At 53.3% G+C, this 68833-nt stretch overlaps 5 protein-coding genes across 8 annotated transcripts in view; 1 reads left to right on the top strand and 4 right to left on the bottom strand.

Annotated features, from left to right (window-relative positions):
- Window positions 1-14106, bottom strand: part of FRMD8 (FERM domain containing 8) — a 23357-nt gene extending 9251 nt beyond the window's left edge. The window contains exons 1-9 of the mRNA XM_059931978.1: window positions 13953-14106; window positions 13564-13648; window positions 11948-12115; window positions 9133-9234; window positions 8714-8772; window positions 8418-8584; window positions 5368-5592; window positions 2827-2950; window positions 1759-1902 (exon numbers count right to left, since the gene is read on the bottom strand). Of these exons, the coding sequence (XP_059787961.1) occupies window positions 1759-1902; window positions 2827-2950; window positions 5368-5592; window positions 8418-8584; window positions 8714-8772; window positions 9133-9234; window positions 11948-12115; window positions 13564-13648 (1074 nt within the window). The 5' untranslated portion in view covers window positions 13953-14106. The remainder of the gene's footprint in view (window positions 1-1758; window positions 1903-2826; window positions 2951-5367; window positions 5593-8417; window positions 8585-8713; window positions 8773-9132; window positions 9235-11947; window positions 12116-13563; window positions 13649-13952) is intronic.
- Window positions 14107-20371: 6265 nt separating this feature from the next.
- On the top strand, window positions 20372-24664 carry SLC25A45 (solute carrier family 25 member 45). The gene is given in 5 exon segments (XM_059929808.1): window positions 20372-20474; window positions 21880-21922; window positions 22112-22184; window positions 24004-24262; window positions 24396-24664. Coding segments are annotated over 5 exon segments (681 nt in total). The 5' UTR covers window positions 20372-20437.
- An 11617-nt stretch (window positions 24665-36281) lies between these two features.
- On the bottom strand, window positions 36282-38987 carry TIGD3 (tigger transposable element derived 3). Its single transcript, XM_059929807.1, has 2 exons — window positions 38935-38987; window positions 36282-37994 (listed from the first exon to the last, which is right to left on the bottom strand). Exon 2 carries the CDS (start codon window positions 37976-37978, stop codon window positions 36563-36565), a length of 1416 nt encoding a protein of 471 aa, XP_059785790.1. The 5' UTR covers window positions 37979-37994; window positions 38935-38987; the 3' UTR covers window positions 36282-36562.
- A 1973-nt stretch (window positions 38988-40960) lies between these two features.
- Window positions 40961-54744, bottom strand: DPF2 (double PHD fingers 2). Of its 4 annotated transcripts, XM_059931974.1 has the most exons (13): window positions 54615-54697; window positions 53697-53765; window positions 49959-50119; window positions 49472-49579; window positions 48982-49145; window positions 48045-48137; window positions 47787-47865; window positions 47238-47279; window positions 46089-46226; window positions 45833-45961; window positions 45568-45680; window positions 44611-44692; window positions 40961-42266 (listed from the first exon to the last, which is right to left on the bottom strand). In XM_059931974.1, the coding sequence occupies exons 2-13, from the start codon at window positions 53753-53755 to the stop codon at window positions 42190-42192; spliced, it is 1245 nt and encodes a 414-aa protein (XP_059787957.1). In that variant the 5' UTR covers window positions 53756-53765; window positions 54615-54697; the 3' UTR covers window positions 40961-42189. The 4 variants fall into 4 exon arrangements, with proteins under 4 accessions (XP_059787957.1, XP_059787958.1, XP_059787959.1 ...); XM_059931975.1 differs by lacking the exon at window positions 53697-53765 and having other exon boundaries at window positions 54615-54744; XM_059931976.1 differs by lacking the exon at window positions 47238-47279.
- A 9576-nt stretch (window positions 54745-64320) lies between these two features.
- The window catches only part of CDC42EP2 (CDC42 effector protein 2), a 5775-nt gene continuing 1262 nt past the window's right edge, over window positions 64321-68833 (bottom strand). The window contains exon 2 of the mRNA XM_059931972.1: window positions 64321-65815. Within this exon, the coding sequence (XP_059787955.1) occupies window positions 64830-65483 (654 nt within the window). The 5' untranslated portion in view covers window positions 65484-65815 and the 3' untranslated portion in view covers window positions 64321-64829. The remainder of the gene's footprint in view (window positions 65816-68833) is intronic.

The following is a 68833-nucleotide window of genomic DNA, read 5'->3' as shown; positions in this document are numbered from 1 at the left end:
AGGACATGTGCAACACCGATCACGCAGCGTTGTCTGCAACAGTCCCGAACTGGAGACCCAAGTGCCCGTCCGCAATGGGACGGAAAAGTCAACACTAACAAATTCACACGTGGGAACACCCGAGAGCCGCATGAAAGACCAAAGCGCTGCCACCTGCAGTGGGGACGAGGACGGAGCTCACAGACACAGGGCTGAGTGCAAGACACCGGGCAGAACAGAACACACTGTGGGAACCCACTGCCCTAAGGCTCAAAACCAGGCAGAACGACTCTGGGGTGACACAAGTCAGGATGTGGAGGTCCACTGGTGGGGGGCAAGGCTGGGAGAGGGCTCAAGGGGTCTTTCTTAATCTGAAAGGTGTTACATGGGTTTCTTTGGGGAAATTTGTTGAGATTAAGAGATGGGGGGCTTCCTTGGTGGCGCAGTGGTTAAGAATCCGCCTGCCAATGCAGGGGACACGGGTTCGAGCCCTAGTCCGGGAAGATCCCACATGCCGAGGAGCAACTAAGCCCGTGCGCCACAACTACCAAGCCTGCACTCTAGAGCCCGTGAGCCACAACTACTGAGCCCATGTGCCACAACTACTGAAGCCCGTGCGCCTAGAGCCCATGCTCAACAAGAGAAGCCACCGCAATGAGAAGCCCGCGCACCGCAACGAAGAGTAGCCCCCTCTTGCCGCATCTAAAGAAAGCCCGCGCACAGCAACCAGGACCCAACACAGCCAAAAATAAATAAATAAATAGATAAATAGATTTATATATTTAAAAAAAAAGAGAGTTGGGCACTTTTCTGCATGTATATTATAATTCAATAAAACGTTTACTTAAAAAAGAAGTCTACAGAATTCCTTGGCGGTCCAGTGGTTAGGACTCCGCACTTCCACCACAGGGGGCATGGGTTTGATCCCTGATCGGGGAACTAAGAGTGATGTAGAAAATATGATGTCATCAGCATAAAGGTTGGAACGGCCGAGTGTTCAAAGATGAGAGAGGGAAGAGCTAGACAGGGAGAGAACTCCCTTGCGAGGCCCTGGAGAGGAGGCCCAGCAGGGGAGACCGGGGGGTGGGGGAAAGGCAGGAGGCGGGAGGAGCCTGCAGGAGCGAGAGCAGGCACCCGGGTAGCGGGTGGCGGGTGTGGCAGGGCAGAGGCTGCTGGGGTTGGAGCAGTGGATGCAGTGGTGGGAAGGAAGGCGCAGAGGGAGCAACGGGAGAAGCCCGGCTGTGGCGGGCCGGGGGGCCCGAGGTGGCGGCAGGAGGGGGCACGTGCTTTCACAGGAGTCCCTGGAGCCCGTCTCTGTGCTTGGGGCGGAGAGCAACGAGGCCCTGAGTCCTGGAAGGGCCCTCCTGGAGAAACCAGGGTGGGAGGGGAAGGGGCGGGGATGGAGGTTCAGGTGGGAAGACCAGGTGCCAAACGGATGAAAGTGGAACAAAGGCAAAGAGGGGGTCTCAGCCATTCCATGCCTGCTCGTCACCTGAGAGCCCCGCTCACCGGGGGCTCAAGGACCGAGGGAGCCAGTGCGGGCTGGTCACACAGCACCGGGCAGCCCTCCATCAATCACTGCCCCGACGGCAGCTGCCCCGCCAGCTGGCCGGGCCTCCCAAACCCGCAAGGGTGGCTCCCGGTCAGCAGGAGCCGGCCGCCTGGTCCCCAGGCCCTCAGCAGCCCTCTCAGCTCCTTGCCACCCAGCCTGGAGCCTCCAATAGTCTGGGACCCCTGAGCCCCATCCCCAGCCCCGGCGCAGGCAGCACCCACCACTACCTGCTTGGAGTAGACCTTGAGGAGCTTGTTGACCGGTGTGCCCTCGCTGTCCCCGTCGAACTCCAGCCACAGGGCAGACTCTTCCTCCTCGGGAGAGGTGTGGTCCCACGACAGCTCCTGGAAGCGCAGGCCCAGCAGGACGTGCTGGCCAGCGGGAGACACAGAGCCTGGACTCCTCTGGGCAGAGGCCTGCTCCCCTGCCCCATCCCACGTGGGCATCACCAGGAGGATACACCTGGCCAGGCTATTTACCTCCAAGGCTGAGCCTAAGCTCAAGTGTGAGCTTCTCTCAGGAGAAGAAGCCCCGCTTCCATCAGATCCTCTAAGGAGGCTGTGGTCCAGGGAGCATGAGACCCCCTAAACCACACACTTCTCATCAGCGGGTCAAGCTCCTGACAGCTGGGGCAGTGACTCGGGGGAAGGAAGGTGGGGAGGGGAGACCTTCCCCCTGAGAGCAGCTGGGTAGCATCTCAGCAGGAGGCCGGATCTGGGCCTGGCATGCTGGGGCACAGATGCCCAGGAAGGGCTGGGATCCCTCTCTGGGGACAACCAGAAGTCTCCCCCAAACTTCTCTGCTGGCTTAGCAGGGACCCCTGACCAGGTGCAGAGAGGCCCACAGGGCAGGCTGCCGACACCACCTTCTACCCAGGCAGCCGAGACACCCAGCACCACATGCGGGAGAGGAGGAGCAGGACTCAGCCAGCCAGGCGGGCTCCCAGTCGCAGGGCTTTCTGGGAAAACCACCAGCTAGTCTCCAGCCACTGGCCAGGCAGAGCGGCCAGGCCCTACCAGCCTCTCTCCACCAGCTGCAGCCTCCCCCTGTCCCGGCCACCGCCCTGCTTAGCAGCCTGGGCAGAAAGGCTGACCCACAGCAGACCCAGGGAAGCCCCAGGATGACAGTGGAAGCCCCAGGGACATCTGAGGGAAGGAGGCCAGACAGGCCGCCCACCCTGCTCCCAGGCCAACCAGAAGCCTGAGGGAACCAGGAAGGCCTGGGTAATGACCCCACTCCCTTCCTCTGCAATGAGGCCCCCACTCCAGGTCCCACTCTGGAGGAGCAGCAGGTACCTTCTCCCTGCTGTCAATGACATGCACGCCCTCCAGACTGATGGCCACAGACACTGGCTTTTGCCCGCCGCGGTGCAAAAAGCCCTGGGCTGGCTTGTCAATCTCGCCGTGGAAAAAGGCAGACCTGGGGAGGGAAAGTGGTGTTAGGCTGTCCCCTCCAGCAGCGAGAACAGATGGCCCAGGGTCTGGGTTCACCCACCAGGGGATGCTCTGGCCAGGCCCTGTCCCAGGCACCTGAGAAGCTTAAGCTGTTTGGGTGACTGAAGGTTAAATGGAAACCCACCCCAGGGGAGGGAGAAACTGAGGGGACGGCGAGAGGGAGGCTTCGCGGAGGTGGTGGCATCTGAGCTGATCAGGCAGGACAGGCGGGTTTGAACAGGCAGAGGACGAACTGGGTGGCACGGCGAAGGGTGGGCACTGCAGGCAGAGGGCAGAGCATGAGCCCAGGTGTGGGACAGAGCAAGCTACGTTCAGGGAACAGCCAGGAGCCCGAGGGCTCAGGGTCTGGGGGCTGTGGTTGCTGGAGGCTGGGAGAGCCCCGCTGCCCACCGTCCCCCAGGGGCTGCCCAGGCAGGGAAGCAGCTTCAGGACTCGACACTGAGAAAGGGAAAGGGTGCATCAGCCTTGGGACGCCCACCCGCTGAGCTGTCCCCCTTCCATCCTGCCCCGTCACGGCCTCTTCCTCTCTGGCTGCCCTGGGCCTTCGCCCACACGCCCTCACCCCTGGCTAAGCCAGAGCCCTAGTTAAATCCTGCAGCCCCAGGCTTCTATGGTGGCGCAGTGGTTAAGAATCCACCTGCCAATGCAGGAGACACGGGTTCGAGCCCTGGTCCAGGAAGATCCCACATGCTGCGGAGCAACTAAGCCTGTGCGCCGCAACTACTGAGCCTGCGCTCTAGAGCCCGCGAGCCACAACTACTGAGCCCGCGTGCTGCAACTATTGAAGCCCACGTGCCTAGAGCCCGTGCTCCACAACAAGAGAAACCACTGCAATGAGAAGCCCACGCACCGCAACGAAGAGCAGCCCACGCTCGCTGCAACTAGAGAAAGCCCGTGCACAGCAACGAAGACCCAACCCAGCCAAAAATAATAAAAAAATAAAATAAATTTATTAAAAAAAAAAAAAAATCCTGCAGCCGCGAGGACAGGACTGGAGACAAGCACGCTCTACCTTCAGTTCCAAGAGCAGCGCCGAGCACGGCCCAGTGCTCCCACTCCGGGAAGACTCCCACAGGCTCGGTTCAGGGCTGGGACTCCTAATCAGCTGAGGAACTGAAGCAACCCAAAGAGCGGCCACTTGCCCGCCCGCACCTCAATTTTTCACTCTCTATTCGATCCTATCAGCACACACGCATCTCACTCACCATAAAAGCTAAAGACCTTTTGCCGCCCCACGCCCACACTGCTGCTCCGCCCCGGGGCTCCGTCTCACAGCGCAGCTCCTGAGAGAGCTGGTTACACTCACTGATTCTTTTTCTCATTGTCCTCCACCCACTGCTACCCCCAAGATGCTGGAGCCAAGGTCAACTATCAGCCACTCGGGACCAGCTGAACTTGACCTTGAAGCAGCAGCACCTGAGGCTTGGTCACTCCCTCCTCCTCAACACCTCCTTCCACTGGGCTGGTGTAGACCCTCCCGCCTTGCTGGCCGGGCTCCTTCTCTGCCTGGTCCACACTCACTTCCTGGGGCTCCTGGTTTCAAACAGCACCTGCATGCTGATGACTCACCAAGTACCCAACTCTATAGACTCAGAAACCCAAATGCCCGCTAGGATCGCCACCTGGGTCGCTGGAGAGCGTCTCAGAATCAACACATCCAAGGACAAGCCCCCGACCTTCCCTGACCTGCCCCCCGCCACACACCATCCTGTCTCAGCTGATGACCACGCCACCCTGCAGCTGCTCAGACAGAAACCTGGAGTCCTCTCTGCCTGCTCTCCTTCACGTCCTGTACCGCACATCTTGCAAGTTCCTTCAACTCCACCCTCAACGTCTCTGGAATCTGAACGTGTTTCCCCTCCTGCGGCACCACCACGCGGCCTGGGCACAGTACCCTGTGGAGTATGGTGACTGTCCTCACGGGCCATCCCGCTGCCCCCGTGCCCACCTGCAGTCTGTTCTCTGCTTCTACTGCTCACTGTCTCTCTCGCCACTAGAACGGCCTCTTCACGGGCAGGGATGGCGCTCTCTTTTGTTTACCAAGGTGTCTCCAGCACCTAGAGGGTGCTGGCGCACAGTAGGCACACAGGAGCTATTGGCTAGACGTGCCTGCATGAATGAGAGCTGGCTGAGGGGGAGGTGGGCAGGTCCGTAGACCACGTGGCTGCGGCAGGAGGAAGGAGAGGACCTGTCCGGTGTCCTAGCCCATGACGGGGAAGGGGGAGGACGAGTGTCCAGCCTGGGACCCGCGGGGCCCGAGGTGCTGGCATCCGGACACACCTCGCGTGAGGACAGAGCTCAGCGGGAACGGAGATGGGCTCACGGGCCCCGAGGGAGGGACAGTGGGCCTGGGGCTGTGGCCGCAGCCAGGGAGCCGCTCACCCGTAGAAGGGCAGCTCGTGGCACTTGAGGAGGTAGGCGCGGTAGTGGGGGCTGAGGGAGGCCTCGTGCTCGCTCTCGCTGCCGGCCACCTCCTTCACCCTGCTGTAGGCGTTCAGCAGGCCCTGCTCGCCAGTTCCGGCCTTGGTCCCACGGCCCCGGAGGGCAGCGAAGAGCCCGTGGCCCCGCTTACAGAGGTGGGCAGGGAGGAAGGAGTCCAGCTTCTCCCTGTGGAGGAAGGAAAATGGGGCCCGGCATGAGGACGGCTCCATGCCTGCGGGCTGGGGAGGCGCCGAGGTTCCCAGGGCGTGGGGAGGGCAGGGGGCGCCCCGCACGCGGACCCCCAGAGAGCCCACTGCCGAGATCCCTGCAGCATGAGAGGCCTGAAGGAGAAGTCAGGAGACCGGGATGAGAGCTGAAACCAGGCCCACCCCAGAAGCAGACTGTGGCCAGAGGAAGGTTTCGATTTCTAAACTGGTGATTTTACAACCAAGAAATGGTCCAAGTGACCTAGAGCTATCAACGTTCTGTTCTGCCAAATAGGGAGGTAAAAAAACCACCAACCTGCAACTCATCAGCACAGGTTCATGAAGGAAAGGGCATTTTCAATCACACACACAGAGTCGGGAAGCATCCTGGCGTGACGGCACCGTTCTTCCCCCTCAGGCAGCCCCCTGACTCTGGCCAGGCACTGGCCCTTCCAGGTGGACTGCAGCCGGGGCCCAGCCTACGAGCAGTGAGCGCCCTCTCCAAGCCTATGTCTCCACGTTTAAATAAGGACACGGATCCCTACTCACATGGACGGGCGCTAGCATGTGCCTGGCATGTGGTGGGTGCCAAACAAATATGGCCGAGGTTGTCACTGTCACCGAAGAGGGGAGGGGTCCCTGCGGGGGCTTCTGGAGGACCAACACCCCGGGCCATGGGAAGGGATGGCTGGCCCTGCAGCAGGGCTGATGCAAGGAAAGACCCTGATGCCCAGAGAGGCCCAACTGCAGGGCGGCATGAGGACGGGCATCCAGGGGGCTGCCCCCACTTCACAGGGCTGCCGTGGGCATCTTCATCATCTGTCCCCCGACATCGCTGCTTCCAGCCACAGCGCCCACTCATCATTGGAAATCCCACCTTCCCACTCTCAGTCCACAGGGTCTGTGCAGGCTCATGGCAGGTCCTAAGGGAGGATCTGGGCCTCAGCCAATCAGCACCCTGGCCACTCTGTCTCCTCTGGGTGGACCTGGGCCCAGTCACCGGATGAGTCTTAGGACTCTGGTCACGTGAGGGACGAGGTCTCTCCTTGCCAACATGCAACTATTGTGGCCACCGGGCCACCACGAGGCAAGAGCCTGAGTGCGAACTGGCCCAGAGGACACAGGGCTGGGCAAGGAGAGTGAGGACAGGGTCTTGGGGTTGGGGGTACCCAACCGGAGCCCCTGCATCTCAATCACCCCAGACCCATCCATTTCTTGACAAACTCCCTCAAGTCCAAATAGTCTGAGCTGGATTCGCTGTCACTTGCAATAGGACCAGACATGCCCATCACGAGAGCCAGGATTTCTACGGCTGCCAGCCTCCAGCCAGCTCAGCTGGGATCACTCAGGCTCCACTGAGCCCATGGTGGCCCCTGCTGGGCCCTGACACAGGGCCCTGTCTCTGTGCATCCTCCCACCCCAACACAACTGCACCCTGAAGGGCTGGTGTGGGTTGGAGCCTTGGGTCTAGGACAGGCTGTGTTCAAAGTTCACCTTCAGGGCTTCCCTGGTGGCGCAGTGGTTAAGAATCCGCCTGCCGGGCTTCCCTGGTGGCGCAGTGGTTGAGAGTCTGCCTGCCAATGCAGGGGACGCGGGTTCGAGCCCTGGTCTGGGAAGATCCCACATGCCGCGGAGCGGCTGGGCCCGTGAGCCACAATTACTGAGCCTGCGCGTCTGGAGCCTGTGCTCCGCAACAAGAGAGGCCGCGACAGTGAGAGGCCCGCGCACCGCGATGAAGAGTGGACCCCGCTTGCCACAACTAGAGAAAGCCCTCGCACAGAAATGAAGACCCAACACAGCCATAAATAAATAAATAAATAAATAAATAAATAAATAAAATTAAAAAAAAAAAAAAAAAAAAAAAAGAATCTGCCTGCCAATGCAGGGGACATGGGGTCGAGCCCTGATCCGGGAAGATCTCACATGCTGCGGAGCAACTAAGCCCGTGCGCCACAACTACTGAGCCTGCGCTCTAGAGCCGAGCCGCAACTACTGAGTCCATGCGCCACAACTACTGAAGCCCGCGCGTCTTATAGCCAGCGCTCCGCAGCAAGAGAAGCCACCGCAATGAGAAGCCCACGCACCGCAAGGAAGAGTAGCCCCCGCTCGCCGCAAGTAGAGAAAGCCCGCGTGCAGCAACGAAGACCCAATGTAGCCAAAAATAAATAAAATAAATAATTTTTTTTTTAAATTAAAAAAAAAAACTACATAACTGTTACCAGTTTAAAAAAAAAAAAAAGTTTATCTTCTTTGGAAGTATCTCTAAACCTCAAGATCATTGTTCACAGAGGTCAGAGACAGCCTGGTCTGCTTCCAGGTAGACTCAATCGTCATGACCCCAGGCCCTGCCAATTCACACAGCAAAGAGCACGGCTTCTAGAGAGACGGGTAGGAAGCACAGAGCCGGCATACTGGAGCATCCAGGAAATGGGGCCTCGTCCCTGGAGTTTGAGACTAAGTGAGACTGTCACTGACAACTGGGACTCAGTATTTGGCCACTCCCTGGCTGCGACCCGCAAAAAGAACAAGCCCAACTCCCCCTGACCTCACGCGGAGTCCGGGCTCCACCCTCACACACCTCTGGGGGTCCTCTCACGGACATCACTTCCCCCGTTTCCCACTGCCCAGGCTCCTCAGCCTAGAGCGGACGAGGAAAAGGAGGTTCGGAGAGGTGGGGTGACTCACCCAAGGTCACACAGCGTCAGGGCCTCCTGACTCCAGGACCTGGCAAGACCACTTGTACCCAGGATTCCGAGGTCACCCTCCCCACCTCAGGCCCCTGCCTCTGGTCACGCTGGCCCTCACCTCAGGGCACAGGCAGTGGGCTGGCCAGGCTGGTAGGGCCCGAGCTGCACGCGGCACACCAGGGCGCCCAGGGCCTCGCAGTCCTCCACGTCGCATGGGTACCGAGCGGCCAGCACGTTGCTCTTGGCCTCCTCGTAGAGCAGCCGCAGGACCTCCTTGTCGTGGATCTGCAGGCCGGTGTGGCAGGGAGGGGTGGCTCAGCTGGGTGGGGCACCAGTGTCCAGGGGTCAGGACAAGGGGAGGCTGGACACAGGGCACCAGACCTGGGTGGTACCGCCTGGGAATCCCTGCCTCACCTGGAGCTCCCGCCGTTTGGGGAAAAACACGTTCCTCCGGAACTGCAGGGAAGGCTCATCTGGGGAGAGAGGAGGGGGTCACCGGCCGGCCGCCCCACGCCCCACGCCCCACGCAGCCAGCTCTGCCCTCTCCCCAGCTGGCCCAGTCTCCAGTCCCCAAGCCTCCTCCACCACCACTGAGAAAACCCCCGGGCTGTGCAGAGACAGGGGGCGTGGCTTATCTCAAGCTGCTCACTGCCCCCCCAGCCCACCCCTCCTGGGCTCCTCTCAGGGATCCCTCCCTCCTCCGGAGCAGATGCCGGCCCTGCCTCTCGGCCAGGGCAGCTCCACCTGCCAGGGGAGGCCTGGCTGGGCCCGGAGCCCGTGCTCCAGGCCCCGGGGGGCCCCTGGGACGGGGACGCCCAGGCAGCAGCACTGACCCATGGCCACGTCATCGTCCGGGGCGTCGGTGAATCGCAGCAGCAGTTCCTGCCACTGGCGGCCCAGCTTGTAGGGCTGGTGCTTGGGCTTCAGCTGCACCTCTGCAGGACGACAGGGGAAGCGGCCATGAAGCCCTGACCAGTGCAACTGCCACCCGCTAACAACAATGCAACGAGGACGCAGTCATGACCAATATTAACTGAAGTAGGTACGAAGTGTCCAAAACCATTTCAAGTGGTTAAAGGCAACTGCCCTGCAATAACCCTACCCTCATTTCATCCAATGAAAATGAGGCTCAGAGAAGAAAAATGAGGCTCAGAGAAGTTAAGGTGCTTGTCCAAAGTTACACAACAGGGACTTCCCTGGTGGTCCAGCGGTTAAGACTCCGCGCTTCCACTGCAGGGGGCGCGGGTTCGATCCCTGGTCTGGGAATTAAGATCCCGTGTGCTGCATGGCTCAGCCAAAGAAACAAAAAAAAACCCAAACAAAAAAACAAAGCCACACAGCAAGTGAGAGGGGGTCAGGTTCCAGGCAGAGTCAGTCTCTGACTGTTCCCTACGGTGCCCAGGATGGGCTGGAGCCGAGAGGCTGTGGCAGACGGAAGGTGCTGGGGCCGGTGGTACAGATGGCCCCAGCACCGCCGTTAGGAAGCAGAGCCCAAAGCTGGTAACTGAGGCCCAAAGGCCCAAGGGGCTGTTCTCCCCTGCTCCTGGCCCTGCCTGGGCCTCGCCCCGGCCAGCCTCCACCCCAGCATCTCCCCCGGGAGCTCTGGGCTCCAGCTGATCTTCCATCCTGCAAGCTCCCTGCCTCAACGCCATGCCACCCAGCTGCCACCAGAATCAGTGGCTCCACCAGGAAGCACTCCTGGCAACTTGCTCCTGGCAAGCCTTCCCAGCACACTTTAGACGGTGAGTCCCCTGAGGGCAGGGACACTTTCACTCCTGTTCCCCACCGGACCCCTAGCATCTAGCTCTCTGCCCGGCACGAGGTTGTGGGCGGGTTGCTCTGCACATACTTGCGAGACGAATGAGGTAACTGGCTAGCTGGGACCCCGGGACACTGTCCACGGTCCCCAGCCAGCCTCACCCCCTGAGCCGCAGCAGCTCAGAGGACTCCCGTTATCAGAAGAGGCCTGCGCTGACCCTGCCGTCCCACGCTTCCAGATGGGGCCTTCCTGCCTGGAGGCTGTCACCCCAACGAGACCGACAGTCCCTGGAGCCCTTTTCCATGCAGAGTGACAGTGGCATGGAGAAGGTCAAACCCTCCCAAACATCCAGCTTGAAGGGCGGCTCCAGCAGACAGCACCCCGTCCCTGGGGCATATGTCACCGCCTCACCCACTCCGGGCGTGGTGCGGGACCAAGAGCTCTGAGGGCCCGAGTCAAAGCTGAAGTGGCCTTTCAGCCTTCCTGAACCCAGCCTGCGAACAAAGTGGGCGCTGACTCCGTGCTGGGGCCTCTGGGATGGGGCAGTGCCCCAGGGTGACCCACTGGCCACACAGGCAGCCCATTCATGTTCCGGTGACGGGGGAGCAGGAATGCAACGACGAGGGAGTGGGGGAGGAAATAAGCTGCCCCACTGCAGGGACAGGGCGTCTGAGGCAGGGCAGGGGCCCCACGAAACCACCCCCAGCTTTCCAGAGACACAAGCCAAGGGGCCCGCGGTCTTGACCAGCAGCCAGAAGGGTGAAGGAGGGGCAGCTGAGCTGGGTGGGGAGCGGCCGAAAGAGACCAGAGATCGACCAGCAGGAAGAGGGTGGGCGAGAGCAGCAGCTGGGCAGGAAGCTCCCACTAGAGGGTGGGGGTGGGGAGACAGGCACTCCCTCTCCTACCAAGCGGGCACACCCTCCCTCCAGGGCACAGGCACAAACTTCTAGGGGCCCAGGGACCAGGCACACCCTTCTTGCCCCTGTTCCTCTACAAGGGAGGAGAATGAGCACAGAAAACATGCCTGGTCCCGGCACCAGCTGGGGCATCCTCTCCTGGCCCCTCTCCTGACCAAGCCAGCAGGCTAGCAGCCCTATTCTGAGGCCCCAGGGAGCTCCCTGCTCCCCCCCACCTCATGTCCTCCAGGCCTGCGGGCTGGAGGGCCCCCACTGCCCTCATCCCCACTCCACCCGCCCGCCTTGGGATCTCAGCCTGAAAGGGCAGGACAGGGTGATCACGGGCCAGAAACCAGGCAAGGCTGGAGACCCCCTGCAGAGAAGCTGGGTTCCCACTCATCCTCCCCACCCTCAGGAAAAGTCTCATCCTCAGGGGTGGCTGCTTCCTGGGCCGGGTCCCACCTTCCTCCCTGCCTCCACCGAGCAGGATGCAGCTCAAGGAGGCTGGCTGGGGGCCACCCAGGCTTCCATTCTGATCTTGGTCCCACCACTCACTGGTCCCACGGCTCCAAACCTCAATTTCTTCATCTGCGTGACCAGGCTGGGCCATGAGGATAAGGTGAAACTCTGCTTGCAAAATGCCAGCTCAGGCTGTGGCACAGACCACGTGCTCGGTGAACACGCACCCCCTCCCTCCCTGTCCGCCGCCCCCACCCCTCCTGATGCTCAGGCTCCAGCAGCACTGAGGCTGAGGGGTAGGCTTGGCCCCTCCTCTGCCTCCAGCACAAAGAAAGGAGAGGCGGGGGCAGAGGAGCCAGGCCACCTCTCAGGCTCTGGGTCCTGAAAGCCAAGGCTAGCTCCAGGACATAAACAAGTCCCACCTTCCCCTGATGTATAGCGGCCAGAGGTTCCAGAAGCTGCCCCCTCCTTCCCCACCGGTCAGCGCCCTTCCAGCCCTTCCGCCTGGGCTTCTCACTGCCAGCCAAGTCTTACCCAGCAGAGGGGAGACAAGCCAGAGCGCAAAGGCATCCAGGGCAACATCCGGGAGCTGCAGGACCTCACGGACGCTCTGATGCAGCTCGTGGGCAGTGAGCGAGGGCAGGTTCTCCGTGGCCAGGGGCACCACTGTGTCATCCGCCAGGTACACCAGCACGTCGGCTGCTGCAATGGAGGCCACGCAGGGTCAGCTGGGCCCACTGCCCAGGCATGCCAACCAGGCACCCTCCACTCCCCGCCCTGGGGCTGCAGCCCCCACCCTGCACCCCTTGGGGTGACCAAGGCTACATTCCAGAGGCAGAGCCCCAGCATCCCCGAAGGACCCCGTGAAGAGTGCTGTTAGGACTTACTGAAGACCCTCAAACCACCCAGAAGCCCAGCAATTCCAGCCCAGGGACCAGCCTAGACCCACCGTGACCCCCAAAAGTTCAAATTAGGGCTGGCTGCTGCACCCACACACACTCCCCTGGCAGCCCCAAGGACTCTGGTGTGCTTCTTCCCTGAAGGAGAACATTCTACAGGTGGGACTGAGGCAGAGATAGATTGCACCCAACCTGAGGTTACAGTAGTTAGTAAATCAAGCAGGGAGGGAGAGAGCTATTATCCTTAAGCAAATCACTATCTCTCTCTGACCCAAGCTAACATGGGGACAGAAGATTCTCAAGGCCATCCCAGGGTAAAGCAAGTTCCAGGGCTCAGCTTCCTTAGGACTCTTTAAGACTCGGGACTCAACACGATGGCCTTTCAGTGTTAAATAGAAGTACAATCCAAAAAGTTGAGTGTTCCCTTGTGACAGCCTGTGGGATGCCTATTTGGAGCCTGGAGCCAAAAGGAGACCCTTGAAAGAGCAGCCAGATTCAAATCTCCATCACTGGAACCACAGGTACCATGAAGAAGCACTCAGCTTCGAGGCCAATATACTCGGGTTCCAATCCTGCCTGGCCTCTGGCTAGTTGACTGATTTCAGTAAGTCAGTGTGTCAAATGCCTCAGGTGCAAAGTACGGCTAATACCAACACCCCCCGCACCCCCCCCCCCACGAGCTTCTGTGAATTAAATAAGATGAAGCCTGTGAAACGCAAAGGTACAGTTTATTACTAACACAAATGAAGGTGCTTTTTGGATCCCCAGTCTGTCCTGCTCTAACAGCTACTCTCTTGAGAGATCATAAAATAATGTCCAGGAGGCTGAAATTCAAAGGGAAATCTGGGACAGTGAAGGCTCCAGTATCCTGTCACTTAACCTCTCTAGGGCCCAATTTCCTTCCTATAAAATGTAGATAATGATCTCTGCTTTCAAAAGGCTATTTACCAAACAAAGAAAGTGAATATGTCATTTTTCATTCATGAGATTTCGTTTGAATTTCATGGCTACCTAAGATTTTACAAGTGAGGAAATAGAGATTCAAGAAGGGTACCCAACTCAGCCAGTAGCCTAGTGACAGAGCCCAGGTCCCCGGACTGACTTGTCACTTTTCCACACCTCAACAGACCTTATTTGTTAATTAATAAATAAGATTCTCTTCAATGAAAAAGATGACAAGCCAGGGCCACTTCTTCAGGGCTGGGGCCCTAGGAGGGTACAGCGGGGAGAAGACTGGGGACAGGGACCCACCTCGGGCTCCCACGGAGGACACGCTGCTTCGATGGGACCGATCAGCGGGGCCGGGTTGCCCAACATTGTCTTCTGTCCCGTCCATCTGCAGAGGAAAAGAGAAAAAGCAGCTACTGGAGAGTCCGGAGCCCTTCAAGCTCTCACTGAGTAAGGAAGGGGTCCCGAACTGATCTACGAAGGTGAACAACCAGGGCTGGAGGCACTGGTGTGCTGACTAGCGGGGTGAGGGGTGGGAGTCCTCCGCCAACTGGAGGTCGGGGCAGGTGGAAGGGGTTGGGGCCGTGGTGGTCAGAAGACGGGTTAAGTTCGGTTCGCCGGGGTGCCCAGGCACGGCACGGCGCACCCCTGTCCGGGGCGAGGCCCCGTGCAGGGCGTCGCCGCTCTCTCACCTCGCAGAGACGCAGCGCCCGCCGCCTCAGTCCAGGTTCCTGCCCTGACCCTGGCCGCCAGCTGCTGCCCCGGCCTCACAGCCGGCCGGCACTCTGAATCCCGCTTCGGCTCCAGCTCCCGGGGCTGCTTGCTACGCGGAAGCAGAGGCGGAGGAAGCGCCGCACACGGCCCCGCCTCTCCGGCCCGCAGGAGCCAATCGGAGCTCGGAGCCGCCGCGCACGCGCCCTGCCTGCCGCCCACGCGCTCACGCCCCTTGCCCGCTCGCGGCTATCGCGGCCTCACGCCTCCAGGTTCTTGTGTCTGCGTTACGAAACTGCCTCGCCACCTACCCGAGTGACTGGGGGGGGCCAGTGGCCCACACACACGGGTCCCGTCTATTGGCCGGTAACAGGGTGTGGCGAAGGTTCAAGGAAATCGGGAATGGGGGCGCGAGCTCTGGTGCTCAAACGCGTGTGACTTTGGGCCGGTCCCCTCACCTGTAAAAGGGAGATGCTTCGTGGGTGCGTATCATGGAGCCACACTGTGCTGGGCGTTGGGTAAAGGTGACCCAAGCCGCCGCCTGTACTGCAGCGCCTCGAGGCCGTGAGGGGTGATAGGCTGTCCGCGGTGGTCAGGAGACAGGGTCCCTGTCCCGGCTCATCCTGGACAAGCCCCTTCGCTTCCGGGCCTCAGTTCCCTCCTCTGTAAAATGAAGAGGTTGTGCTCGATGACTTCCAGAGATCCTCAGATTACATGTCAGAAATCCAGGCTGGGCACACCTGTTATTCCAGGGAGCAGTCACATGAGCCTTCACTATCTTGGGCACACAGCCTGGGACACCTTGCGTCGTTCGCAGGCTGGGAGAGGCATTGGGGCCCCGAAGAAGCAGGTGTGAAACCACTTATCCCCAGGGTCATGTCACTAACATGTATGTCCTGGCAAGGCCAGCATGTGTGTGCCTGAGGTGTAGAGGTGCCTCAGAGAGAAAAACAGGTCCATACGGCGCCTTCCTAAGCCAGAGTAGCCAGAGGTTGTTCTAAGTGACAACAATGGGCTGGGGGATCAGGAGGGTGGGGTGGGGGGAGGTAGAGGGCTCGCCCTGCCCTGATTCCAGCGCATTGGAAGGCAGCTCCAGCTCCTAACCCAGTCCAAGTTTCCTCAGTATTTGAAACAGCTCTTTGCCTGCCCTGCGGGACCCACACTGCCCCACGATTGGCCCATTACATCATGTTTTCCTTCCCAGCATGATCTAAGGGCTCAAGGAAGCTCAGATGTGAGCAGTGGGAATCGGCATCTCCCTCCAGGTTCTCAGCTCTGGGACAGGCCACAGTGGCTTGGTGGCCTCCCTAAACCAGCTGGACTGAAGTGTGAACACAGTTCAGTGTGTTGAGTGCTTACTGGGTGTGCGGCCTGGGCTGGGGCAGAGGATGGAGACCTGGGTGAGACGTGGCTCCTGCCCTCAGGGGTTTCACTGGGGAGTGGAGGGAGAGAGGAGAGAGAAAGAAGCCCAGGAGAGAGGCATGTTTATTTATTTAATTAAATATTTATTTATTTGGCTGCACCGTGAGGCATGCGGGATCTAGTTCCTTGACCAGGGATGGAACAAGGGGCCCCTGCATTGGGAGCGTGGAGTCTTAACCACTGGACCACCAGGGAAGTCCTGAGAGATGCATGTTTAAAGCTACATAAGATGACAGAATTGCCTTAAGAGCTATAAAATGTCACAAGCAGGAAGAGCAGCGTCCTCAATTCCTGAGCACCTACTGTACTTTCCCGTGTGTTTCCTCATGTCATCCTCATGGACCTTGGGAGTGGAGATGAGAACAATAGTAGCTGCCATTTGCGGAGCATATACAATGTGCCGGACCCTTTTCTAAGTGCTTTAATCTTTATAACACACTAAGTTAAGAGGTGAGTATTATATTTCCATTTTATGAGAAAACAGGATCAGTAAGGTTCAGTAACAAAGCTGACGTCTGGCAGTACGTGTGGTGGTGGTGGTGAGGAGCCTGGAACCCAGATCCAGCGGGGAGCGGCGCTGGAAGAGACTCCTGAAGGCATTCCAGGTAGCGGGAGGCGTGGGAGCATGGTTAGGACACCAGGGAAGCCCTGGGCCATCAGAGCACAGCAGGTGGGAAGGTGGGGTTGCACCTGGGGGTTGGGGCATGAACACCAGGGGTAGGGCTGTGGTGGGTTTAGCAGCCAGTGAGGCCATTTTGGAGGTCGTGAGCTACAGAATGTCAAGATCAGAGCTCTGCTCCGGCAGACAGAGGGTCAAGCTGGTGGAACTTGCTGGAGGATTGGAGAAGAACTAGTCAGGGGTGGGGCTGCCCTTCTGCCAGCCTCTGGGGAGTGGCAATGGGTCTCCTTTGAGCTGGGGAGGTGTAGTGGGATTAGAGAAGAGAGTGGGACCCATTCTGAAGTGACAGGGCAGCCTGAAGACCTTTAGAGCCAAGAGGCCTTAGACTCAGCGATCTGCTGGGCTGGTCCTTTACTTTTGCAAACAATAAAGGCCCACAGAGGGATCGCCCAGCATCACTCAGGAGACAACGAGCTGCAGAACTAGGATAACAGCCCAGCTTCCGCGAGAGACCAGTACTCGGGAAGGTCTTTGGGGGCAGCCCCAGGGGCCCTGGGCAGCTGCAGGGGGAGGGGGTCAGAGACGGAACCCTGCTTCCTAGAACCTGTCCACCCACGAGAATGTGGTGGGGGTGGGTGTGTTCTGCTTTGGCAGCAGCGGGAGAGGAGACGCATCAGCAGGACTGGTCCTTGGGCATTTGATGGGAAACTAAGAGCTGTAAGAGATCTGCAGGGGCAGGTTGGGGCTATTTGGAGGACTTTACATCCTTTGGGTCCTGCTGCAGATGGGGACAGAGAATTGGAGGCCGGGGCTGGCTGCAGGGCAGCCCACTAATGCTGTTCCCGCACTTGTCCACTCATTCATTCCTCCGTCATTGCCTACGCCGTGCCACGCATAGATCTAAGCCTTTAAGGTAACGTTAGTGGACAACACAGCCAGAGATCCCTGCTCAGACAGACAACAAGTTAATTGCATAGTGTGTCAGAAGGTGATGAGTGACAGAAAAGGTTGGACCAGGGGAGGGACACCTGGAATGCTGGGCAGGTGGGGCAGAGGGCAGCATTCAGCGAGCCGGTTAGGGCGGGCTTGCTGCGCAGGTGAGTCTGAGCCCAGGCAAGAGGAGGCCGACTGGAAGAGGGAGCAGCCCGTGTGAAGGCCGGGGGGCGGGAGCCTGTTGCAAGAAGAGAAGGAAGCCAGGGTGGCCGGAGGAAGTCAGAGAGCAGGGGTGGCACCTCGAGGGCACTTGGAGCCTAGGAAGGCTTTGGTTTTTTTGTTTCTTGGGGGTTTTTTTGATGGCGACGCGTGCCTTGCGGGATCTTAGTTCCCCAAGCGGGGATGGAACCCATGCCCCCTGCAGTGGAAGCGCGGAGTCTTAACCACTGGACCACCAGGGAAGTCCCTGGAAGGCTTTGGTTTTGACTCTGAGCAGGATGGGGCCATTGCAGGGTGTGGAGCAGGGGGGAGACAGTCTACTTCAGTTTCAACTGTGTCATCTGAGTGCTGTGGAGGACAGACTGGAAGGGGAAGTGGGTGGGTGGGAGGGACAGCGTGGGGGCAGGGAGGGCAGCTGTGGACAGGAATCCGAGTGGAGGTGATGATGGCTGCGGGCCAGGGCAGTAGCAGTGGAGGAGATGAGGAGGGCTTGGATTCGGGATCTGTTTGGAAGGTAACACGAACGCAGTTTCCTCACGGAATGGTGGTGAGGTTGAGAGAAAGGGAGGGGTCAAGGCAACTCCAGGGGTTGGTGACACGTTTGGGGACTTCATAGCTTTCTCTGGGCAGTGGTGCCTGAGCCCTGGATCTCCGTGCCCTTGAGAGAAGACCTCCTCCTCCTCAATCCCACCCCAGGCCCCAACTTCCCATCATTCCTGAGAATAGAAATCTGACGGAATATTTTGTGGCTGTTGATGTGAAGAACGTGTTACATCTGTACGGCACCATTCTCTCCGCGTTTGCAGCCAAACCTGCAGTCAGCACCTTGCCTGCATCCACGGGTCTGCCCCCTTGTCCTGCCCCATGTTCCGGTAGCACGTGTGCATCCCACCCTGCCACCACATGCCCACCACTGCTGTCTCCCGGGCCTTACGTCATAGGAATCGATGTGAGGTTGCCAGAGAAAGTCAGGAACATGGCCCTGGATGATGTGGTCCTGAACATGGACAATAACAAAATAAATGCTCACATATTGAGGTGTGGGGAAGTCATGCTGGCTTATACCTGAGTTAACTTGAATTTGATGCGAACTAGAACAGCCTGTTTGTGGCCTATCAAGCATACACTGTACATCTGCTTTAATTATTAGAGAAAAGGGTACATTGACCAGAAGTAAAGAATGTCCACATTAAAAATAAGGATTAGGGACTTCCCTGGTGGTCCAGTGGCTAAGACTCCACGCTCCCCATGCAGGGGGCCCGGGTTCGATCCCTGGTCAGGGAACTAAATCTCGCATGCCGCAGTTAAGAGTTCACATGCCGCAACTAAAAATCCTGCAGGCTGCAACTAAGACCTAGCACAGCCAAATAAATAAATAAATAAATAAATAATAAATAGAAGATTAAGTGCCTCTCTTCCTGGGACGCCAATGCTGGTGCTCCTTCGATGATAAGTCTCACTTCCCAGGCGCCAAGGCCACACTGACTCTCTGCGTATGTGCTGATCTGTTTTTTTTGAAACCATGAGGAATGTATCCCTGACTTGTTTGATGTTCTTTGTTCTGACAAGACATAAAACTGTGCTGAAAACCATGCTTCTCTGGAGCAGTCCCTCAGAGTTATCTGAGAGGCTGTCTTCTGGGCTATAGTCCTCAGTTTGGCTCAAATAAAACTCTTTTCAATTCCTGTTATAGATTGTGTATTGATTATTTTCGTCGACAACACTAACACCTGGAAACCCCCTTTAATGACCTCCCAAGCCTCCCAAATGACATGGGAGCAGAGAACCTCAAAGTGTGTGCCTGGCCACAGATCACCCGGCTGCCCGGGGCGGCTGAGGCTGGAACCCGGTTTAGAAGATGCCAAAGCCTGTGCTGGCTTCCACCCCATGTACACTGCCCCCCTTCTGGGGCAGAGAAAGATGACAGAGTAGGAAAAATAAAAATACCAGACACTTAGCGGAAAACACAACAGGTGAGCAATCATCTGATTTATAAAAAGAGGCAACGAATTTTTTCTTAATTGAAGTATAGTTGATTTACAATGTTGTGTTAGTTTCTGGTGTACAGCAAAGTGGCAACAAATGTTTAAATGATACAAAATAGCATTTTCAAAACAAAGAGTAACTGTATTTAACCATACTCAGTTCATAACAGAGCAAGAAGGTGAGTGGAATAATCATTCATGCTGGGACTTCCCTGGTGGCACAGTGGTTAAGAATCCGCCTGCCAATGCAGGGGACACGGGTTCGAGCGCGCTGGTCCGGGAAGATCCCACATGCTGCAGAGCAACTAAGCCCGTGCGCCACGACTACTGAGCCTGTGCTCTAGAGCCCGCGAGCCACAACTACTGAGCCTGCGTGCCACAACTACTGAAGCCTGCGCGCCTAGAGCCCATGCTCTGCAACAAGAGAAGCCACCGCAATGAGAAGCCCGTGCACCGCAATGAAGAGTAGCCCCCGCTCACCGCAACTAGAGAAAGCCCGCGCGCAGCAACGAAGATCCAACGCAGCCAAAAATAAGTAAATAAATAAATTTATTTTTAAAAAATCATTCATGCTATAGCACTTGTTTAATGAACTGGCGACAGAGGAAGTTGGTCTAAGGAAGCAGAGAGGAAGGGAGGGATTCAGGTCCCTGTCCTGTCAGTCTGGGTTGTTGTCCAAAGAGAAGTGGGAAGTCATAGCCCGGTCACCCCCAGGCAGAGAGACACACTACCCTTTATACACCGAGTCCCCAGCCTTCCCCCGGGAAGAGGCATGGGGAGGGGAAGGCGAGGGAGGCTGTTTCTGACACACGCAAGGGAGTCAGTTGTAAACAACCCCTGGAGAAGGCGGCTTTGGGCCCCGGTGAGTCATTCCTCCCTGCTGGGCCTGCCTCCCCGTGGCCAAGCCCCACCGCCGCGGGCCTTGCTTGGGCCAGGCCGGGCTGGCTTCTTAAACCCTGGCTGACTGAGGCAGCCCTGGAGGGGCCCCACCAGCGCCTGAACCCAGCTGCCCGGCCTAGTCACACTGCGAGGCCATTGCTGGCCGGCAAGGGGGGGTCAGGCCACCGTGGGCCATCCTCCCTGCCCTGTGAGATTTCAAGCTCTGCACAGCTCCAGGCCACCAGGCCGCCTGCGTTGGCTCGCTTCCCGTCCTGGTCTTGGCACTGGGCCCTCACCCAGGGTTAAACATTAGTAGCAGATTATCAGTCCAGGGTCAGGGGGAGGGTGGAATTACACTTTCACCAGCGTCCCCTCTGCTGGAGCCACCAGTGCCCGCCCCTGCCAGACAATGCCCGTGGAGGAGTTTGTGGCCGGCTGGATCTCTGGTGAGACACTTTTCTTCCTTCTGTCATAGTAACCCCAATTGCGGGTCATTTCCTGGGGAAGGTGGGTGACATAGGAGGAGCTGAAGCCAAAGTCCTGGTGGCCTTGGAGCACCCAGAGCCAGCCGTCCTGGAGCCTCCTGGGAGTTGCTGGAGGAGAAAGGAGAGGAAGGCGCAGGTGGGCGGGTGCTGCTGCCCAGTCCCCAGGCTGCCCCAACAACCTGGATACCTGCCAAGTGCCCAGGTGCCATGCTGAGCGCTCTCCCAGACGCACCTGCACCGCCGGAGCCACTCTCCAGGGCTCAGAAAGGAAGGTCACCTTTGACCTCACCTGCTGTCCTGCATTCCCCTTTGGGCCTCTGCCCTACCTGGCAACGTGCCCTGAGGCCAGCTGTGCTGTGGACCCAGTCCAGCATCTGGGTGACATTTCTCTCTGCAGAAAGAGACATCTGAACCTGCCTCCCGGGGCTGTGACCTCACTGAAAGCTCAGGGACCAGCGTCCGCTATGGAGGGCAGGACCAGGAGGTGGGGAGACGCTGGGGGCTGGGCCCTCCTCCCCTGGTGCCAGTAAGACTCCTGTAAGGGGGCCTCCCTGGTGGCTCAGTGGTTGAGAATCCGCCTGCCAATGCAGGGGACACGGGTTCGAGCCATGGTCCGGGAAGATCCCACATGCCGCGGAGCAACTCAGCCTATGCGCCACAACTGCTGAGCCTGCGCTCTAGAGCTTGCGAGCCACAACTACTGAGCCTGTGCACCACAACTACTGAAGCCCGCACGCGTAGAGCCCGTGCTCCGCAACAAGAGAAGCCACCGCAGTGAGAAGCCCGCGCACTGCAAGAAAGAGTAGCTCCTGCTCGCCGCAACTAGAGAAAGCCCACGCACAGCAACAAAGACCCAACACAGCCAAAAAAAAAATAATTAATTAAAAAATAAATTAATTAAAAAAAAAATAGACTCCTCTAAGGGGTCCCAGCTCTGCACTGCCAGCTGCAGGGCAGAGCGCTGGGAGGGCCGGTCCGGCATCAAGGCCCTGCCCTGGACAGCAGGAGGGAGCCGAGCTGGCGGCGAGGCAGGAGCCCCGGAGTCCCCCAGTTAGATGAGTCAGCAAGATGCTCGGGTGTCAGGTCTGGGCGAGGACACTGGGCGTCTGGGGTTGGCTCCTCCCCTCTGCCTGTGCTCCCTCCAGGCAGGGCCAGGGTCCTCTCCGCTGTCCCCTGTCCCCACACCTTCCTAGCCCAGTGCCTGGAGTGGGGGAGGGTGCAAGGGGCAGCTGGCGTTTCTTTGGAGTCTGGCAGGCAAGCCCTGCCCCGCTTCCTCCTGCCTGAATCCCGCTGCCCTCTGGGTACAAACTTGCTTCCTCGGCCTGGCCCGAGGGTCCTCACTCATAGCACCTTCTTGTCACCACAGGAGCTCTGGGCTTGGTCCTGGGACACCCCTTTGACACTGTAAAGGTGAGTCTAGGGGAGGCACCCGAGGAATGAAAGACGTCGCCTGAACCAGACATCAGGGAGAGAGCAGGGCCTGGCTGATGGAGGCTCTCTCCCTCTTCTCCTGCCCTGCTGGCATCCCGCTCAGAGGGGCCGAGGGATGAGCTGGGCACGATGCCCAGCCTGCCCACCTGCTCTGTCCTCCCTGTCCGGGTGCGGCTGCAGACCCAGACCACATACCGGGGCATCGTTGATTGTATGGCCAAGACTTACCGCCACGAGTAAGTCTCTGTCCACAGATCTCGCTGGGAGAGGCTCGGGGTGTTATAATCATTCAGTGACTCTAATCATTTGGTTCTGGTCTTTGTTCTCAGCGCTTAAGGACTGGGCTTTTGAGGGGTGGGGTGGAGGGAAGAGGTGCCTCCAGGCAGCAGGGGGATCCCCAGCTAAGTGGGGGCCTGAGCTCAGAGGCAGAGGGCGTGCACCTGGCTCCATCCCACAATCCAGCCGGGGCCCTAGGTCACCCTCTACTCGACACCTGCCCTGATGCTCCTGTACACGTACCAAGGCAGAGAGCAAGGACAAAGGACAGAGTTAGGAGCTCACTAAATGAATTAACCATTCATGAGACCCAAAAGGCCCTGGTTTTGCTTCTGCCCCTTGTGTGGGGCTCATGCCTGCATATTTCCCAAGCCCTGAGACCTACACCCCACAAAAACAAGGAAGAGAAGGAGCCCCCAGGCTAAGTGGCCTGAGTTAGGCTCAGCCGGGCCCAGCTCCTCCGTCCTCCTCCCCTCTGGCTCCTTGGAAAGCAGAACAGATGGCAGAACTGGGGCCTGTCGGGTCACTGATGGGGATGGGGTCCAGGGACCAGCTGGAGCCCCGTTTGCCACCAAGCGCACGGCTCTGGTTAACAGGGTCTTGGAACGGAAAATGTATTTTCATGTGGAGGTGGCAAGGAAGACTCTGTAGCACGGGGCAGGGAATGACAACCTCTTTTGTGTACAAAAGTTGCTTCTGACTCGGCTAAGGCTGACACCGTTGTACAGAGCAGCAACGTCTGATGTCCCCACTGCCCCTGTGGGCACAGGATGGGGAGGGGACGGGCCGTAGCCCGCCCAGCCATTTTCTCACCCCCAGGAGCTTAGCCCCCTGGAGCAGCCCTCAGCTCAGCACTGCCCGCAGGCTCTGCTGGGAGGGTGCCATCAGGGCGCCATCTCACAGGGGGGACCCCAGCCCACTGCCATTCCTGCAGGGGAGGAAATAAGCAAACTGCCACCCTCTAAAGATCACCGGAGCCAACCGCCAGCCTCCACTGCCATCAGCCGTCTCCAGGGCTGAGGAACAGAGCTTGTGTACCTTCCACGAAAGAAAAAAACGAAAACCACATAAGTCCATAAATGATATGCTAACCTCAGCTTGGACCTCAGTTCTCACCTGAACTTTCACAGCTGATCTTGACCTAGTTGCGTCCCTGACCCACACCTCGGCCCCTCCCCACAACCTCCCTCCACGTCCCCAGCACTAACATGACCCCGAATCTGTGTCCTGTCTGCCCCAGCCAGGTGATAAAGTTCAAGGACCCGCAGATCCCACCCTGTCACCCACCTTCTGCTGGGACACTAGCGCTTGGGGGTTTGCGAGAGGCGCTTCTCCACCCAGGGGCCTCTGAGAGGTGTCCTGCAGAAGGTGGGGAAGGGGGAATCTATGAAGTTGAGGTGCCCTCCTTACCCCTGGGGAGGGGTCAGTCCCCTGCTGTTTCGTGGGCACAGACTGAAAGACTGAATCTTTTATTTTTTTTTGAACCTGAGCCACTGCAATGAAAGCGCCGAGTCCTAACCACTGGACTGCCAGGGAACTCCCTTTCTTAAGCACCGTGTGCATGCCGAGGGGAGGGGCAGTGTCCCTTGCTGGCAGGGGCCTGATGCTAAGGGAGGGGGCTCTGGGCCATCCCCCACTGTGCGTGGGAGAGGCTGAGAGCGGGCGAGATTCTGAAGGAACATGCAGCCCTGGCTGCCCACTGCCTTCCCCCCGTTAGGATCAGAGGGAGGGACTGTTCCCGTCCAAAGCTCCACCCAGGCCCTTCATGCTTCTTTCCCTCCAGGCCTGCTGCTTGGCCCCTTTTGACCTCATCAAAGTCCGGCTACAAAACCAGACAGAGCCCAAGGGGAAGTCAGGGAGCCCCCCACCCCAGTACCGGGGGCCCGTGCACTGCGTGGCCTCCATCTTCCAGGCCGAGGGGCCCCGGGGGCTGTTCCCGGGAGCCTGGGCCCTGACGCTGCGGGACAACCCCATCCTAGGAATCTATTTCGTCACCTATGAATGGCTGTGTCGCCAATTCACGCTGGATGGCCAGAACCCCAGTAAGCGAAGTGGCATGAGAGGGTGGAGGACAGAGAGGAGTGGGGGAGGGGAGCTGGACTGAGCCCTGGAGGATGGGGAGGGAGCCTGCGTTCCTCAGTGTGACCCCCCTCCCCCCCAGTTCCTCTACCCCAGGCTCGGGCACAGTGCTGGTGGCAGGGGGCTCTGCCGGCGTCACCTCCTGGGTCACAGCTACCCCCTTAGACGTGATCAAGCCCCGGATGCAGATAGCGGGGCTGAGGCAGAGGGTGCACTGGGGGCTGCTGGACTGCATGGTGAGCAGCGCCCAGAGGGAAGGGCTGGGGGTCTTCTTCCGGGGGCTCGGCATCAACAGTGCCCGTGCCTTTCCTGTCAACGCCGCCACCTTCCTCAGCTACGAGTACCTCCTCCACTCCCGGGGATGAGCCTGGCTGGGTGACGAGCTCCCCAGTGAGACCACCGCCCACCTGCCCAGATTGGAGGCCAAGTTGAAAGCACCAGCTAGTGATTCTGATGCGAGAGGCTGAGCCCCTCTTTATCAAGGCACCTCCAGCACGCAGAGGGGCTGGGGAGACGCCTCGGGGAGCAGGAGGCCTGGGGACCTGGACTCCACCCAGATTCCAAGGCTGGCGTGGGCCTCCCAGCAGCACGTGCCTTGATTCCTTTGCTTCCTGAGTCTGTGAAGTAAACTCACAGCCAGTGGCGCTGGTGACATTCCAGCCCACACACTCGCAGAACTTCTGCTTGGCTGCCTGGTGCTGACCGCCTAGCTCCCCGGATTCCGGTGACACATCCTCACCTGCCTCTCCCTTCACTTCCTTTCCAGCCTCTCCCCGCATGACTTGAGGGTAGCCCGGTCTCCTCTAGTCCAGAATCCTTCAGTGGCTCCGTCACCCTCAGGAAAAAGCCCAAACTCCCCCTCCTCCCGGCCTCCCCTTCCCCCCAGCTTGCTTCTCCCTCTGTTCTCAGGCAGCCAAGTCCTGCTTGAGGTCCCTGAACAAGCTGTGCCCTCGCCTCCCACCCAGAAGGTCCGTTCCCTCTGGGCCAGCAGTGGGCAGTGCCTGCAGAGTGACTCCCCCATCCCTGGGGCTGAGCGGCTCCAACCCAGGCCGAGCACTGTCTCCTGGAGCCCTTCCTCTGCTCGCCTCCTCCTGCCCAGAGCTGACTCTGGGGTTTGCAGACCTCTCTGCTCGCCCCCATGCCTTGATCATAGCCTTCGCCTGTGCTTTATTATGGTTGTGGGTTTACTTCTCAGCTCCCAATTAGACTGGGTGCTCCCTGAGGTCAGGGGTCATACTTCTGATCGTTTCCCAGCACGGAGCCCAATGCTTGAAGCAGCCCAGCAAGTGCTTGTTAAATGAAGTGCACTCCCGACCTCTGGCCCCGAATCCAATCACCACACCCCTGTCTCCATTGAGAGGTTTCCCTGTCCGGGCCCCTCTCGGGGTCTCCAGTGCAGTAGTGTCTGCCTTGCCCATCAATGGCACTTGTTTTCTTTACCCGTCTTAACTGCTAAATGGGAATTAAAAACTGGCTGAAATTGTTCACTGAATTGGCAATAAAGTGAGCAGAGTTTGTACCCACTCATGTCCTGATGTGGTCTGAGATCAAACTGGGCCCCCCTCATGGTGACCTCAATGCCTGGAATTCCTGCCACTTACTGGGACTCCGTATAAAAACCATCACGGTGTTATCATCACAGTTTACACAGGAGGTGGCCTTGGCTCAGGGACAGTAGGTAACCCACCCCAGGTCGCACGGCTGGTATGTCACACAGCTCACCTGGATGCACCTGAGCCTCCACCTCCAGAGCCTCGTTGCTCTGCTCCCCTGCTCTGCCTGGGGCTTGTGACAGTCCCCCACGAGTCACCTAAGTTCAATTTCACGCGGGCTCGACGTACAGCCTCAGCCTCCCCACGTACTCCTCGGAGCTCTTGTTTACTGGATCGTGTGTCACAGACGGTGGCATTCTTCCCTTCTTCCATCGTCATAGCGTGGCCGCAGGGCACGTGGCTGCAGAGCCAGGCTGTGTTCCCCTCAGTGGGAACCTGTGCTTGGGTTCTTGCTGGAGAAATGTGAGCAAAAGTGACGCTTGCCAGCTCACGCAGCTCAATAACAAAAGAACAAACAACCCAATCCAAAAATGGGCAGAAGACCTAAATAGACATTTCTCCAAAGAAGATATACAGATTGCCAACAGACACATGAAAGAATGCTCAACATCATTAATCATTAGAGAAATGCAAATCAAAACTACAATGAGATATCATCTCACACCGGTCAGAATGGCCATTATCAAAAAATCTAGAAACAATAAATGCTGGAGAGGGTGTGGAGAAAAGGGAACACTCTTGCACTGTTGGTGGGAATGTAAGTTGATACAGCCACTATGGAGAACAGTATGGAGGTGCCTTAAAAAACTAAAAATAGAACTACCATATGACCCAGCAATCCCACTACTGGGCATATACCCTGAGAAAACCATAATTCAAAAAGAGTCATATACCAAAATGTTCATTGCAGCTCTATTTACAATAGCCAGGACATGGAAGCAACCTAAGTGTCCATCGACAGATGAATGGATAAAGAAGATGTGGCACATATATACAATGGAATATTACTCAGCCATAAAAAGAAATGAAATTGAGATATTTGTAGTGAGGTGGATGGACCTAGAGTCTGTCATACAGAGTGAAGTAAGTCAGAAAGAGAAAAACAAATACTGTATGCTAACACATATATATGGAATCTAAGAAAAAAAAAAGGTCATGAAGAACCTAGGGGTAAGACGAGAATGAAGACACAGACCTACTAGAGAATGGACTTGAGGATGTGGGGAGGGGGAAGGGTAAGCTGTGACAAAGTGAAAGAGTGGCATGGACATATATACACTACCAAACGTAAAATAGATAGCTAGTGGGAAGCAGCCGCATAGCACAGGGAGATCAGCTCGGTGATTTGTGACCATCTAGAGAGGTGGGATAGGGAGGGAGGGAGGGAGGGAGACGCAAGAGGGAAGAGATATGGGAACATGTGTATACGTATAACTGATTCACTTTGTTATAAAGCAGAAACTAACACACCATTGTAAAGCAATTATACTCCAATAAAGATGTTAAAAAAAAAAAAAAAGTGACGCTTGCAAATTGCCCATCGCTTGCTTAAAAGGAGATTCCTGACTGTTGGCTGGAAATGGTGACCCCTGGGGGCCACTGCTGAGGATACAGGAGGTGCCTGGAACCCAGGGACTCTGGGAGCACAGCTGACTGTCCACCCTGGGCTGCTGCCTTCTGACGTCTCTGTAGCCTTCACCCGAACTAACACAGTAGGTAAGGGTCTGCCCATTTCGAGGTCAGGGGTGATCCCAGCGTGGCCCATGGAGCAGTAGCATGAGGACTTCCTGGGGGTGGTTAGTAATGCAGAATCCCAGGCCCCACCCTGGATTGACAGAATCAGAATCTCCGAGGTTGGGGCCCAGGAATCTGCATTGTACAAAGCTCTCCCTGTGACTTTTACACACGTTAAAGTTTAAGAAATGGTGTTCTGCACTCTATGACATAAATCACAGCAAGATCTTTTTTGACCCACCTCCTAGAGTAATGGAAATAAAAACAAAAATAAACAAATGGGACCTAATGAAACTTAAAAGCTTTTGCACAGCAAAGGAAACCATAAACAAGACAAAAAGACAGCCCTCAGATTGGGAGAAAATATTTGCAAATGAAGCAACTGACAAAGGATTAATCTCCAAAATTTACAAGTAGCTCATGTAGCTCAAAATCAAAAAAAATCCAAACAACCCAATCCAGAAATGGGCAGAAGACCTAAATAGACATTTCTCCAAAGAAGATATACAGTTTGCCAACAAACACATGAAAGAATGCTCAACATCACTAATCATTAGAGAGATGAAAATTAAAACTACAATGAGGTATCACCTCACACCAGTCAGAATGGCCATCATCAAAAAATCTACAAGCAGGACTTCCCTGGTGGCGCAGTGGTTAAGAATCCACCTGCCAATGCAGGGGACACAGGTTCGGGCCTTGGTCTGGGAAGATCCCACACACTGTGGAGCAACTAAGCCCGTGTGCCACAACTACTGAGCCTGCACTCTAGAGCCTGCGAGCCACGATTACTGAGCCCGTGTGCCACAGCTACCGAAGCCCTCACACCTAGAGCCCGCACTCCGCAACAAGAGAAGCCACTGCAATGAGAAGCCCAGGCACCGCAACAAAGAGTAGCCCCTGCTCACCGCAACTAGAGAAAGCCTACGCGCAGCAACAAAAAAGACCCAACGTAGCCAAAAGAAAAAAAAATCTACAAACAATAGATGCTGGAGAGGGTGTGGAGAAAAGGGGACCCTCTTGCACTGTGGGTGGGAATATAGATTGATAAAGCCACTATGGAGAACAGTATGGAGGCTCCTTAAAAAACTAAAAATAGAACTACCATACGACCCAGCAATCCCACTACTGGGCATACACCCTGAGAAAACCATAATTCAAAAAGAGTCATGTACCACAATGTTCATTGCAGCTCTATTTACAATAGCCAGGACATGGAAGCAACCTAAGTGTCCATCGACAGATGAATGGATAAAGAAGATGTGGCACATATATACAATGGAATATTACCCAGCCATAAAAAGAAATGAAATTGAGTTATTTGTAGTGAAGTGGATGGACCTAGAGTCTGTCATACAGAGTGAAGTAAGTCAGAAAGAGAAAAACAATTACCGTATGCTAACACATATATATGGAATCTAAAAAAAAAAAAAAATTGGTTATGAAGAACCTAGGGGCAGGACAGGAATAAAGATTCAGAGAATAAAGATGTAGAGAATGGACATGAGGACACAGAGAGGGGGAAGGGTAAGCTGGGACGATGTGAGAGTGGCATGGACTTATATATACTACCAAATGTAAAATAGATAGCTAGTGGGAAGCAGCCGCATAGCACAGGGAGATCAGCTCAGTGCTTTGTGACCACCTAGAGGAGTGGGATAGGGAGGGTAGGAGGGAGACGCAAGAGGGAGGAGATACGGGGATATATGTATACGTATAGCTGATTCACTTTGTTATAAAGCAGAAACTAAAAACACCATTGTAAAGCAATTATACTCCAATAAAGATGTTAAAGGAAAAAAAAGCGTGTTCTGGATGCTTCTTTTTTAAAAATATTAATTATTTATTTTATTTATTTATTTTGGCTGTGCTGGGTCTTAGTTGCAGCACACGGGAGCTTCATTGAGGCACGCGAACTTCTTAGTTCCAGCATGCGGACTCTTAGTTGCGGCATGCAGGGTCTAGTTCTCCCACCAGGGATCAAACACGGGCCCCCTGCATTGGGAGCATGGAGTCTTACCCACTGGACCACCAGGGAAGTCCCTGGATGCTTCTAATAGAAGAAATACACCGCCCATTCTAGCTGAGGAAGTTATGAGTCTGATGGAAGTGACTCAGACTCCAGTTCTGGTGGCCTCCACTCCTGCACAGATCCAGGAAGCCTATGTTCCTGGTGTGAAAGAACAGGGTCTGTCTGAGACAGTCACTGCCCTTTCTGTGCCCCATTTTCCTCTGAGATCCCTTCCAGCTGGTCCATCTTTGGGCCCCAGTGGCCAGTCCAGGACCATCATGGTGCCAGGGATTTTAGGCCGGACACAGCAGTGCTGGGGAGCAGTTACTGGAACATCTCGGGGGAGTTGGTGGCTGGTTCAAAGGGAGCAAACAGTATGCATGTGAAACAGAAGGTGGCTCTTAGAAACGGAGCAAGGAGGGATCAGGAGGTCAGAGCGGTCCTCTGTAGTTTGTTATTTCTCACCACATTACCAGTTAGCAAGAGAATAACATTTAAAAATCCTTTTTTGATTTTGTTTTTTTGGTGTTTTTTATAGTAATCTTTTATTTATTTATTTATTTTTAAAATATTTTTATTTTTGGCTGTGTTGGGTCTTTGTTTCTGTGCAAGGGCTTTCTCTAGTTGTGGCAAGCGGGGGCCACTCTTCATCGCGGTGCGCGGGCCTCTTCACTATCGTGGCCTCTCTTGTTGCGGAGCACAGGCTCCAGACGCGCAGGCTCAGTAGTTGTGGCTCACGGGCTTAGTTGCTCCGCGGCATGTGGAATCTTCCCAGACCAGGGCTCAAACCCATGTCCCCCTGCATTAGCAGGCAGATTCGCAACCACTGAGCCACCAGGGAAGCCCTTGATTTTGTTTTAATTAAATCCTTTTGGGGGCAGAAATGACGCCTGTAAGCTTGCCTTTGCACTGCTGGGCATGGGTTTCTGTCTCCTCTCTCTGGTTCTGTCCAGAGGCATCTGTGCAGGGGCTGGAGCTCCTTTTCTTTATGCGCCTCATTAGAACCAGAGAGAATGGCCGGCACCCCTCGGGCCGTGCAGTCCCAGGCCTGAGTTGCTTCCACTGGCCTATGGCAAGGGCTGCTAGTTGGGCCCGGAGAACAGTGCTGCAGTGAGGTGAGGGTTAAGCGTGGCATGATTAGTGAGAAAACAACTCACTCCTCTCGGAAAGGAGGATGGAAAGACAAACAAAGATCACGCAGGAAATGGCCGAAGATATTTTAAAAAGCCAGATGTTTTTACATCAGCAGGGTCTCAGATTACGCCTGTTAAATTCCTTAAGGAATTAATAGATGTTATTAGAGGTCATCATTATTTGAGACTCAGAGAGGAGTCCCTGAGAGCGAGGAACTAGTAAATGAACCTGCTTTGAGGCCGAAAATAGAGGTGGTGTCTGAGGGTCACATGTAAAGGTTTTTTTTTTAAAATACATTTATTTATTTATTTATTTTTTGGCTGCGTTGGGTCTTTGTCGCTGTGCACGGACTTTCTCTAGTTGCAGTGAGCGGGGGTTACTCTTTGTTGCCGTGTGCGGGCTTCTCATTGTGGTGGCTTCTCTTTGTTGCGGAGCACAGGCTCTAGGCACGAGGGCTTCAGTAGTTGTGGCACGCGGGCTCAGTAGTTGTGGCTCGTGGGCTTAGTTGCTCCGCGTCATGTGGGATCTTCCCAGACCAGGGCTCGACCTACTGTCCCCTGAGTTGGCAGGCGGATTCTTAACCACTGCGCCACCAGGGAAGTCCCACGTAAAGGGTTTATAACTTGGGCAAACATGTTAAATAGTGTCTCATTGGATTCGTGTCATCGAATGTTATACTTATTTTTACAGCACCGATCACAGTAGGAGAAATTGCAGGAGACTAATTTACATGTATAGTGACACGAGGGCTACATGTGTCTAAAGCAACTAGATTCCAAACCATTATAACATGATTTTAAAACCATTGCTAAATTTGCAAGAAGTAAGGGAACTTCCCAAAGACCCCTTCAAAACAAGGAAGTGAGTGTAAACCGCATGTTGGAACTGTGCAGCCCTTGGGGCAAATGCTAACACTGCAACCTTGAAGATTAAAGAAACACACAGAAGACTAGACTTTGGCCCAGACATTAAGGTAGCTGAACCCAAGATTCATAAATTAAGTCAAGATCCTGGAAGGGGCTATACCTTTAGTGAAAGAGTAGACCAGAAAACCTCCACCCACCAGTAAAGGGAACCTACAAAGAAAACTGCCTCTCCCTGTGGTGGGAAAAAATTAAGAATAAGATGGGCTCCTGTGAACCACGGTACCTGCTACCACATTGTCCTTCAGCTCTGGGACACCTTCCCCCGCCAGAAATTAATTTATCATGATGGTAGTGCCACCTTGTGTCTGGAAGGAGTAACTACAGGCTTTTCTAAAGGAGCGCCCCCAAATCAGGATCTTCAGGTTTTCCAGGGATTAAATGCAACCAATAAAAAAATTCCCACGACAAAAAAGCGACCAGAGCCACAAGGAAAAAAGAGCCACCATGAATTCAGGAGAAACAAAAGCAACAGATTTATCTCCCCAAAGATTTCAGATGTTAGATTTATCAGATACAGAATGTAAAATAACCGTGCACAAAAGATCTAAATATATAAAAGAATTAAAAGAGAAGAAACAAGACAGTATAAAAATGACTATATATATATATATTTTTCTTTTTTTCTTTTTCTTTTTTTGGCTGTGCTGCACAGCTTGTGGGATCTTAGTTCCCTAACCAGGGATTAAACCCGAGCCACAGCAGTGAAAGCGCCAAGTCCTAACCACTGGACCACCAGGGAATTCCCTGATTATGTATATTTAAAAAAAAAAAAAAAGAAAAAGAATTGTCACAGCTGAAGAGAATTAGGAGGTAGAATGGGAGAAATTAGAGTGCAATGCAGAGATAAAAGAAGATGGGGAACCAATCTTTCTGCTTTGGGGCTCTCTGGATCCCGTTCATCATCTTCTCAAGACTGATGCTGCTGATGAATATAATAATAATAATAACAATAATATCTAACCTATATATAGTGCTTAAAATAGTGCCTGGCGAGTAGTAAACATTTTATAAATATTAATTTGTTTAATTCTCATGACTGACCCATATTATTTCTGCCTCTTGGGAACAGGGACTGTGTCTTATGCATCTTTGCTGCCCTGGAGCCTTGAATGCCTTCTGAACATAGAAACTTATAAATCAACTGAAATAATGCACATAATTTCTTTGTCCCCCATTTTGCATGTGGCAACACCTGCAAAATTGGATAGGACTGCTTGACCTTGATAAAAAAAAATTAGGTCTGTTGGGAATAGCCGAAGTCCTCTTCGCCTCCTCTGGCTCCTTACACCTTATGCCCAGTGCATGAGGAAGTCCCACCAACCGCAGTAGCTTCCTAACTTACTTGGTTTTCCGGTTTCTACTTTTGCTCCCTACCTCGCCATGTATTCTTCACGCAGCAACTAGAATTAGATTTTTTCAAACATAAAACATATCATGTTCCTCCTTTGTCTATATCTCCCCACTCTCCCCCCGCCCCCAAAAAAGAATCTTCCTGTCTCACTTCCAATGAAATGTAAGTGCTGCCAGCTCAGAGGCCCCTGCCCACTTCTCTGCCCTCCTCCTCTGCTTGGTCTTCTCTCATTTTCTGTTTCTTAAACCTGTCAAGCGGTTTCTAACCTTAGATATTTGTACCTGCTGTTCCCTTTGCAGAGAGCACTTCCTTTGGAAGAATGGGTGTTCCCTTCTTATCAGTCACAACTCCCCCCAACATTTCCCTGATTCCCCTCTCCCAGTCACTCTCTAGGACACGGTTGTTTTATTTTCATCTTGGCACTTATTGCTGCCCAAAATCACCGTGTTTATTTCTTTACTTGTCTTTTCTTTATCCCCTCTACCAGAAAGGAAGGGTTTAGTGAGGAGGATCCTCTCTGTCTTGTTGAGCACTAGCTTCAGGTCCCAGAACAGGACCTGCTCCACAAGCAAAGTGTTCAGTAAATACGGCTTGAATGAGCCCATGGAGCCACCCAACAAAATGCAACTACGATACGCGATATCAATGCAAGAAAAGAAGAGATGACTGGTGGCTTTTTCTTTATGGCCGCGCTGCATGGCTTGCGGGATCTTAGTTCCCTGATCAGTGATCAAACCTGGGGCCCAGGCTGTGAGAGCACCGAGTCCTAACCATTGGACTGCCAGGGAATTCCCTTTTTTGGGGGGACTGGTGGCTTTAAAAAACAAGCTCTGGAAAGAAGTCAGCAGGAAAACCCTTTGCTTTATCCGGCTCCTGCAACAGGAATACGACACCTGAGAACAGATTGCTTATCTGCCCCTCGGTTGCTTTGGTCAGGCCTTTAGAGATCATGTAACTTTTGGCTTCAACATTTAAAAAGAGGTATGTCAGAACTGGAATGACTTCAGAAAAGGGACAATTTGAATGAATACACGTGGGACTTCCCTGGCGGTCCAGTGGTTAAGAATCCGCCTTCCAATGCAGGGGATGCAGGTTTGAGCCCTGGTCGGGGAACTAAGATCCCACAGCCCTCGGGGCAACTAAGCCCGCACACTGCAACTACTGAGCCTGCGAGCTCTGCAGCCCGTGCGCCACAACTAAACAAGCCCGCAACGAAGACCCAGCACAGCCAAAAAAAAAAAGAAAAAGAATACAGGTAGGGGGCATTCCCTGGTGGCGCAGTGGTTGAGAATCTGCCTGCCAATGCAGGGCACACGGGTTCGAGCCCTGGTCTGGGAAGATCCCACATGCCGCGGGGCGACTGGGCCCGTGAGCCACAATTACTGAGCCTGCGCGTCTGGAGCCCGTGCTCCGCAACAAGAGAGGCTGCGATAGTGAGAGGCCCGCGCACCGCGATGAAGAGTGGCCCCCGCTCGCCGCAACTAGAGAAAGCCCTCGCACAGAAACAAAGACCCAACGCAGCTATAAATAAATAAAATTTTAAAAAAAAGAAAGTTTAAAAAAAAAAAAAAAAAAAGAATACAGGTAGGAAAGCAGAATCTGTGAGGAAATGCTGAATGATTTGGGACCTTAGGCAGAAATGGAAAGCCAGCAGGCAGCTTCAGAACTGTTTAAAAGTGAGGGGACAATGACACACCTTTGTCTCACTGTCAGGCTGCCAGGTGTTGAGGTGGTCAGTGAGGACGATGAGCCAACCTGAAAGAACGGTCGGTCTTTACTCACTGACCTCACTGACCACTACTGTCCGAGAGGCAGAAAGAGGCACCAGCTCCCCAGGGGTCCATTTTCCCCAATGGAACAGCACCGGGGAGGGTCAGATGACACGGTCTCCTGCCTCTTTATGGACTGTGGGAGTGGGGCGGGGAGTGGGGGAAGGGAGGGAGAGAAGCGCTGGGAGTGAAAGGTACTACATCAAAGAGGAGGAAGGCTCTCAGCCCACGCCCCCAGTAAGGAGGTGCTGGTGAAGCCCCTAGAAAGCGCCTGAGCTGAGGCCGCATGAGGAGGTCCCCGGGCTGGCCTGAGTCTTTGACTGTGATGCTCCCCAGAGAACCACACCGCCCTGGCTCGTGATTCCTGCGGTCGGCCTGAAAGGCCTCATGTAGGATTTTGGCGGGGAGCTGCACTCCTCAGCAGCCAGAGTCCGTCTGCGTCCAAAGTCCCGGTCCTTTCCAGGTACGCCATCCTCTTCCCATCCTGCTCCCGTGCGTGATCGGGCTCAGGCCTCCGCACCTGTCACTGGGACCAGTGGGAGTTTCTCTGCCTCTAGGTCTCACGTCTTTGACCCACCCTCCACATCTCAGTGTTCTAGAACCTCACAAATGACCTGTCCCCACCATGAGTGAAACCCTTTGCGGGTGCCCCACCACCAGGCTTGGTGGGCTACAGGCGCCTCCTGCTTCCCGGGCCTCCCCGTGCTCTCTCTCGGGACTGCTGCCTCCTCGCCTGCCGCCCTTTTGCCGGGACTATCCTTCCCACTCCTCTGTCTGTCTTTCTGCTGTAGCTCAAAGCTCACCTCCTCCCAAGGCTCCCCAGGGCCACAGCACTGTGCACACGCCTTTATGACGACCCTTAATCACACTCCACTGTCACTGTCTGCAAGGTCCTGCCTGGCAGGGACACCGTCTTTGCAACCTTGTCATGCAGGAGGCCTTGCTGAAGAGATGTTGTGAAATGATCACATGAATGAAAAGAAAAAATGAATGGCTATTCCAAATTCTGGCTCCTTTTTTTTGGCCACTCGCCTTGCAGGATCTTAGTTCCGTGACCAGGGGTCGAACCCAACCCTCGCCCTCTCAGCAGTGAGAGTGCAGAGTCCTAACCACTGGACCACCAAGGAATTCCCCTGGCTCCTTTTTGTTCCCCTAGAAAGTCCCTAGCCTGTCCCTTCCTTCCTCAGACACCACCCCTACCATGACAATCTGAGAGAGAAATCAGAGCGGCAGAATGTCCTGGGCCATACTTGGGATCTGCCTGTTTGCCCATGAGGAGTCCCCACGTCCTGGGAGTCCCTCCTGCCAGAAGAGGTTCACTACTGGTCAGCCGCAGACAGCTCCGGACAGCCGCGTTGCAGCAACCCTCAGCAATCAATTTAAAAAATCTGAAAGTTTTCACCCTCCTCCCATGAAAATAACACCCTGGCCTCTTTTCTGATTAAAAACTTTATTTCCAGAAGCAGAACTGTTTTTAACACAGAATTCAAGGGATCGACCTGTCTGTAAAGCCCAAATTCCACCTTCCCAAGTCCCTGACTCCACAGAGGTTCAGAAACTACGCAGCCTAGCTTCACTCCCTGACACCCCATCTTTAGACCCTCTTCTCAGGGCTTGGAGAACTTTCGCTCAGAGCTTAGACTTAGTCTCCCAACTTGTCTCCCTTCAACACCTTTCACAAAAGCTCCATTTCCACGGGAAAGAGACCAGCCCCCCATCTGCCTTCTGAGAGAGGGCGTTTCCATGGGAAACAGGAGAGGAGGGGGTGCCGGCTGGAAGGGCCCTTCACAGGCAGCAGAGTCGCTCCACCTCCTCCTCACAGGCGTAGAAATTTTCAAATAGCTCAGGGGCGGTGCCATTGCACTCAAACCACCTCCTCAACGTGCCCAGAGCCCGGAGGGCGTCGGCTTTGGTGGGCAGGGGCTCGAAACCGTCCTCTCCGCCCCCCTCCTGGTCTTCAGTGCCCACCTCCTCTTTGCACCCTCCAGACACAGGCTCCTCACCCTCCAGGTCCACAAAGCGGGAAAACTCCTCGAGGCTCAGCCCACAGGGGACGGGTGGCATCTCCGAGGCTTTGTGCGGGGCCAGGGGCGTTTTGCCTGGAGCCAGCCCTTCCTGAACAAAGCTGCTCACGATGAGCTGGAGAGGCACCTTGGCCCAGGCCGCTGCTGCCATGTGTAGAGCGTCCAGCACTGTGATGCCTGCCCCGGCCTCAGCTAGCGATGTGCCAGCCCTCTCGCTCTGGGCGGCAGCCAGCTTGCCCAACAGACGGCGCCGGTAATGGGCCTTAAAGGCCTGGACCACGGAGCTGGGCAGGGAAGGCGTGGTGCTAGCAGCGGACAGAGGCAAGAGCTTCACGTGGCCGAGCCCGGGCAGGCCTGCCAACTCCTCCACCACTCGGGCAGCCAGCAGCAAGGCTACCTGTCGGCCCTGCCGCCCCATGTCCCGATCAAACTGTGCCAACCATTCTGACCAAGGGATGGCCAGGTCAGGGTGGTAGGAGGCGGGCAGGGTCTCACTGCTGACCCCAAAGAAGCATCTTGGGGCAGCCTGGAGCCCACTGACCAACACCCGCCGTTTCTCTGTGCCCCTGCTGTTGGCACACAGCAGCACCTGTACCCGATCACACACACCCACTCTGCCGGGCACTGCCCGATATAGCAAGGGCACTTCAGCACACCCAAAAATGTCCTCTGGGGAGAAATCTTTAAGAGAAAGAGGCAGCTGGGCCTGAGGCGTGGGAGCTGGGGGAGGCGGCTCAGGGGTGAACGGAGGCGCCACTACGTGGCGGGCCCCGAAGCCCACGTTGTTTCGGCGTTTCCAGCGGACCAGCCAGCCGATGCTGGGCACAAAGTCCTGGCCCATGATGTCGGCCAGCTCCTTGGCTTTGTGGAGCAGCATGGGCCCCGTCACGTCCCAGGCCTTGGCCTGGGCAATGTGGTACCAGCAGAGCAGAGCCTCATCGATCCCGCTGTACTTGGACTCCCGCTTGCGTTTGCGCTCCCGGTTGGCCGTGCCACTGCACCAGTCCGCCAGCAGCTTCTCCTTATTCTTGCAGATGCGGGAGATCTGGGGCTGGGAGACCTGGAAGCGCCGGGCCACCTCCGACTGGGACATCTTGGACTCATCCAGCAGTTCCAGCACCTGGATCTTCTCGGCCAGGGACAGGGCGTGAAGCTTCTTCTTGCTGCACAGCTCCATGGCGTCTCCACAGCACCTGTGTGGGGAGGAAACGGTGAGCGGGGGCAACGGTGGAGGCCACTCGTGTTGGGAGAGGAGGTCAGTATGAAAAGAGATGTATGAGGCTGGGAGATAGGCTGGTGTCGGGGAGAGGCCAGGGAAGACTGGACCAGCTGGAAGAGGGTGAGGGCACCCTGAGCAGGAGGTGAGAGGGCTGGGCTCAAAGGAAGGGAAATGGCCAGGCTGAGCGAGCAGCGGGCCGGGCACTGATGGGGAGAAATGACAGAACAGAGCCCAGAGGAAGTGGCCCCCCGGTCAGAGGGAGAAGGGAATCTGGGCTGGGGTTTGGGGGAGAAGGATGAATAGATCCGAGGGGACAGCTGCAGAGGCAACAAAGGAGAGTGGACGGGCGAGGACAGGGGGCCTGGGGCCGAGTGGGGCATGTGTAGGGATAATCAGAGCTGGCGGGAGGAATCCCCGAGAGGGGGAGGGGGATGGGGATGATGGCCTAGGCTGGATTTAGATGAAGATGTTTGGGGCAGGGTGGTGGAGTGAATGAACAGAATTGAGGTGACAGGTGTACAGACGACAAAGAGGGACGGATAGGGGGCTAAAGGAGCAAGTCTAATTTGGTGCTGGGTCCTGAGCAGGTGAGGCTGGGCCAGGGTCCTGCCTGGAAGGGGAGTAGGAGCACAAGGCCGAAAGGGCAGGTGCACAGGCGACAAAGGGCCAGAGGGGTTAGGAGGCCGCGGGCAGCGAGAGGGACGGGGTGTCCTCAGCCGGGAGGGTCGTGGCCTGGGAGGGGTACCACGGTGCGGGGACGAGCGTCCGGGACCCAGGCAGGCCGGGAGTCGGGCTCCGCAACCCGGCCGGCCTCTCTCCACGGTGACCCGGGGTCCGTCGGCAGGGCGGACCCAGTCATCCGCCCGCCGGGCCTCCAGGCCTCCCCGCCTCCCCGCCTCCCGCTCCGCACCCACCTCAGGCGCTCGTCCCGCGGCTCCCGCCCCGGCCCCGGCCCGGCTCCCGAGCCCCTATCCCGGCGGCTACGGGAGAGCAGGGGAGGGACGCGCGGAGCGGACAGAGGGGCTGCGCGGGCGACGGGCGCGCGCACAGCAGGACCCCAAGCGCCCGCCCGCGCCGGGCCCTCTCCCGACAGGGAAGACCGCGGTCCGCCGTTCTGCTCCCACCGCCTCAGCCCCGCCTCGGCCCAATTAGATTGGCCTTCGGTGGCGTCCGTCCCGCCCCTGGCTAAGTCTCATTGGACATAGCGAAAGTGGCGGGTCGCCGGGTCCCCCGGGGGACGGAGCTTCCAGTGCTAAGGGACGGCGAGGCGGATCCCGGACGCGGCGGGAGTCCTGGAGGCGCCGCCAGCCTCAGGGGTCCCGGCCCTCTGGGCCTGACGAGACTATGGGCAGCGTGAACGCCGGAGGTCTTCCTAGCTGTGACCCTAGGCAGCTGCCTCATCTGCCAAACAGGTCTAATACCCCTCATCGAGTGGTTTTTTTAAAAATGGAAGGTTTTAAGCTACACAAAAGATGTTACCATGGACAGCAGTGGCCTCACGTCTATCAGCCCGGCTACAATAAACTACTTGCTTGGGGCCAGTTCTGGTTTAGGGTGAGAAAAGTCTAATTTTTTTTTTTTTTTTTTTTGGCCATGCCACGCAGCATGCGGGATCTTAGTTCCCCAACCAAGGATCCAACCCGTGCCCCGGCATTGGAAGCGTGGAGTCTTAACCACTGGACAGCCAGGGAAGTCCCAAAGACTAATTTTTATTTAGTTTTGGTACCTGTTGGCAAGATTCTAGTTCCCAAACTCAAGATTTAATATTATTCCCTTCCTTGGTAGCCTTCAGTTCTTTGCAATCAAATATAGACTTTCTAACCTGGGGTCTAGTGCTCCCCATTCAGATCTAGCCTGCTTTCCTCTCCCTTCACAGCTCTGATTGGAGGGCTGGGGCCACAGATGAGTCCCCTTTCTCACAGCTTCCCTTCCCATCGCAATCCTGATCCCTCTTCCATCCTGCTGTATGCCATCCTAAATGCACCTCCTGCAAACTTTCCAAATTTCCTCTCACTTATGCCTGCTAGTGTCCTCATCAGCATTCTCATTTCTTACATTTTTCGTCTATCTGTTCTGGCCTTAGACTACTGAACCACCAAGGATCATGTCATTGCTTTCCTCCCTCTGCTCCAGGCCTACTTCCATGTAAAGGCACGAGGATGGGGGCGGTGTTGTCCCTAACACAGTTCCCAAACTAGAGCACCCTGCTTACTTAACTGAACACAAGGGCCTAGGCCACACCTTTCAGTAGGAAACAGTGGCTTTCAGACTGTCCCAGAAAACCTTAAAGATACTTCAGGGGGTTCATAACTGATTCAAATCTTTAAAACGGCTGCAGGAAAAGGGAACATTTTTGTACGTGTATATATGCCTGGAGGAAGGCCGCAGCGCTGCGCCATGGGCTGAGTTCACGCACGCTGCATACAATGAAAGTACGTCAGGCAAGCAAGGCTGAGGTATCTCTCTGCTCATGTTCGTTACTCGTACAAAAAGGTTTCATGTGTTTCACTGTGATGTCATTAATTTTCCTGTCATTATAATCAAGCTTCTGGACCTATTTTTAAGTATCTGAAATCGCAAGGTCAACTGTTACAAACCTGTCACCACTTGCATATACAAATCCAGCAGAATTTCCTCCAAACCAACAAAAATACAGAAATAAACAGGATTTTAACGTTATTTTTTAACCCAAATTTTGTATTAATCAAAACTTCATTGTTCTTTATAAAAAAATTGTTATAACCTAATTTACATAAGATATTAAAACAAATACCCAATTTTATATCAACTTAATCTATTGAGGTTAAGCAAAAATTTTAATTTGGGGTAAAAGCTATGCTTCAAAACATTTAAAAGCCACTGTCCTAAGGAAGAAAGTTTTAGGATGTAGTGGCCTTAACCAGGAAAGGGAGTCTGGAGATAAACAATCCAACAGAGGGCTCTGTGTAAAAATGTTTATTTGTACTAATGCTTAGAATACAGGAACTAAAGAAAGAAAAAAAAAAAGACACCTCAACTCCAAAATGACAGTGAATTAGGGCCTGCCCACAGCCAAGGGGAAGGACACTCCAGGGTGTCCTGGCATGGACTGTCCCCGCCCCCCACACTACTTAATGTGTCACCAGGCAGAAAATGGAAGAATCAGGGTGCGAAGACCTTACCAGCTGCTAGCGAGTGTGCCAGGGAAGAAAGGGATGTCTACGTGGCTTCCCCACCACCCAGGAGCCAGGATACACAGAGCAGGAGGCAGAGGCTCCCAATTCAGTTAAGGGCAGGAGCTGAATGCCCAGGTCCAGGAAGAACAAAAAGGGGGTTTCGGAGGTAGGCTTTTTCATCGAGTTAAAAAACAGGCACATTATCCAACATCTCCCTGTGGCCCCCAAGCAGTTGGCCTGGCCCCCTAATGCTTCCCCTCTCCCCACAAAACCAAAGGGAATAAGGAGGGGAGGCAGAAGACAGGAAATAACAAGGGTGGGGAATGCTTCAGTCACTAGAGACCAGCGCCCGTGACAGTGAGCCAGGCAAGCACAAGGAACAATCAGGTGAAGCTGCTACTCCCCGTGGCGTGGGGTGGTGGGAATGGGATAGAGCCAGGAGGGTGACCAAGAGCATCCTGGCTCAGGCAAAGGATCCTGGGTAGCAGGAACAGAGAGCCGCAGAGAGCTACTCTGGGGGAAGGAGGCTGTGAGGCTAAGCAGCACAGAGGGCACCGGAAGCTTCTTGCAAGCTTGCTCAGTTCTCACTCCCAGCTGCTCTGGCAGAGGCCCCAGCCTGGCTCACCTCCAGGGGAAGGGGAAACCCTGGGGACCAGAGTGGAGGCAGAGCTGAGAGAAGAGAGCTGCTCTCCCACTCTTTCTCAGAGGACACGCTTTGAACCCTGTGAATACCAGGGCCGGGGCCCGAGGCAGACAGAGTGAATGCACTTCATGGAGAACAGTGAGAAGCTGGGCCCACAGGTATGCCTTGGGGCAGTGTGACGCTCCGTTCTCCCTGAGGGCCTGGGGCCAGAGGCGGTCAGAGCTGCCACCTCAGCTTGCTGCTGCCAAAGGCAGGTTGGCACGACCTCCCCGAGGTTCTCTGGACTTGTGAAAGAGATTAGGAAGGGAAGGTGGGTATGAAAAACAGGAGAGAAACAGCCCTAGATGTATGGGGGATCGGGGGTGGCCACATCAAGAGGAGTTCTGATTCTGGTAGATGGAAGCTTTCTCCTTCAGCAGGTCCAAACACAAGTGGCAGCTCCAACTTCCTGCAGAGAAGAATAACGGGGTTAGGAGGGGCCCCGCACAATCCTCATCTGCTGTCCTTCTACTCCCCACACCTCACCTCCAGTAGCAGGATTGGCTACAGGTAGGATGGGAGATGTTCTGCAGTAGCAAAGTTTCACAGTTATCCTGAGCAGGGAGGAACTCTAGGTCTCCAAATATCATGAAAAATAATTCTCAATGGAGATATAAGAAATAATCGCCTGGAGGCCTATTTCAGAATACAGACGCCTCTTGGCCTATTAAATCAGAATCACTAAAGAGGACCTGGGTAGAGATAACTTTTTTAAAGCTTTAAAAAGCTTTAAACTTGTGATTACAGAAGAACCAGACTTCATTCTCAGGGCCCTGAAGGTTAGAATAAAGATCATGAATAGAGGCTCTAGAGAAACCAATACTGATTCCATATAAGACAGCTTTCTGTGAAGACCACGGAAAGATGAGAAGGGCTCCCCACCGTCACTAGGTGTCTGAGCAGAGGCTGAGGACCCAATCAGAGGAAAGGGGGCCAACTATGATGACCCAACTTGTTGTAACCCAAGTCTGGTTTCACAGAAAAACAGGAAATAATGTCCCTTATGAGAAAAATAACTAGCTCATACCTTGTTTATTAATATTTGCTATGGTTGGATTCTTCTATGCTTTTTTTGAGAAACAAAATTAGCCCTTAATGCCTTGAAGTTATAAGCATAATTGTACATATGTGTATTCGAACATTATTCTGGGGGAAAGAATCCACAGCTTTTATCAGCTCTTCAGAGATATGTGACTCTCAAAAAGGTAAGATCCTTTCTGACCCAAAGGTAAATATGCAGCAGTTGATAAGCTTTTCTGTAAGTAGCCAGAGAGCGTTAACTACTTGAGGCTTCATGAGCCACATACAGTCTCAGCCACATCTTTTTTTTAAAAAGACCTCTCTTTAAAAATGTAAAAGTCGGGCTTCCCTGGTGGCACAGTGGTTGAGAATCTGCCTGCCAATGCAGGGGAAACGGGTTCGAGCCCTGGTCTGGGAAGATCCCACATGCCGCGGAGCGATTAGGCCTGTGAGCCACAATTGCTGAGCCTGCGCGTCTGGAGCCTGTGCTCCGCAACAAGAGAGGCCGCAATAGTGAGAGGCCCGCGCACCGCGATGAAGAGTGGCCCCCGCTTGCCGCAACTAGAGAAAGCCCTCGCACAGAAACGAAGACCCGGCACAGCCATAAATAAATAAATAAATTAATTAATTAATTAATTAAAAAAAAAAAGTAAAAGTCATTTTTAGCTTGTGAGCTATATGTACTAGCTGCAGCTAGGTGTGGCCAGAGGGTCATAGTTTGCAAACCCCTGACCTAGAGCCTAGACCATCTGATGGTTCTACGGGGTCCCCCTGCGAGCTGCCTGCAACTCTCCACTACCTCAGTGTCTGACAGCACTTCATTAGGAAAGCCTTTCTACAGTTAATGTAGAATTGTGCCTGTGAACTGATATTTTATGATTTAAAAAACCCAAAAAACACACTACTTCTCCTCAAACATGGCATGACAGATGAAACTTATAAACGCGGTATGACAGATGAAAAAGCTGAGTGCTCCCCTGCAGCTGCTAAAGGACCCTCAGACTTTGTTAGTGGCCTCCTTCTCTAGGGGGTGACAGCAGTCTGACCTACACTACAAGTCAGCCCACATCACACAGCGAGCTACTTTCTCTCGCCTGTAATGCTGGCCCACATCCTTTGTCACAGTAACAGCTACTAGGCATTTGTGTCCTCCTGAGTAAGCTTGTGAATTTCTATAAAGGAGGGGCTTCGGCACAGACAGCTGGCTGGAAGAGGACTTGCGGCGAGGCAGCCACTTTTTGGTGTCACCACTGGTTTTGTCGAAGACCTTCCATAAACTTGAAGCATCGTTAAGCACTGCTGGAGGGCCAGAGTGACCCACTCAGGCTCCAGGTTCAACTCCCTCGCCCGCACACTGGCAGAAACGAATGCTCACATCTGTCGAGAGTGGAGTGCTAAAACTAGTCTCGCGTCAGACAAACTACGAACTGAGTTTCTTAGACTTGTTGGAGGAAAACAAATCTCTCCTTCTGGTAATTATTCTCTGCTCAGCATCTGTTTTCTCTCAGGCTGTCGATTTTCTGTGTTTGTAACTGTTACCTGGTGATAATGTACAAACATTAAAGCCTCAAAGTTGCAATGCTAGGAAAGCACTCTGAACTGAGTGAAGGCAATGTGCCTACTCCCTAATCTGAAAGAATGTATCACTGATATGAGAACTCAATTACCGTACAGGTGATTTTCCAAGTTACTAATAAAATACTTGTTCTGAGTAAGAGATCAGGGAAACCTACCTTCAGGAGGCTCAGACATAGACGGGGTGAGACAATACATGTGGTAGCCACGATCGCAGTCATCACAGAAGAGCAGCTGGTCCTAGAGAAGGCAAGATGGAAGAGGAGGGGGGAGGTGAATGACTAATGGGCCTCAGCTGGGCCACTGGGGACAGGTAGGAAGGAGGGCTTCTGCAGACACGGCTGCTAATTCCAGGAGGGGCAGGATAGATGGCAGTAAGAACAGACATGGGACCCTCTGGACAGAAAATCACTGCTGTCCACTTCCACCCAGACAGAGTCACTACTGTCATCCCACCTGGACGCCACCAGCCACCTAACGGATCTCATGGCCTCCACATTGTTCCCTCCCAATCTGTTCTCCACAGAGCAGCCAGTTACCTTTTCAAAATGTAAGACAAACCACATCACTCCTGATTAAACTCTCAGACCTGATGGCACCTGCCTTCCAGTCTCATCTTTTACTTGCTCTCCCACTGCAGGAGGGCTCCAGCTGGCCACAGTGGCCTCAATCCACCCAGTGTGTCCACCTTTAGGCCTTTGTGCTGGCTACTCTTTCCTGGGAATACTCTCTCTCCAAATCTTCCTGGACTGTCTCCTTTGTATCATCCAAACCTTGACACCAACATCACCTCCTCAGAAAAGACCTCTATCTAAATCAGTTATCCAGTTACTCTCTGCCACATTACTGGTTTCATTTTCTTCATGGAATATCATAAAAACGTCACCCATTTCCTTGCTTACTGCTTGTTCCCGCAAGAATGTAAACCCCATGAAAGCAGGGACCCTGTTTGTCTTTAGCGTGCTTATTGCCTAAAACAGTGTCTGACACAAAGTCGGTACTCAGTGAACACCTGCCAAACAAATCAAAGTTCCCATGGGTGGAAAGTACAGTTAAAAGCTGAGCAGGAGCGTGCTGGGGGCGGGGGGCGGAGGGGGACGGGACGACACACGCACATCGTTCTCGGAGGTGCCACAGATGTTGCAGCACTTGCACTCGATGCACTGCCAGCGGTAGGTCTTCACTGCTGCCATCATCACGGGGGTGAACTGGAGGCAGGACGGATGCCCTGTGGGGGGGAGCAAGTGAAACAGGCAGCCGGAGATCGGGGAGAAGCGAGGTGACTTGGTTGACTGTGACAGCCACTGGATGCTGGCAAGCCACGAGCCCCTCGGGGACTGGGTGCCGGCTAGGGCTGCCCTGGCCCTGGGTTGGAGGTACCTGAGCGGCCACAGTCAGAACAGGACACCAGCTCCTCGGGCTGTCCTGTCTTCTTGTTGATCTTGGAGTCCCCCAGGCAGAAGTCACAGTAGTTGTTGGGCAGGGCCAATCCATCGGGACCCTTCTTGGCTACAGGGAGAAAGGGAAGAACTTTCATGATACCCATGTGGGCCTCTGGGTCTCTCAACATCCCGGCAGGGAGGGCTTTTCATAACCAGGCCGACTCCTGCTTGCCCCACCTCTGACACCAGCTTACATTTCTGCTCCTCGGACCTCTGGGAAACCGGGGTGGGTGGCTGCGAGTCTTCCTTGTCCTCGCCCTCCTCCTCAGCCAAGTGGGAGTGGGCATAGTGGTAACTGAGGCCTGGTCGGTTCTTGTAACGTTTTCCACAAACTAAGCGCGGAGAAGATTGCAGAGAAAGGTGTCAGGATCCCAGAGTGCCACATCCCTGCCCCTCTAAGCTGTGGGCTCCACCTGAGGCAGAGGTAATCACCCCCATCAGCTGTGCTCAGGGACAGGCCTTTAGTGACAGCCGCCTCCCCTTGGCCAGGAACATCAGGCCTGGGGCTCTCCAGCTTCCATGGCTCTTCTCCCTACTAAACCCCAGCCCATGGCCACCTCTACTCCTCCACGTAGGCTGTCTGGGAGGCTGAGCCCTTGCCCCATCACCGCCTGCCCTGGGAATAGTCTGGGGAGCTCCAGGTCAGGAGGGAGAGGAAATTTCTATAGTCTTGCAATATGGCAGGAAGGAGGAAAGGTAGCAGAGACTCCGAACTTTTTTACCTCTCAGTAAATGAAGGAGGCTCATGCTACTCCATATATAACATAGCCCATCTCTGCCCAGATAAGGGAGCTAGGGGGTGGATCTCTTGGGCATAACCTACCAACTGAGTCTGCTGGGGTAGCCGTCTCCCAAAGAAACTCAAAGACACTCCCACATCAGTGCCCTGCCCAACCCCCCCGGCCCCCAACCAGCAAGGAAAGCAGATCCCCATGAGGCATCTCAGTTTTGAGCAGTGATACCAAGAAGAGCAGGGGGCAGCAGGAAAGGAACAGGGAAGGGATGGGAGGAGGGGGTGGCGGGATGGTGGGGAACGTTAGCTGACCACTCTGTGTCCGTTTTGGGGCAGAGGGATCTGTTTGTAACGGGTTCCTTGTAATGCTTTTGAAGCCACCCCATGCAGTGGGCCCGAGCAGCCCTAGGAGCAACTTTGTGGGAGACAAGCAGTGGTAAAGGCAGCTTCCAGGACTGTGAGGAGCGGAGCACAGTAGAAGGTCCATCGCTCCTATCCCCATGCCATTCCAGAGACTTTAAGACTAGCATCACAGATGAGAAAGGCAGGAACAAGGGAGGAGGGAAAAAGGGATAGGAAAACCAAAAGTCTGAAAAGTTGAGAGAGCTACCTCTCTGGGGCGCTTTCGAGGTATGCTTTTGTTTGAAACTATCTGAAAGACAGAAAGAAAAGTCATGAGAAGAAGGCCTTGATACACTTGAGACAGGTGCGGCAGCAGCAGGAAAGCGGAGCAAACGAGAGAGAAACCCCAGCGGTGATGGTGCTCCCGGGGTGGAGGGACAGAAGTGGGGCAAGAGAGAGAAAAGGGGGAGAGAGAACAGACATTGAAAAAGTCAGTGTTGGACTCCTGGGGCCCTGACTTGATTGGGGCCAGCAGACCTGGATGCCACCTACTTGAGGCCAACCCTGCCTGCTGTGTGCACCCCTCAGGGGTACCCCCACCCTGAGGACAGCAATCTCCCCCAGAGCATGCAGGGCTCACCCACCATGGAGCGGAGGCCAGGGCCTCTCAGGGATCTCAGAGGGAACCAGTCAGCAGGCAGGACAAGAGTCCAGGCTTGTTTTACCACTTTGAACAAGAACACAACCTTCCCTCCTCTCATATCCTGAGGAGCTGGGTCCAAGGCAAGGACTACCCACCCACTCGTGAGGCACTCACTGTCACAGGCATAGGGTTTATCTCGATCCTCCAGGATGGAAGCGTCCAGCTTCTTACGGGCACTGCCCACACCTTTACCCTGTGAAGAAGAGCAAAAAGATGCCCTTAATAAGGTGTCTAGGCCTGAGGAGTTAGACTCTCCTGGAAGCTGGCTGCTAATCTCACTCAAGAGGGAAAATGGCAACAACAGGCAATAAAACAGTGGGACTGTGCAGGCTACCTGAGCCCCCAGGCTGCAGGTAGCACTTGGCCCCTCACCTTGGACTTCCCCTTGCCCCGACGCTTGGGAGTGTCTTCTTCATAGTCCTCATCATCGAGGTCATCCAGGAAGTCATCCGGTTCTAGGATCCGCTGAGTGGACAGGAAGATCAGGATGGGCAGAAATAAGGAACATCCAAAAGCTCCCCCACGATGGGACGGGCCCAGGCCGCCCACAGCCTCCTCTGTGACCTGGTCCATCCACTCCAGCCTCACTCCTCACTGCTGTTCTTTCAGTGCTTTGGGCTCTCCTTCCTCTGCGCCTCTCTTCATGTTGCTCCCCTAGCCTGGAATGCCTTTCCCATCATCTCCAAGTGGCTAAATCAAACCCCATGTTTTCATAAAACTTTCCCTGATACCCCAAGTAGCTGTGGCCTCTCCTGCCTCTGATCTGCCACCTTAGGTGCATGTTAGTGGTGGTTCCCTTCCGACACCTCACTTCCCAGATTTAAATTAGAGCTTTCCTGCTTACTTGGGTGGCCTGGTGGGAAGTTTTTGTTTTTCACTGATCTGCTGCAGCCTCCCTATATGTGAAGTGGGCAACAATACCTATTTCATAAGGTTGTAGAGACTGGAGAAGATGATGGAAAAGCACTTAGCACAGTGCCTGGCATATTTTTAGCTCTTATTATTTTTATGTACAGTTTTATCTTCCTTGTTGGCAGGGACCAGGTCTGCATCACCCATGAAACCCCAGGCACCAAAAAACTTTGGTGGCAACAGAAGATGAATGAGAGTCTGTAGTTAGAAGGACAGGAGCAGGAAAGACTGGAAGGTAACAATGAAGTTCTCGTTAAGGAATGGAGCAGGAACAGAACTCCAGGCGGCTGCCTCCAGGCCCACAGCTTCTACTTCTATTCTGATTACTGGGTGGCCTCTGATGAAGAGGAGACTGAATTCCATCAAAGTTCCCTTAACCACAGTGTTAATCTTGTACCTTCCGTGCTCGACTGTTCGTCACAGGAAACTCGCCCAGGCTGTCATCATCAACTCGGGGATCTGGGGCGCCTCGCTTCTCCAGGGGGTCGGTGCGCAACAGAGCCTCTAAACTACTGCCGTCCTGAGAGATCAGCCCCTCCTTCTTCAGGGTCTGGTCTGTGTCTGCAGGCAAGGCCAGGAGGAGGCGAGGCTCAGAAGGGCTGAAAGCAGACCTCTCCGGGTGTTTAAAGTGCTAGACCAGCCACTAGCCAGTCACTGTCTTCTGGTCTCTGGCTGCCCAGGAACCAAGACACCGTGGTTCACTTGGCACCGTAACTTATCTGTTTACCTGTCTCTTCCATTTGACTGAGTTCTTTACAGAAGGAATCACATCCCATTCGTTTTAGTATCTTTAGGATCTAGCACTGGGCCTGGTACGTAACAGGTGATTGGCAGGCCTCCTACTACACAGCAGGCTATGCCCCTGCTCAGGGAGGAGTGCGCTTTACCTGGTTTAATAGATGGGAAAGAGAGTCTTGGATCCTCAGGAGGGTGGGCTCGCCGCTTTTTCCGCCAGCGCCGGGCAGGGTAGGAGTACAGCTGCCCAGAGGCCAATCCTGTGGAAGGGAAAAAGAGAGAGAAGTCAAGACCTAACCCTAGAAAATAATACCAAACACTTTCTGCATGAGTAGGCCCTGGCTGAGTTCTAGAACAAGGGAGGAATGTGGACAGTGAGGGCCTGGGGACGGGGTGGGGACAAGAAAAAGAGATGTAAGCTCAGAGGCCTTGGCTGACACACAGCTCTCCAGAAGCCCAACAAGAGCTTCCGCAGTGCAGCCCTGCAGAAAACAGAGACGCTTCATCCTCCCTGGGCTTCTAATCATGGGAAGACTATAATCATCCATGGGTAGAAGGCAGTAAGGAAAACCCTTTCAGCTGCTCATCCCCTAAGATGAGGAAGCTTCTTCCTCCTTGTGCTCCTGAGTGGACCCTCACCTGGACCCCGGTGTCGCTTTTCCATCCAGATATAACAGTTGCTCTGTGCTACTCCGGTCTGTGAGTCCAAGAAAGGCAGGCGCACGCTGCGCTCAGCACAGAGGCGGGCATTGTAATTGTGGCACTGCTCCATTGCATCTTTGTAATACTGCTCCCCAAGGCTGCGGGAAAGACAAAGATCAGGTGTGTGTGTGTGTGTGTGTGTGTGTATGTGTTGGGCTGGTGCTGAGCTATCCCTTTCACTTGCCATCTGCTTCTCTAGAAGGCTCAAGGGACTCGGAGAGTGTCACTCTGCTTTTATTTGCTACCATTTCTGCCTCATGGGACACCAAGCCCCTTCACTAAGCCATTACGAGGAAAGGTACTTTACAAATAAATTACCGTCAGGAACACAGGATTTCATCATGTGTCTAATTGGACCTTAGTCTAACCCACAAAGAGGGGAAGAAAATAATGTTCATTCTGTGCCTCTCAAGAGTATAACCCTGTGCTAGCCAAGATACTATTTCTCTTAACCCTCAGGATTCTGAGAAGCAGAGGTTAGCTCCTTTTTACAAATGAGAAAAGAGCTCAAAAAGGTCTGGGGGACTTATGAAACTATATTTAGCAAACTCTATACAAACTCTATCTATACAAACTATACAATGAAATTCTACTTAGCCATAAAAAAAAAAAAAAAAGAAGGAAGCTCTTCGTGTACTAACATTAAACAATCTCCAAGATAACTAGAAAAAAAAAAAGGTACAGGGCTGAGGAGTGTTATAGGATGCCACCATTTATGTAGCCAATTGGTGGAAAAGAAACTGTAGGCCTCCAAGGAGAAAAACCAGGTGACTAGGGGACTTTCTCCTATGTGCCATTTTATATCTTCTGAATTTTAAACTAGGTGCTTAGCCAACTAACTAATTTTATATACTAATTTTACAATCAATGGAAAACATCAGAAAATACTTGAACACTCTCGAAGACTACTTTCTACTGAGTACCATTACACTGATACAAAACCTGTTTCCTCAAAGGCCTATCCTAGGCCCTTCTCCATTCTCACACCATCAAATTTTTTAGGAAAGAAACTTCTTGGACTCAAAAGATTCAATTTGAAATCTGATTTTTTAAAGTGCTTTAAAAAGCTGCAAAACTGCACAGTGCCAGGAGTTATCTGGTTCTAAGACACATGTATGGGCTTCCCTGGTGGCGCAGTGGTTAAGAATCCACCTGCCAATGCAGGGGACACGGGTTTGAGCCCTGGTCTGGGAAGATCCCACATGCCACAGAGCAACTAAGCCTGTGCGCCACAACTACTGAGCCTGCGCTCTAGAGCCCGCGAGCCACAACTACTGAAGCCCGTGCACCTAGAGCCTGTGCTCCTCAACAAGAGAAGCCACCGCAATGAGAAGCCCGCGCACTGCAACAAAGAGTAGCCCCGGCTCACCACAACTAGAGAAAGCCTGCGCACAGCAACGAAGATCCAACGCAGCCAAAAATAAAAGTAAATAAATTAAGAAGCACGTATATAGAACCAATCTTGTTCTCATGCTTCAGGGTTTAACAAGTACTTTAGTATGGGAACTTTAACTATATTCACATTTATATATCCAATCAATCTCAAAATAAACAAAATGAGGGCAGAGATGATTTTTTTCCCACAATATCCTCAGTACCCATGATGGTGTGTGAAACATCTTGACTAAGGAGTAAAAAGACCTGGCTTGGCTGCAAGTCACCACATAAACATGGACATTTAATCAACCTACATGGACCCCAGGTTCCTATGCTATTGACTGGGGAGGCTGAACTAGATAAGCTCTGACATATTCTACAAGAGGGAGACTCCTAGCAAGAGAAGCTGAACCGAGGTCCTCTGTTGTTTATGTCCATAACTCAAGCTACAGCAACAAACCCTTCTCTGGAATCTGAGGGGGGCTTTCACTGGGCAGCCACAATAGACCACTTAGGCACAGCTTAGCACATTCCCAGCAACCGAAAAAGACACACACTGCACACACATCTTGTGACACCACAAGACAGCCTGGCTTGATTCAATGAGCCATAATGACTGTAATTTGAGGTAGGCATGAATCCTGTATTGGAGAGTAGAGCGAAGGGAACAGGCTCATATTTGCTCGCCTTTAGGAGGCAGCCATGTCCTCACTAAACAGAGGAAAACTGGATAAACAAGGCTGAGTGCAGCAGCTCCTTTGTTTCCACTGATGGGAATTGACACTGACACTGTAAGTCAAATGGAAGGAAGGGCTAGACAGGCTGAGAGCTGCAAAGTCAGAACAAGGAAGCTGGAAACAGCTGGGGGGGATGGATGAGAGATGTTCTATCAAAGCTCTTGTGAGTTAAGTGGGATTTCGGAAGGTGGGGCAAACTGTCTCATGAGTAAGAGAGCTGAGAATGAAACACCAGCTGGAGGAAGAGAGGATCTGATGAGGCTAGAGCAAGAGAGAATGAGAGGGATCTCTTAAGAATCTAAGGCTCCTGTTTCAAGAAATTTCAAGGTAACATCATTCTCCAGATCTCGTTACCTAACTCAGAGGATTTCAAAACCAGTCAGCAACCATAGCTATTTTATACTATTATTTTGCCCTAGTAAGACCCCTTAAAGATTGTTTCAATTCTGACACCACATTTGGGAGGGACAGAGAATTTATAAACAGGGCAATTCTTCTCCCAGAACAAGATGCAAGTCAGAAAAGATGAGCTAGCAGTCCTGACCTCGATGTATAACCTCAGCTGTCAGAAGACTAGGCACACCATGATCAAGAGAAGCGCCAGAAAAGCACCTCTTTCCAGGATGAGAATGGTACAGGAAGACTGCAAGTCCCTTCTTAAAGGGCAAGTTCTGTAGGGAAATGTATTAACTGTGGTCCACAGCTCTCTGCAGCTAGAAATGAGGAGGAGAAAGTTGGTTTCTCATTACTGGTATTCAGGAACCAGTGGCTGGTGACCCTCACGATCTCTACAGTTCTTTAAAGAGAAATAAGAAGTCGTGCTCTATTTAAATGGCCAAACCCTCATTTCTAACATCACACAAAAGGGTTGCTAACCCTATTTCCCAGAGGAAAGTCTTCCAACATAAAGAATCTCATTACATATAACTCTTAAACCTAGGCTAGTCTGACATTCCCCCAGTACAGTAAGGTTTCCAAGGTAGAAGCTTTGATTCTTTTTCGAGAAGCATGAAACCTGTGTAAAACCTCTCCTTACAATGGGACAGGGGGAGTCAACAAAGAGAAAGGTAGGGAAACAAAGAAAGAACATCTGAGTCAGGAAGGATAACTATATAAATGGCAGATCAACAGCATCATTTCTAAATTGAGGGAAATGTCAGCTTGAAAAGAGAGCTGGGGAAACTGGAGTGGGCAGATCAGAGAGAAAGATAATAGTGTTGGGAGGGGGGGTGGCTGAAAGAGGCAGCAGGATGGAGCTGAAAGCAAGTTAAAAAAAAAAAAAAAAAAACCCACAAGAGGAGAAGGAGAAGGCACTTAGCTTAATGGAAGTGGGAAAGCATTCTCAAAGAAAAGGCTCCAGGCAGGGGGAGGGAGAGAAGCAAATGTACCCTTAAAAAGGGCTCTTGGGAAGAGTGGGGCTCAGCCCACCACAAAGACAGATGAGAAGCTGTGAGTCCTTTAGAAGAGTTCCCAAACCTTTACCTCGTCATTCAGTCAAAATCCAAAACTAGACACCTAGACAGCTCTCAATTTTCCTACCTCTGCAGTCAGCCAAACTTACCCATTAAAGGAGCTTGCTGTATTCGCCCACGGGGGGCATGAACCCATTGCAAAATTCATTCAGATTCTTCTGCAGGGAGGAGGCTGGGTTACATCAAGTCCCAAGGCATCTTTAACTCACAGCTAACAGGCCATTCTCCATTTACCCAACAACCATTAACTTTAACCTTGCTCGAAATCTACCCAGCCCAAGAGTATTGCAGAGCGAAGACGGGCGGCCTAGATGCCCATCTGGGCGGCAGGGCGGCCTGGACCGCGTCCGTCCAATGCCCGCTTTTGGATGGCTGGGATTGGGTGGCGCAAAGGCCCTATTCCCTGAAGTTCTTTCCCTCTGTATCTGCTCCTCAACAAATTCTTCCCAAGAATATTTTTGGTCTCGGGTACCTGATACTCAAGGACCACCCGCTCCCCCTCCCCCCCGCCCCGGAACATCACGGGGTTGTTTAGAATAAAACAGCCCAGAGTGCTTAACAGCGCCAGGGCTGCCGAGCCTGCTCTTCCAGGGCCGGTTGCGTGCAGCCGCTGAGAAGGGGTCGGCGGCCGGGCCACTCCCGGGTCCGCCCTCCGCCTGGCTCCCCCAGACTGAGGCGTCTCGGGAGCGAACCCGGGACCGTCTCTCGTACGCAACAAGGGCGCCATACTCTGGAAACCCTCAGCATGAAGGCAGCGCCCAGACCGCATAGCCCCACAGGGAGGCTGCCCGTTAGGGGCTCCCGTGGGCCACCCTCAGGGCCTCCACAAGTTTCCAAAGAAGCGCAACGTCTTCTCCGGAGTCTCCTGTTGCCCTCCCCACTAGGAGTCGCGACAAGGCCTTCCCGGGCACGTCCCTCTCTCCGCCTCGTCCCTTCCCATACCGTCCCCTGCTCCCAGGCCCCTTACAAGACCTCCCGGCCTAGGAGAGATCGAAACGGCCACTCACAGCTTCACTACATTTTCCACCACAGCCGCCATCTTCCCGGCTCCTTTCCCTCAGGCCGGGAGGCCCGAAGCCTGCAGCGCGCAGGCGCTGGGGCCGCACGGGGAACCAGTTTCCTCGTCCTTCTGCGCAGGCGCCGCCCGGGCGCGCCCGCCCGAGAGCGAGCGACGGAGAACGAGCTACTTGCCGGGTCTCCGGGGCCAGGGAGACGAGGGACGAGTGCGCAGGCGCGACGAAGACAGGCGCGCGTCCCGAGACTCCTGCTCCAGCTCTCCCTCTTCCACCTGGTGGAGTGGGAGGAGAGAGGGAGGGTCTGGGCCCGTCCAAAAATGAGAAGGTGAGAGGTTGGTGAGAACTGGCAGGTCCAGAGGTGGCCTAGATAGAGTTCATGCGTCCTGCTACCTCGCAGACCTTTCTTTAACCTCGTGGTTAACCCTTTACCCTCACTTACAGGCCAGGGGTTGGTGGGTACCCGAAGGTAAGAGGAGAGAACAGTCCACTTGGGCTGCCAAACATGTGCCCATTTTAGGGAGGGGGAAATTAGCTCCCAGAACCTGGCAGATCTTTGGCCTGAATATTGGGGGTCTGACAGAAGTTCCCCCACCTTCCTGCCACCATATCAAGCCACCAACTTAATTGATGCCCGCCTCTTCTCCCTTGCTTCCTACTCCCAAGCTCGTTCCCTCCATGAAGAACTTCCCTCCTGCAACTATCTTCTGTACCATTTATTTCTCCTTCACTATTTTTTAAAAATTTTATTTATTTATTTATGGCTGTGTTGGGTCTTCGTTGCTGCATGTGGGCTTTCTCTAGTTGCGGCGAGCGGGGGCTACTCTTCGTTGAGGTGCGCAGGCTTCTCATTGCGGTGGCTTCTCCCGTTATGGAGCACGGGCTGTAGGCGCGCGGGCTTCAGTAGTTGTGGCACGTGTGCTCAGTAGTTGTGGCTCACGGGCTCTAGAGCACAGGCTCAGTAGTTGTGGCGCACGGGCTCAGTTGCTCCGCGGCATGTGGGATCTTCCCGGACCAGGGCTTGAACCCGTGTCCCCTGCATTGGCAGGCAGATTCTTAACCACTGAGTCACCAGGGAAGTCCTCTCCTTCACTATTGAATCACGCAAATTCGTCTACAAATATGGCTTAGTATCCTCTTTTAAAAAAATCAGAGCCCTTCCTTAAGCCCATTCTGCTTTTGATTGTCACCCCATTTCTTTTCACCCTATAAAAACACATATTCTGTTTATACTCCATATCTCTGTTGACTTATTTCCAAGTCTCTTTCTGCCCAGTTTAATGGGGATTTTGTTCCCCCAGTTCATTGAAACATCTTCTAACAAAGACACCACGACCTCCATTTCAACAGATTTAGAGATTTCCTCTCTGTCCTTATCAGCCTGTCAACCCCCATGACACCATTGACCATTCCCTTCTTTTTCAAACTCTTCTCCAGGTCTCTGAGACATGCAGTCTTCTGGCTGTCCGCCTATCACACAGGCACACCTTCACAACGAGGCTATCCTATCCTATCACCGAGGCTCACCTTCAGCCTCTTTTGCTGGCTCTCCATCCTCTCTTCCACCTGTAACTGTCAGAGCCCCCAGGGCTTGGTCTTTGGTCCTGGTAATATATCTTATTTCAGCAATTCTAAGATGCACCTATTCCCCGCCCCTCCCCCGTTTTAATATTTCAGAATAAGGACACATCTTACCATCACTGTGCCTTAAAATCATGTTTGGCAGATGAGAGTTGAGAGGTATTTTTATTGCCTACCCTGCACCAAACTTGCAGAATAGGTATCAGCGGCTTGGAAGGACACCCAGCAACAATTCTGCTGCACTCTTGTACCCCCAAATGATTGTGGGTATCACAGGTGACTCCAAAGCAGGAGTCAAAAGTATGCTTTACAGCCTGAATGTTTGTGCCCCCCAAATGCATATATTAAAGCCCTACCCCCAGTGTGATAGTATTTGGAGGTGGGGTCTTTGGGAGGTAAATAGGTTTCGATGAGGTCTGAGGGTGGGGCCCTCATGATGGGATTAGTGCCCTAATTAGAAAAGGGATCCAGAAATATCTCTCTCCATGAAGAAAGGCCATGTAAGGACACAGCAAGAAGGCAGCCGTCTACAAACCAGGAAGTGGACTTCCACCAGGAATCAAATCTGCTGGCACCTTGATCTTGGACTTCCCAGCCTCCAGAACTGTGAGAAATAAATGTCTGTGGTCTGTGGTACTTTGTTACAGCAGCCTGAACTGTCTAAGACAGTATGCGAGCCCTGAAGCTGAGCACACACATACCCTATGACCGAGCAGTTCTGTCCGTGGATACATATATGGGAAAGCCTGTATGAGAATGCTCACAACAGCATTAATTGTAATAGCCTCAAACTGGAGCATCCCAAATGCCCACAGCACTAGAGTGGATTAAACAACATTGAAAAGAACAAACTATTGCTACACAACAACACGAATGAATCTCAAAAAACTTAATATTTGAATAAAAGAAACCAATTTTGAAAGAGGACATATCGTATGATTCCATTTATATCAAGCTATGTAAACAGACACACTAACCTATGGGGATAGAAGTCAGGAAAGTGGTTCCCTGTGGAAGATAATAACAAGGGGGGAGGGGGGCGCTAGGTGGCTAGTAATGTTCCTTTTCTTCATCTGGGTTACACAGGTTTATTCACTTTGTAAAAATTCATTGACCTACACAAGATTTGTGCACTTTTCTGTAGGTATGTCTCAATAAAAATTTTTAAATAAAAAATACTAGAAATGATAAGTAGGCTAGTTCTTTATTATTGGAAAGGCAGTTTATGAGCCCAGCACCAATGGCTTTCGATTCTTTTAGGATTCTTTTAAGAAATGCTCCATCACTGAACAATAGCTACTCCCTATGCTCTGAACCAGTGACTGATATATATATAGTGTTACTCTTACAGACAGGAACCAAGGAGTGGAAGTCGGGGTGCAGCCTCTTGCAATCTCAACTAATGACTCTTCTGCAAAATGTTTGTTTTCTGTTCCTGCCGCTCTGGGCTCTGGCTGATCTAGAGCCTTTAGGACCCAATGAAGGAATGCTTCCACCAGGGGGCACAAAAATGTTTTCTCTAAATTAGGATCTGAGACTGCCAGTGGGCTATTTTGAGTTCCACCTGCCACTGGGCAAAGTAAAAAGTGGGTACCATTGTTGGCTGGGGTGACTGATTTTAATTCTCTAGGGTAAATAGGATTGCTGTTACCCAGTGGGGGCAGGGAGAAATATAAACAAAACCCAGGAGATCTGCTTAATATAACATTCAGAGATGGGAATACCCTGGCAATCCAGTGGTTAGGACTCAGCACTTTCACTGTGAGGGCCCGGGTTCGATCCCTGGTGGGGGAACTAGGATCCTGCAAGCTGCACGGCCAAAAAAAAAAAAAAATTACATTCAGGGAGACAGGCTCCTGATTGGATATTTTTCAAAAAATTATTTTCTTTATTTATTTTTGGCTGCGTTGGGTCTTCGTTGCTGCGCGCGGGCTTTCTCTAGTTGCAGAGAGTGGGGACTACTCTTCGTTGCGGTGCGCGGGCTCTAGGCACGTGGGCTTCAGTAGTTGTGGCTCACGGGCTCAGTAGTTGTGGCTCGGGGGCTGTAGAGCGCAGCCTCAGTAGCTGTGGTTCATGGACTTAGTTGCTCCGCGGCATGTGGGATCTTCCCAGACCAGGGCTCAAACCTGTGTCCCTGCATTGGCAGGTGGATTCTTCACCACTGCGCCACCAGGGAAGCCCACTTGATTTGGTATTTAATTCCAACCCTCCCACTGAATACAAACTAAAAAAACAGAGGAAGTGAAAAAAAACTTAAAAGCATTGACAAGCTAGTAATATAGTGAAGAATTCCTGAGCTAACATTTAAGAGGTTGAAGCCCAGAGCTGTAAGCCCAGAATTCAAGGCAATTTTTGTCCTGGGGACATTTACTGATCTGGAAGATATAACTGTGAAGCTAAGCTGTTGTTTGGTGGTCTTTGGTGGGGAAGGTCAAAGTCAAAACACAGAGCCCGCCCAAAGTAGAAGTCAGATACCCTACTACCAATACATACACACTTTAAGATGGGGTCCTAACGTCTGTGGACTAGTCGTCCAGAATCATATTATCCAGGTGGTCCAGGGAAGCTCAAGCCTTGAACTTGGATTAAGTGGACCCATCCTTATAATGCCCTTAGTCACCTAGCAGAAAGAAGCATATGTGGGACCAAGCAATATCCTTTCTGAAAGAGTGTACTGTCATCCAAGGCCTCAAATTATTTCTGAAAATACTTTTTCAGATACAATATCCAGCTCTTAGTCAAAGATAATCAGGCACACAAAGAAACAAGAAACCTTGCACAAGAACTGACTGCAGGGCTTCCCTGATGGTGCAGTGGTTAAGAATCTGCCTGCCAACGCAGGGGACACGGGTTTGAACCCCGGTCCAGGAAGATCCCACACGTGGCAGAGCAACTAAGCCCGTGTGCCACGGCTACTGAGCCTGCGCTCTAGAGCCCCCCGAGCCACAACTACTGAAGCCCGCGCACCTAGAGCCTGTGCTCCGCAACAAGAGAAGCCACCACAATGAGAAGCCCATGCACCACAATGAAGAATAGCCCCTGCTCGCAGCAGCTAGAGAAAGCCCGCGTGCAGCAATGAAGACCCAACACAGCTAAAAATAAATAAAATTAAGAAAGAAAAAAAAAAAAAACTGACTGCAAACAATAGAAAGCAGATTGACCCACACAGATTTAAGATACTGGAATTATCTGATACCGACCATAACATAACACTGCTTATTGTGTTTAAAGAAGATAAAGACAAGTGTAAAAATATCTGCAGGCAACAAATTTCTATTAAGAAGTGTCACAACAGAATTTTTAAAGAACCACATAGAACTCCTCCAACTGAAAAATACCAACACCAAAATTAAGAACACAATAAATTGGTGAAAAAGCGAATTAGGCACTGCTGAAGAGAGAATGAGTGAACTACAGGATACATAGGAAGACATTGTCTTGTCCTTAATACAGCATGGAAGACAAAAGAGGAGAAAATACAGAATTAGACTAGAAACATAGAGGATATATAGAGAGATCTAAGATACATTTAATTGGAGTCGCAGAGGGTAAGGAGAAAGAAAGGGGGTAGAGGCAATATTTAAAGACAAAGTGATCAATAATTTTCCAAAAATGATGAAATACACGAATTCACACGTTGCAGAAGCCAAATAAAGCCCAAGCAAGCTAAAGAAAGACAATGGAAATAAATACTGAAGTGTCATGATGTCTGCAACTTACTTTCAGAAGGTCAGGAAAAAAGTTTTTATATTAAAGAGATAGAGCAAATGAGGCAAAATGGTAGTAACTGGCAGATCTAGATGAAGGTGTATGGCTGTACACTGTACTGTCCTTCTAATATTTCTGTGGGTTTGAAATGCTTCAAAATAAAAAGTTTCAGGGAAGTGTCTGTACAGGGAGATCCACCAAGAGCTCAAATTCTTTAGAAAAGAAGATTTAGGACATGTCACTTGGTAAAGAACCCTGAACAGGCAAGATGCAGGTTGAAGGCAAAGGTATCAAGAACTGGGTAGTGAAGAAGGGAGGTTATTCATACCAGACAAAGCTTTGTTGTAGAAAAGTCTACATACATGTCTTCTCTTGCTGTGTCAAGTGTATTTTTTATATATTTTAATTCTCCCATTCTTCCCTCTTTCTCTCCACTCTTGTGTATAGGGTATATTGGTAATTAACTTTACTGTATAGTTTATAGTTTGCAAAATATTGAGATGGGCTGTTAAAGGAATTGCAGGGGGGATGGACATCATCTCGAAATCCTGGACTTGGAAGTGGATGTGATCACTGACAAGATTGTGAGTTGTCTCCCTTTGGGAAATGAGTGAATGTATTTTGGACAGAAAGAGGCATAGATGTATTATACCAGGGATGATATATATATATAAAATATAAAATAATACCTATGATATTTTTAAGAGTAAATACTAGAATAAGGACATGCATGGATGTTAGACATCTAAAACAGTGGACTGTAGGGATATTTGTCTTTTTTTTTTTTTTTTTTTGGCTGTGCCGTGAGGCTTGTGGGATCTTAGTTCTCTGACCAGGGATTGAACCTGGGCCCACAGCAGTGAAAGCGCAGAGTCCTAACCACTGGACCACCAGGGAATTCCCGTGGCATACTTGTCATTTTTTTGGCTGTCCAATGACAACTTCTCCTCCTATTTGTGGGGGGTGGTATCTGTAGGATACGTATAGCACTATCCAAGTTGAAGAGGGAAATTCCTTCACTCTGCCTCCGGCTACCTTGGTGAAGCAGGTATCCCGAGTTTAGTTAGTCTGATGCTTCAGTTTCGCCATCTAGTCCCCTTTCTCCACCCAGACATGGCAACCCTGAGTGGTTTCCCAGGGTCATTGGTCTGATGCCTGATGCAAGGTAGGTGGGGAGCACTTCCAGGGGACCCAGGACAAGAATGTCCCTCTTTCATGGCCACTCTGTCCTCACCTCAGGTCCAAGCTGAGGTGCCTTCTTCCAGCTGGGTGAAGCTATAAGGAAGGTGTCCTTTTTCTTGTCTTCCCCTTCTGGGCAGATGGGGACAAGCCACCCAAGCACTGAGGGGGAAACTGCAGGTAAGACGGTGCTGGCCTTCAGCTCCCCACCCTTTGCCTTCACACTTTACCAGGGTCTGAAACTGAACCCCTGTTGGGAGAGAGGGTTGCAGTTGAGTACAGGCTTTGGGGTCTCACAGTGGGTTCAAATCCCACTACAGATAGAACATCTCCTATTCTCTAAATGATGGCAAAAATTTCAGATTAAAAACAAAGTTTGGTGGGAACGTAAAATGGTGCAGCTCCTATGGAAAATGGCAGTTCCTTAAGAAATTAAATATAGAATGACCATATGATCTAGCAATCCCACTTCAGTGTACACACCCAAAGGAAATGAAAGCAGGGACTCAAACAGATATGGGTACACCCATGTTCACAGCAGCATTGTTCACAATTGCCAAAGACAGAAGCAACCCAGGTGTCCATTGATGGATGGATGGATAAACAAAATGTGGAATATACAGACAATGGAATATTATTCAGCTTTTTAAAAAATTTTTATTTATTTATTTTTGGCTGCGTTGGGTCTTTGTTGCTGTGCGCGGGCTTTCTCTAGTTGTGGTGAGCGGGGGCTACTCTTCGCTACGGTGGCTTCTCTTGCTGCGGAGCACGGGCTCTAAGCACGTGGGCTTCAGTAGCTGTGGCATGCGGGCTCTAGAGCGCAGGCTCAGTAGTTGTGGCGCACGGGCTTAGTTGCTCCACAGCATGTGGGATCTTCGACCAGGGATCGAACCCCTGTCCCCTGCATTGGCAGGTGGATTCTTAATCACTGTGCCACCAGGGAAGTCCTCAGCTTTTAAAAAGAATGAAATTTCAACACATGCTACGGCACGGATAAACCTTGAAGACGTCATGCTAAGTGAAATAAGGCAGTCACAAAAAGACAAATAGGGAATTCCCCGGTGGTCCAGTGGTCAGGACTCGGTGCTTTCACTGCCCTGGTTCAATTCCTGGTCTGGGAACTAAGATACCATAAGCCGTGAGGCTCGGCCAAAAGAATAAAACAAACCCCCAAACTAAATACCGTATGATTCCACTTGTATCAGGTCCCTAGAGTAGTCAAATTCATAGACACATAAAGTAAAAGGGTGGTTGCCAGGGGCCGGGGCAGGGGGTGTGGGGAAATGTGGAGTTAGTGTTTAATGGGTACAGAGTTTCACTTCGGAAAGATGAAAAAAGTTCTGGAAATGGATGGCGGTGATGGTTGCAGAATAATGTGAATGTACTTAATGCCACTGAACCATACGCTTAAAAATGGTTGAAATGGGGGCTTGCCTGGTGGTGCAGTGGTTAAGAACCCGCCTGCCAATGCAGGGGACATGGGTTCGAGCCCTGATCCGGGAAGATCCCACCTGCTGCGGAGCAACTAAGCCCGTGCGCCACAGCTACTGAGCCTGCGCTCTAGAGCCCGTGCTCCGCAACAAGAGAAGCCACGGCAATGAGAAGCCCGCGCACCGCAATGAAGAGTAGCCCCCGCTCTCAGCAACTAGAGGAAGCCTGCATGCAGCAACAAAGACCCAACACAGCCAAAAGTAAATAAATAAATTTTAAAAAAGGTTAAAATGGTAAATTTCGTGTAATATATGTTTTACCAGAATAAAAAAAAAAACGCATCACCTTTAAAAAAAAAAAAAATCAGGGTAGTCAAGAAAAATGCCTCCTGGTCTAATTCTGCCTCTGCCTCTGGTATGAAATCTCTGCCTCTGGTATGAAATCTCTGCCTAAGGGCAGAAAAGGCTGAGGGTGAGGTGGGAGTCTGAGATTTGTAGGGTCAAAAGGATGGAAAAAACCAGCAGAGAATGGAAGACGGGATCACCGAGGCCGACATTGGCCTCCAGCTGCCCACGTGGTCTGTACCAGTCAGACACCAAGCCCCGCCCCAGCACCTTCCCCTCCTCTCGGTCCCCACTGTCCCCACGCGGAGCCAGCCCTCTTCCTGCAACGGCTTCTTCCTCTTTGATCTTTGGTCCATCTCCCACTCGGCCTGGCTGGTGACCCTTCTAAAACCTGGATCTGATCCCACGTCTCTCCTGCTTAAACTCTTTCAGCAGCTCCCATGGCCTCAGCTTCAGCCTTGCAAGCAGAACTGTTCTAAGCCGACTCCGACCCAGTTTTCCAGCTTCACAGTCCTGCCTTTCCCGAGCCCCGGGTTCCTTTATGTCTCACACCATAACCATGTTTGACTACCTTCCATGTGCAAGCTCATAAACGTTATCCCTGATTTGCTTAACGACCCTGCAAGGTTGTTAGGTAGGTATCACTGACTGCACTTTAGAGATGGGGAAACTGAGCCTCACAAGGCTAGGTTGGACTCAGAGACCTTTGCTGTCTTTGCCACGTGTTGGCTCCTCTCTGTAATGCACTCTGGTGCCTCAGTGCCTTTGCTTATGCATGAGCATAAGTCCGTCAGCCCTCAGGTTTGGCTCAGAATCACGACATCACCGCACCCTTGCCTCAGACATTACCGATCTTGGTGTTTTCTTCATAGTGTTCAACACTGTTGGAAATTTACTTGCTTACAGATTTGATATCCTTCCCCCTACTAGACTGTGAGCTCCGGGAGAGCAGAGGTTGCATCTGTCTGGTGCCCCAGGACTTGGAGCATGTCTGATGCACTGCAGGTGCTCAATAAGCAGCGCTGATGAGATGGGCCTGCTGATGAGCAAGGCTGATCCCTCCCAGCCCCAGGCCCAGCCCGCCCTCCTGTGTGCTCCCTCAGTCCTCTGGCGCCCGAGAAGCTGTTGGTCCCACTGCACCAGGCCTGTGGTTATTCCTTGGCTCTTGGGCCTCCCTGACAAACCCCAGCCCCCAGGGCCAGCTCCTGGCCTACTCCGGTGCTTGGCCGCCTCTTGTCAAACACCCGAATTAATGTCGGAATATCCCCAGTTGGCACTTGGTTCATTCCTGCTTCATTCTCACTATGGGCTAGGAATGAGGTACAATCTTCCAGAAGGCAGGCCCCGCCCTGTTCAAGGCCCTCTGGGGCTGGGGTCTCCCCCAGGGTCAGCCCACGGCTCCCAGAGCCTGGCCTGACTTCAAGAGGAGCCTAGGGGCAGGGTACGGCGAGCGCAAGTACCAGCAGCAGCAAGTTTTATTGCAACCAGGATCCCCCGGTCATGTGGGAGGGGTGGGGCGGAGGGACATCGGTCACTGATGCCATATTCCCAGTTAAGGACACGGAGCCAAAGATCCAGCTGGCTGTGCCCCACGTCTTCCCTCACCCTCCACCCCCGAGCAGGGCGTTGATGGGGCTGAGGCGGAGGGAGGTGAAAAGCAGAGTCCATTTCAGCAGAGCCTTAGGCCAAGGGATCTGAGGAGCAGTTGGCAGTGGGGGTCTGGGTGGCCCAAGATGCACAGGGCACTTTGGGCTGACGTCTACACATACCCTCGTGGGGCTTAGGGGAAAGCAAAGAGGCCACTCTGTCCACGGGGAAAGGGTGGGAGGGAGGGAAACAAAGGCTCAAAGTGAGAAATCACTGGCCAGCAACCACGCAGGTGGAACCTTGGGACCCCGACTTCTAGATCAGGGCCGTGTCCACCAACTGCCTCTGGCATTCACCCCAGCCTGGCCATTCTTGGGTCCTATGTGGGGATCTGCAGGTGGCCCAGGTCCTGGTCCATGATCTGGAGAACGTCGTCCAGGATGGAAGGCCCCAGGTCTACGTGCAGGGAGAGCAGGGAGCTGGCGTGGGACAGGAAGGGCTCCTCAGCCCCAGACTCGGGGGTCAGCCCACTGTGGACCGAGGCAGCCTCTGGAATCCGCCAGATGTCCACACTCCCTGCCTCCTGCGGGGAGGGCTGTGGGGAAGGCTGAGGGGTCTCCAGGTGCAGGCGAGGGGGTTTGGGTGGGGCCTGGGCGGCGGGCAAGGTGAGTGCCTGGGGCCCGCCGATGACCGGGAGGGAGATGGCGTTCTTGAGCAGAGGGGACGGCCCGTCGGGGAGCTCCCGCCCACACAGGGTGGCCGTGCGTGTGAACTGGAAGGGCAGCTCAAAGCCACCATCCTCCTCGGCCTCCTCGGCCTCCTCGACCGCCGTCCCCGGCAGGAGGTGGAACTTGCCTTGCAGGAAGGAGATGTCACCGAACATGTCACTGCCGCCACCACTGCCAATGTGAATGGTGTGGCGGAAGTCCCCCAGTGGTGGGCTGATCATGTCTGAGGACAGCAGGTCCCGCAGCTTCTCCTTCTTGCCTTTGCGGCTGCCGCGCTTCAGATAGATGGGCACCTTGGTGGACATCGCGACCTCACCAGCCAGGCCGGGACAGTCTGCTTGCAGGACCACGGCCTCCGCTGCCTCCTCTCACCACCCTCAAGAAACACCCAGAGGGAGGTTTCCAGACACCAAACACTTGCCAAGTGCGTGTGGTGTGACCAAAGTTGGCCCAAGGAATTTGGAAAAGAAAGATAAACGATCAATGAAGTCAGAGGATCGAGATAACAAAAATCACTTTCTCCCAAGAGGGTTGAAAACTCGTCTGAAAACTGGAAGCAGGAAGGCGCAGAGCTCGGAGGCAGTGATGCTCTCTGGGCTCGTCCTTGCCAGCTTCTCTCTGGTCCAGGGCGGTGGAGCTGAAACATCAAGGGTACAAGTCAGGGACAGAAGGACAAAGGCAGAGGCATCTGTCTCGTTTCTGGGTCTCTTTCATCAGCCCTGGGAGCCCACGTGGGGCTGCACTCCTGTGGGGAGCCTTCCTGGCCGAAGCCTGTGTTCACTCACGGACTTGTTGCACCTCAAGGCCTGGATCAGCAGTGCCAAGCCCCTCCCTCCATGAGTGGGGACCCTAAGCGACAGGACTGAAGTCACATACAAAGCCCTGGCTCCGGTCTCTTGCCCCGAGTCCCCAGCTCTGCTCATCACTGTGGTCTGCACTCAACTGTGCCCAAGACATGACCAGTGCCAGATTGTCTGGGGGTCTCACGGATTTGTCTCAGCTCCCGACTTGATGGAGGGTGGAGATCTTGTAACCTCTGTCTTGCCCTCCCAGGCCTGGCACAGCAGGAGTTCAGCCAACAGTGCATAACAACCGACACCTCGCATTTGGCCCAATCACATCCTACCTGGAAGTGAGGTCACCTGCTCAGAGCTTCCCTTTTCTCCTCCTCTCTGTTAGGAGTTCCTTATGGGCAGGGCCTAAGCCTAATGCAGTTTCTGCCCCAGCGCCTAAGGGGAAGATGGAGTGGGGGATACAAATATTTGGGGGGTGGCAGCTCTGCTCTCTGCCTGGAATTTCGTTGAGTTCTTTGCAAACACATCTCATTTAATCATCACAACCACCCTCCTATCATTCCCGTTTTAAAATTAGAGCTATCAGGGAACTCCCTGGCAGTTCAGTGGTTAGGACTTGGCGCTTTCACTGCCGTGCCCGGGGTTCAGTCTCTGGTCGGGGAACTAAGATCCCACAAGCCACGCGGAGCGACCAAATAAATAAATAAATAAATAAATAAATAAATAAATAAAATTAGAGCTATCGGACATTTTGGAGGGATTCCCATAAGGCATTGCAGAGAGAGAGAGAAGCAAAATGAAAAAATGTAGTCTACAAGATTCCATTTTTTGAAAACATTGACCAGCTCTCCTCCCCACTCTCTGAACATGCATGTATTATGTGTACCTACATATACAGGTCTGCATAGGATTATATTCGATATAGGAACAGAGAAGAATATAGAAGGCTGGCACTAGGTTGTCATATGGGCTACCTAGACTAGGGTAGGGGCAGGGATGGGGTGTGGGGTTTGTGACATGGGAGGAAAGTTGTCCTCAGAAAAAATTAATATCTGGGGCCCATTACTAAGAAACGACATATGTAAGCCAAATATGAAAGGACGGTCACCAAAATGTTGATGGTGGTTCTCTCAAGGTGGTAGAATTTCAGGTGACTTCCCTCTCTTGTTCATACTTCTATAAGCTCAAATTCTTAATAAGAAGCATGTATTATTTATGAGCACGTATTATTCATGTAGTCAGAAAAAATAAAGATATTTTTAATGTGGAAAAAATAAATACACTCTGGAGGGGTGTCGTGCAGGTTTGACAGAAGAAGGAAGTGGAGCAAGCACTTCCTCTAGTTCCCACGGTGGGGGATTGGCCTGATGTGTAGAATCAGAGCACGGAGGGCAAAGAAACTTGTCCAAGGTCACCCAGCGGGTAACTAGATGAGCCCACTCTCCCCAGGCCAACAGGGGCTGAGCAGGTGGGAAATCACTGGGGAAGCGCCTGAGCAGCAGCAGGGAGGCCTCTGCCGGTTCCTCTGCCCCATTCTTCATCCCGGGCCAGGCCGGGCAGGGGGAAGAGTGAGGGGGCTGGCAGGAGGGAGCAGGAAGGAGGAAAGAGGATGCAGGAGAGGCTGAGTCCCAGCTACACACCCCCCAGCCCAGGCCCTTACTCAGGAAACCCCACCCCAGGACCGGACACCCTGGGTCAGTCGAGCTGAGCCACAGAGACCGGACATCTTGCCCCTCCCAGAGCACCTGCAGCTTAATAGGAAACAAAGGAATGACTCTCCGGTGGCAGAATTCCAGCTAAGCTTGGAAGGAGCTGGAGGGAAGGAGAGGGAGGCAGGAAGTGCTCTGAAGTCTTGGACTCCCATCACTCCTTTATCTAACAAACATTTATCTGTGCCCACCATGCCAGGCCTGGGGGCATGCTGACACGCATCCTATCTGTCCCCTTGGCAGGAGAAGTCCTGGGGTAGCTTTTCCTTCTTTTTCACTCACGGAGAGGGGGGCTAACTGATGGGATTTGCCCAGAACTTGGGCCAGTTCCCTCCCATCATTCAGGGGCGCCAAGACAGCCTGAATGTTTCCACAACAAATCCGGCGTCCCTGACAGCTCTCTTGCTCTGAGCCAGATGTACCCACCCAATTCCAGATGTGGAGAGAACTGAGGCTGGGGGGAAGGGTTGGGCCAGCCTCAGCCACCAGGGGAGAGCTGGGAACTGCAACCATCAAGCCCCAAGTATTCAGATTTGGCAACTACAAGACCCCAGGCTCCAGCTACCCTTGCATGGTTTCCATTTTAACGTCCCAGGCACAGCACGGTGGGTGTCATTACTGGCCTTTACAGAGGCAGAAGCTGAAACTGAGAGACGTTAAGCAACTTTGCTGAGGTCACCCAGCTAGTAAGAGGAAGAGTGGGCACTACTACGTAGCTGGGTCCCAGTGGCTCCGATGCAGCGGGCCGTGTCAACCTCTGTGAACTGCTTGGGGAGCAGGAGAGAAACAGGCTCCCACCTGGGCTGGGGCCACCGGGTCCCCAGGCCTCCTCCATTTAAGTCCTACCTCTTGGTTGGCCCCCTCTCTCAATTTGCAAGTGTCCAGACATATGAGAATGAGCTCTCCATCAGGACAAGGCTCTGGGGGCCTGGGACGGGGGGCTTCCTGCAGCTTTGGGAGGAGCAGATGGGAGACATCCCAGCTCTGTGGGCTTGCTCTGGAAGGAGCCCAGGGCCTCCTTTAGAGAAAATGACTTCCTGGACGCAGAACCCCTTCTGTCACAAGGAATACTAGGCCACTCTCCACCAGGAGTGTTCAAAAAGCAGGCCTCTGACCTTGAACCCATCTCTACCTGGAACTCACTCTAACCTT

The sequence above is a fragment of the Balaenoptera ricei genome, chromosome 8 (genome assembly GCF_028023285.1).
Source record: "Balaenoptera ricei isolate mBalRic1 chromosome 8, mBalRic1.hap2, whole genome shotgun sequence".
NCBI lineage: Eukaryota > Metazoa > Chordata > Mammalia > Artiodactyla > Balaenopteridae > Balaenoptera > Balaenoptera ricei.
Note: the sequence above shows the minus strand (reverse complement) of the source record. Positions and strands in the feature narration are given on the sequence as shown.

Bases quoted from the DNA above. Each gene is read 5' to 3' on its own strand.
- DPF2 (XM_059931974.1), bottom strand. From the start codon at position 53,755: ATGAATTTTGCAATGGGTTCATGCCCCCCGTGGGCGAATACAGCAAGC. The intron at 50,120-53,696 runs GTAAGTTTGGCT...TCTTTCCCGCAG, and splicing joins ACAGCAAGCTCCTTTAATGG to CCTTGGGGAGCAGTATTACA. The intron at 45,681-45,832 runs GTACCTCCAACC...TCCCCCCCACAG, and splicing joins TTCTGACTGTGGCCGCTCAG to GGCATCCGTCCTGCCTCCAG.
- TIGD3 (XM_059929807.1), bottom strand. From the start codon at position 37,978: ATGGAGCTGTGCAGCAAGAAGAAGCTTCACGCCCTGTCCCTGGCCGAG.